The 72,089-nt window shown below is 38.7% G+C and overlaps 1 protein-coding gene across 1 annotated transcript; it reads left to right on the top strand.

Annotated features, from left to right (window-relative positions):
• The first annotated feature begins 30,652 nt into the window (after nucleotides 1-30,652).
• On the top strand, nucleotides 30,653-64,067 carry LOC103593579 (cytochrome b-245 heavy chain). Its single transcript, XM_008576597.1, has 13 exons — nucleotides 30,653-30,743; nucleotides 32,716-32,811; nucleotides 34,261-34,371; nucleotides 42,534-42,618; nucleotides 44,185-44,330; nucleotides 46,439-46,629; nucleotides 49,188-49,317; nucleotides 51,547-51,639; nucleotides 54,062-54,315; nucleotides 55,166-55,328; nucleotides 56,901-57,047; nucleotides 60,027-60,151; nucleotides 61,278-64,067. The coding sequence occupies exons 1-13, from the start codon at nucleotides 30,699-30,701 to the stop codon at nucleotides 61,402-61,404; spliced, it is 1,713 nt and encodes a 570-aa protein (XP_008574819.1). The 5' UTR covers nucleotides 30,653-30,698; the 3' UTR covers nucleotides 61,405-64,067.
• Nucleotides 64,068-72,089: the final 8,022 nt, after the last annotated feature.

Raw genomic sequence — 72,089 nt, 5'->3', positions numbered from 1 at the left:
ACACTGAGCTCATCTCTCCCTCCACATGGCCCATCTCCCTTCTGCACTCTCCCCACTTCTCCTCTTGGGGGACACAAAAATAAAGAGCTGCAAGAAAGCATTCTTTTGACATGAGAGGCCCTGGAGATTCACTCCTAATATGCTTTTTGGAAGGAGCTGGAGGGTAATGTTTAAAAATAAATGCAGGAAGATGATTTCAATTGTTTATTATCTATCATCAGAGCTCGTCCTCCCTGGACAGCATTTCATCTGTCATTGTGGAGTCCAAGTCCTTTGCTTCAGGTTCTTTTCAATTCCGGACACTTTCATTAACCTGGTGATGCTTATGTTAAAATGCTCCACCCCCACTACACAGCCTCACTCATTACCACCTCCTAAATTTTTCTGCTCGTCACCTATTCTCAGCCCTACACAATTTACACGTTTCAATGCAATTCTGTGTTGCCTTATGACCCTTCCTACATGTGTATTTTATTTGCTCAACTTGACTGTGACCTCACTGAGGGCAGGCACTGTGTCCTATTCCAGGTTGTGCCTCGCATAGTAGGGAGCACATACTGGATGCTCAGTAAACACTTGTGGATTCATTCACTTGGGAAAAATAAACTATCCCTAGGTCTTCTTTGTTGTTATTCAGCTTCTTTCTCTGCTTGCTTACTCTCCAAATCTTTGAAACTTACATTCAGTCTCTTGCTTCCTTTCTATTTCAAACATGTGCATTAGGCTCTAAGCTAAACTGCCTGGGTTGAAATTTTAGCACTGCCAGTTCCTTGCTGAATGACTTTGGCTAGGTGTATTTACCTCTCTGTGCCTCCATTTCGACAAATGTAAAATTGTAGTGTCTCATAAGATTGATGCGAGGAGTAAATGAGATAATACACGTTCAACACTTAGACTAGTGCTTAGCATACTGTCAACATTCAATAAATGTCAGCTATTAAAAAATGGATGCATGTTTCTCATTTACTTATCTCACTTCTAGTGCTCTCTAGTTTTTATAGCCAAATGATATATTTACACACCCGTGATAGAACACAGCATCTTAAATATGCAAAATTTTCTCTGCATTGCTCCTGTTTCATCATATTTTTCAAATATGTGATTTCCAAACGGATCCCTTGGCAGTCACATCCTCCTTAGCCAGCAGGTGGCGCAGTTGCTCAGCCAGGTACAGAACATCCTCCTGCCTTAGCGCTGGGGCCCAGAGGGAGCTCAGGTTGCTGTTTTGGAAGCTGCACAAGTTCTAATCTTTTCTCTTTTACTCTTCTTATTCTGTCACTGGTTGTTTCCTTCCCTCCACTTCTCTTCCCCTCTCCTGCTTGACCCACGTCTATTATGCTTCTCTGCACCTCCTCGAATATGCACCTTGTAGGATGTGGCCTTTTAGAAATGTGGTTGAGGCTTACACACCACCCTCCGAGGTGCTGACCAGAAATCATGTTTTTAAAAAGAGTCACCCTAAAAAGCCTGGAACATTAAAGACTAAATCACATAATGTTAAATCCTAAAGGGGAAGAAAAGGTAAACGCTCAGCTGCCTGCCAGTGCTCTCTCAGATGATCAGTCACAACATTCTGTGGCCACACTGCGACTTGCCATGGCCTGAGTCCTCAGCACAGCTATCCAGAAAGCTTCTAGTAACCAGCAGGCAAGCCAGTGTTTGCCATCGGGGAGGGCGAGTTTCTGGGTTAGAGCACAGCACAAGCATGGTTCCCAGGGGTTACACCTGCATCTAGCTGTATTCTGGGGCCCACTGCCTCGGCACCTTTGCCGCTTCCTCTTCCCCAATCTGAGAGAGAACAATGACAAGGCATTAGCTGTAGCAGCCACCATTAATGAACCCATGCCATATGCCAGGCATTTAGGGAGTCACATGCATTACCTCTTTTAATCTTCAGAACAGACTGAAAAGTAAAAGTTATACACGTGGAGACCCCGGTATAGGTTTAAAGCTTTTGTCAGAGTCACACAGCCTGTAAGGGGAAAAGCCGGGATTGAGTCCAGGCCCTCTGACTTTCAAAACTTGCTCTTAACCTCCCACTCCCTCGAGGTCCTCCAGGCCTTCACATGTTCTTACTTCAGCAGCTAAAAGTCGAGCAGTGCTGTCCCCTTCACGCCCACCCACCCTCAAATCCCAGACGCCACCCCCAGCTGACAACTCTGCAGAGGAACCAGACTCGGCTACTTGATCTGCCACTCTGGAAAGGCCGTGGTCTTTTACTTCAGGGTCCCCTTTCCAGAAATGTGGGAAAGAGGACCTACGATGTCCAGACAGGAAAGTCAACCCAGTGGCAAAGGGTAGTGGGACATATGGCAAGGGAGCTGACACCACCTGCAGGGCTGCAGGAGCCTGGTGGACTTGGGCACATCAGGAAACACAAGGGGAGGCTTAGAGGTGGCATGTGCCCTGATTCTGAGCCAGGATTTGTCTTCTCTGAGTCATCAGTAATTCTCCACACCCTGGGGAAGGGCCAGGTCCTCAAAAGGCCCATACAAAAATAAAGCATGGCTGTTGAGGTGAGGGATGGGGACAGCTCTTCCATGGCCTGGATGAGGTGAATGGACAAGCCATTTCTGGGTCATGAGGTTTCTTACAGAGACTGGCCTAGTTTGCCTGTGAGAGGTCTGTGGACAGATGTCACAGTCCTGCTGCTCTGATTGTGTGCTGTGTCTCCAGTTCTGATGAAGGAGAGTGAAAGGAGCAGATTGCCACGACGGTTTTGGTTCACTGCATGGTTGATGCTCTTGGCCTGAACAGTGGGTAGTCATGGAAACTGTGGAGGGCTTGCTCGGGAAGGGCCCTGCTAGCCTAACATCACCATGTCTTTGTAGCTTATGTGCCAGAATTCTTCCTCCTGTGGTTACAAACCGTTAATGGATCTCCATATCAGTTTAGTGGGTCCCAACCAGAATTTTTTGAAAAAAGTAGACTAGACTTGAATATAAAGGAAAACATCAAAGTGCACTGCACACACTGAGTCAGGTATTCTCTGGATGCATCTTTATTTCAGTTCTATACAGTCATGAGTGCACTGAGTGACAATATAAAGTGTATTCTTACTGTGGCTGTGGCCAGAAATGTTTGTTAACTGCCACTAAACCAAGCCTCACTCAAGTCTCGCCTTGCCAGGAAAGAAAAGCCTACTTTTTTTTTTCAGAGGAAAAAAACATTTCTAATAGTCAAAAACTGCACAATCTAAATGGCCATCCACAGTAGAAGAGAGAAATAAATTGTGGCATATTATACCCTGGGGATATTATATATACCGCAAAGATAGTGAATGAACTATAGCTATATGCAATGACATGGATGAATCTTACTAACATCATGTTGAACATAAGAAACAAGATGAAAAAAGAATGGCTGCTTTATGATTTGATTTATATAAAGTTTTTAAAAGACAAAATTAAAGTCTATGGCTTACCAATGCATCAAATGATAAAATTATAAAGGAAAGCGATAATTACATAAAGTCAGGATAATATTTACTTCTGGAGAGGAGAGGAACTGTGATCAGGAAGGGATATACCAAGGGGGAGATTCTAGAGGACAGGCAGTGTTCTGTGTCTTAACCCAGGTGGTGTTTACATGGGTATGCACTTTTAAATCATTATTTATATTGTACATTCATGTTATATTCACTCCCAGATATGCATATTTCACGATTTTTTTAAAAAGATTTTTAAAAATGCAATGATCAAATTTTCACCTTTTTTTCAAGCTTAACAATTTTTATTATGAGAAATGTTGCCATGTGCAAGCTTGCATGTATCCTGTTGTATTTGTGCCCACAGTTTTACATACTTATATATCTAGGAATAAGTTTACTGAATTATATGATATGCATATCCTCAAATCTCCAAAGTTACTTCCAAATTAATTGTACCAGTATACTCTCACGTGGGCAGTACAGGATAGTTCCTATGCTCCACACACTCTCTGCAACTTAGTATTGCTAGTACCTTTAATTTTAGTCATTCCATAATTTTAATTTTATATTTTACTAATGACATTGGTACATTTCAGTGTCCTCTTTAATAAAGGTGCTAATTAAGTTGCTTGCCCATTTTTCTATTGAGTGATTTATTGGATGTGAAACCAAAAACACAAGCAACAAAAGCAAAAATAAACAGGGGGCACTACATCAAACTGAAAAACTTCTGCACACCAAAAGAAATAATAATCAGAGTGAAAAAGTGATCTAGGGACTGGGAAAAATATTTGCAAATGATATAACTGATAAGGAATTAATATCCAAAATATATAAGGTACTTCTACAACTCAATAGTAAAAAAAAAAAAAGAAAAAAAAATCAATTAAAAAATGGGCAAGCAACTTGGATAGATACTTCTCCAAAAAAGACATACAAATGGCCAACAAGTAGGTGAAAAGACGCTCAATATTACTAATCATCAGGGAAATGCAAATCAAAATCACAATTAGATAACACCTCACACCTGTTAAGATGGGTATTTCCTGAAAAACCCAAAAGATAACAAGTGTTTGGCAAGGATGTGGAGAAACTGGAACACCTGTCCACTGTTGGTAGGAATGTAAAATAGTGCAGCCATTATGGAAAACAGTATGAAGGTGCCTCAAAAAATTAAAAAAATGGAACTATCATATGATCCAGCAATCTCACTTCTGAGTGTATATTCAAAAGAATTGAACTCAGGGTCTCTAAGAGATGTCTGCACTCCCATGTTCACTGCACCACTATTCACAATAGCCAAGACACTGAAACAACCTAAAAGGCCCATGGACAGATGAATGGATCAAGAAAATGTGGTATATATGTACAATGGAATACTATTCAGCCTTAAAAAGAAGGAAATCCTGCCATATATGAGCACATGGATGAACCTGGAGGATATTATTCTAAATGAGATAAGCAAGATACAGAGAATAGAATAGTGGTTGCCAGCTGGGGGAAGGGGGAAATAGGAGTTATGGTTCAACAGGTATAAAGTTTCAGCTATACAAGAAGAATAAATTCTAGAGGTCTGCTTTATGACATTATACCTATAGTTGACAATTCTGTATTGAACACTTAAATATTTGTTGAATTGTAGATCACATGTTAAGTGTTCTTACCACAGTAAAATATTAAAAAGTAAAAATAAAAAACTAAGAACATCTCTTCATCCAAAGATCTCATTAAGAGAGTAAAAAAAAAAAAAAAAAATGCTGTGAGATGAAAGAATATATTTTTATACAAATATCTAACAAGAACTTTTACCTAAAATATGTAAACACTCCTAAAAATTAGTACAAGAAAGAAATTTTTGGATTTCAGTCTACATGCTTTTTATTAGTTATTGCAAAATATCTTGTCAATGAAAGATTCAACAAAGTCATCATACAATTAAATTATATCAGGATCTGTTAGTTCTAGGCCAGCACTGTGCAATAAAACTTTCAGTGATAATGGAAGTGTTCTATATCTGTGCTGTCCAATAGTGAGCACTTGAAAAGTGCCCAGTGTGACTGAGGAACTCAATTTTAAATTGTATTTTATTTTAATATAAATTGAGTCACATACAGCTAATGGCTATGATATTGGAAAACACTAGTTGAGACCCATTTGGTGGGTATAATCAAAAGTACTAATGCTTTGTTTTTAGACAAATCTAAATTTTTTTTTTTCCTTTTTGTCTTTTTTCGTGTCCGGCAACGGATCGCAACCCTCAGTGTCGCGCCCGTACCGGACCGGACTGGCAACGGGATTGCAACCCTCGGTGTTGCGCCCACACCTCGCCCAGCCAGTGAGCGGGAACCAGTCTGTATGTGGGATCCGAACCCTCGGCGGGAGCGCCACCACGCTTCCAAGCAGCACACTGTAGCAGTGCACCACCCGGCCGGCCCGACAAATCTAAATTTTAATCCAACCTCTGTCACTGCCACCATGAGACTTTAGGTTGGTTACGTGGGTTTTCTAATCCTCAACCTACTCATCTTTAAAATGGGATGAGAAGAGGTATTTCTTAATCTTCATGTAAATATTGTATTAAATTAATAAATGCAAATCACGTATCACAGAACCTGCTAGTGTTTCTAGTAGTAGATATTCAAGAAATATTGATTTCCCTTCCCACGCCTATGTGGACATCTTGAAATTGTGTGGCCTCTTTCAAATAAGGACTGGATGAGAGAATTCAGCTGATTTAGTTCAGTCTACTCAAGATCTCCAACAGGAATTCCAGGCATATATCTGCAGGACAGCAACAGTGTCCCTGCAGCAATTTAGCAGAGATTCTTCTATAACTGAAACATCTATGCCCATGTTTCCAACAAGAAACACATGGCCGAATACCAGCCCAGCCCTGAAATCTAGAAAAAAGCCACCTTCCCACATGAATATTTTTGTTTTCTTTCTTAGTCTCAACATTTTATACATTTTATCTTTATTAAAGAGGATGCATTGCTTAATTCTTCACTCAGTGAAGAATTCTTCCGAGATTTTTCCCTTTGGTATATAGAGGTCCTATTCTGTATTATATGTTACTGAAACTTAATTTACATTCTCTCTCAGCTTTTAAACTCTTGTGTGTTTCTAATTTATGTTAAAATGTGACCAGAAGTCTTGAGAAATATCCAGTGTTTTAAAAAATGGAGTTCACATTCACAACCATTATGGGTTGAGTTGTGTCCCCCCAAAATTCTGTGTTGAAGTCCTAGCACTTAGTACCTCAGAATGTGACTGTATTTGGTGATGAGGTCTTTAAAGAGGCAATTACATTAAAATTAGGTTATGAATGTACGCTCTAATCCAATGTGATCGGTGCCTTGTAAGAAAAGGAGATTAGAACACAGACATGTACACCCATAGGAAAGAGCATGTGAAGAAAAAGAGAAAAGACAGCTATCTATAAACCAAGGACAGAGACCTAAGAATGAAACCAAACCTGCCAAAACCTTGACCTTTGACTTGTAGCCTCCAGAACTGTGAATTTCTGTTGTTTACGGCAACCCAAGCAAACTAATGTAACAACACTTCCTCCTTAGTTTATATATACTTGGCCTGATATTTTTTTATCAGCTACCCCCACTCAAATGCTGCAGTTTATATAAAAGAAGAGCTCTGGTGGTTGTAATTGATTGCACTCTTCTACATGAGCCAATAATATGAAGCAAGTCTTTAAAAGGGTACCACAATCAGTCTGAGATTGCACCATACACATGTGGTCTCCACCACATAGGAAGATCCCCCTTCACTCTTGACCAGTCAGTCCACACCCAGAACATTCTCTCAAGTCTGTGTGCCACATGTAAATAGGGAGGTAAAACCCATGCATCATGCAGTTACCATGTGTCGAGCACCCGACTATGTGCATTGCACACACTTAGTCCTCCCACCAACCCAACAAGGTTGGTGCTAATCCCCCCTCCCACTCCTCAGATGAGGAGACTGAGACTGAGAGAGGATAAATAGGTTGCCCGAGGTCATACAGCTGGTAAGTGCAGGGATCAGGATTCAAACAATTCTGTGTAGCTTCATCAAACCACTTTGCAACTAAAGGAGGGCAAATGGGGTGGGAGGAAGGGATTTGGCCACTGATCCATCTGGGGAGATTGGAAAGGATTGAGTGAGCTCAATCTAAATGAAAGGAACCAGGAAATTATCTAAATACATTTGTGGGACTCCCATGAGGAAAAGGGAATAGGACCATTGAAGTCAGCTTTTCCAATTATCCCATCCTTCCCACAGTCTCCTAATTTACCTGGGCTCTGCTATCTCCCGCTTCCCTATCCTCTACAAAACCTTTCACTGGACATTTGTACTTCTCATCCCATTGCCAGCAACCTCCCCACACCCTCAGCTCTTCCCTGACCATGTCCTCCACTGCATGGCCTCTCTCCCCTCATAAGACCACTCGGCCTGCAGACAACGCAGCTACAGTAGTTGGGACTCCCACGTGCCATGGCTTAAGAGTAGGAGCTAGAGTTGCCTGCACCCTGGCTCCTCACCAACATTTCTAGACTTTCAGTCCTCCCCCTACATGCATATCCCTGTGAACCTCTGAAGTATGGGCCACTCTGCAGTAGCTCCCTCTGCCCTCCTTTTCGAGGTCACCTACTGACTGCCCGGTTGCTTTATTAAGAACCTGGGCAGTGCAGTGCAGTGCAGTGCAGCCCACCTCTCCACTCACACTTGCCTTCTTCCTGGGGGACTGTAGTGGTTCCAACACCCTCACTCTTCCTTGGCTTCCTCATGCAGAGATACTCACCTCCCTCCACTTCAGCCACCCTCTCCCACAACGGCACCCTGGACCCCGTCATCTCTCATCCCTGTGCACCAACTCTAATGCATCTCAGCCATCTACCCTCTGACCACCACCTCCTGCTCCTCGGGCTTCCTCCCTCCCTCATGTCCAAGATGCACTTCTTTTAGCCTCGTCAAAACACTTAGTTTCTTTTTCACCCTTTGACTTCACTTCCCTCTTGAGTTCACTTGTTGATGTCCTCCCCATCTGAAATTCTACCATTGATTATTTCAGCCATTTTCTGGTATATTCCTGAATCCCCTCATGCAGTGTCCTTCTGCAACATTTGCCAGGCAAAACCCAACCCTGACCAACTCAACTGCCTTCCTCTATCCTTGCACATGGGTTGTAAGGAAAGCTACAAAAATTGTCCTCAGACTCATACCACTACTGACTTATCATTCCATGCTCAACTGGGTCCTTAACTCGGCCTGGGAATCATTTTATATGTCTACACTAAAATCCCTCTTCTGAACAGCAGATACAATGTTGAATACTGTCTTCATTTTCCTGAAATGTCTACCCACCACTTCACTTTCAACAGATGACTTTGTCCTCTCTTTCACAAAGAAAATGGAAACCACAAAGAGGAAGTCCCTCACCCTCCTGCTACCAGCCCTAAAACCCTCCCACATCTGCACCCTCCTTCCTTCCTTTTACCAGAGAAGAGGCCCCTCCTCCTGTCCAAAGCTAACTCCATTTCCTTACTTCCATGTGCCCAGAAACCTTTCTTTATCCAAGATCCTCCAGGTTTACCTTCTCTTTTTGTTCTAGCTCCTTCTCAACAACACTTACAAGCTCCTACTGAAAAACAAAATGAACCCAAATCCTCTGGCATCTGCTTGTCTTCTCAATTCTCACCAAGCTCTCTCTTCTCTATCACAGCCTTGGCCATTTTGAGGTGACTCACTCCCTCACCTCAACCCATACCATCTGGCTCCTCTCATTGCTCTCCAGTGAAATCTCTTACTTAGGTCACTATCAACTTTCTGTTGCTAAATCCAGGGCTCACATATCCACCTGTTTTGTACTTAAACTCTTGGCATCACATGACTGGTACGTGAGACTCAAGTGGCTGCCAAGCCCCATAGTTTCAGGGTTACGTTCTCTTCTCTGACTGCCTTTCTCTTCTCCACTTCAGACTCCTCCTCTCCTGCTGTCCTCAAACCAAGATCTATGAGAAGTGCTCTTCCCTGGGGCCTCCACCTTTCTTACTGCACTCTCCCATGACTTTGTTTACCTTCTTCTTACTGATGACACCACACCTATGTCTCTAGGCCAGACCTCATTATTGAGCTCCATGTGTGTATGTCCCACTAACCAGCAAATACATCCCCTTGGAGATCTCTTCTCCCCAACCCACCTAAACTCAATCCTGTGCAAAGCTGAATTCATTCTCTTTCTCCACATAATGAGTGTTCTTCCTGTGCATTTTTTCTCTAAAGAGTGGCATTACGGTTAACTCAGATGCCCAAGAAAGAAACTCAAGGCCAGCCTTGCTTTCTTCCTGTCCTTGAGCCCCATTTTCGCGTATTTTTGAGTCGACAATTCCTGATGATATTGCTTCTGAATCTTTTCATTGCTCTTCCTTGCCATTCTCTCTTGACTATTCTAGTTTAATTCACTTCACTACCATCTCTCACTGTGGTGATATAATATGTATTTGCTATATTATTGGGGAATATTCAATCTGTTGAAGAAGACAGGAAAATAAATGGGATGAGTAAAACTCATACAATTTGTTATGCACAGATAAGTATCTTAGTCTGCTCAGGTTGCCATAGTAAAATACAGTAGACTGGGTGGCTTAAACAACATAAATTTATTTCTCACAGTTCTGAAGCCTGGAAGTCCCAGATCAAGGTGCCAGCAAGGTCAGGTTCTGATGAGGGCTCTCTTCCTGGTTTGCTGTTGGCTGCCTTCTTGCTGTGTCCTTACATGGCCTTTCCTCAGTGTGTTTGTGCTCAGAGAGAAGAAGAGACTTCTCTCTCTTTCTCTTCTTAAAAGGCCAACACCAATGCACTCATTTAACCTTAATTACCTCATAAAAGCCCTATCTCCAAAAACAGTCATATTAGGGGTTAGGAATTCAACATATAAATTCTGCGGGGAGGTGGGGGGGATCACAATTCAGTCCATAGCAATTAGCAAGTTATTAACCTGGAAGACATGTGAGATAAATAGAGTAGAGTACATATGTGAGAACATAGATCAGAAAGGATGGAAGGACCAGGAAACTATTATTCATGATGCATATGATAAATATACATAAGTACATGTGGCACACTATTTTTATTTCAGGAATTTGAGGCACTCCATATTATAAAGTCTTAATTCAGCCACTCATTGGTGACACTCATTCTGGCCTCAAGTGTCCTCTGCCTAACAAAAACAAATAAAACTCTCAGTTGTTCAGTAGGCTTATTGGCAAGCTACAGCTGTGGCCAGATGTAACTGTCTCTGCATCTCTCAGAGGAAATTATGTGTCATTGGTCCCAAACACCTTTCCTCTGTGGACCTCCTACTCAGACCTCAATTCAGATGTTAAACAACTGCACCATTAGCAGGGAAGACTGATGCAGCAGAGAGAGAGAAAGGAATTATGCCCACTGCACATCCTAAGATTAAGGTAGAGTGGTCTTTCTGCTTCCCTTAACAGTGTCCTAAGTGTGTGAACCTATCTCATGTCCTTCCCTTTGATTCTTTTTTTTTCCTGTTTCTAAATTATTTATTTATTTATTTACTCATTTTTATTGGTTACGAGTATTCATGAGATACAAAGCTGATTGTCACCCCTCGTGCCTAAGATATGAAGGCCAGATCCACACTGGCAGCATGCCCATTACTACAAATTGCGATTGTACCCCATGTTCCCATCCAATTATCCCAAACCTCCCTTCTGCTCCCACTCCCTCCCCATTCCACTTTGTCCCCAAGGTCTGCTCTCTCCCTCTGCAAGTCCAACACACTGCTGTGATCTTTATTTCCTTCCTTCTTTCTCTCTTAGCTCCCACTTATGAGTACGTGAAGTATTTATCCCTCTTTGCTTTGCTTATTTCACTCAACATAAGTTTCTCCAAGGTCATCCATGTTGTTGCAAATGGGAGAATTTCATTCTTTTTACAGCAGAGTAGTATTCCATGGTGTATATATACCACAGTTTCCTTATCCAATCATCCATCGATGGACATTTAGGTTGGTTATTGTAAACAAAGCTGCGATGAGCATCGGAGTGCAGGTATCCCTTCGACATGATGATTTCCATTCCTCTGGGTATATACCCAGAAGTGGGATTGCTGGATCATATGGAAGATCAACCTGTAGTTGTTTGAGAAACCTCCATAGTGTTTTCCGTTGTGGTGTGCTAATTTACAGTCCCACCAACAGTGCAGGAGCATTCCCTTCTCTCCACACCCTCTCCAGCACTTGTTTTTGATTTTAGCCAGTCTAACTGGGGTGAGGTGGTATCACAATGTGGTTTTGCTGATGACATGATACTATATTTAGGAAATCCTATCAAAAAACTCTATCAAAAAACTCCTAGAACTGGTTAATAACTTCAGTAACATTGCAAGATACAAATTAAATGCCCCCAAATCAGCTGCATTTATATACTCAAATAATGAACTAACAGAAAGAGAAATAAAGAAAGTAAGCCCATTTACAATTTTCTTGAAACAAATAATATACCTAGGGATCAATTTAACCAAGGATGTGAAAGATCTCTACAATGTGTACTACAAACCACTTTTGAAAGAAAATAAAGAAGATACAAAAAGACGGAAAGATATTCCATGCTCTTGGATTGGAAAAATTATCATTGTGAAAATGTCCATACTTCTCAAAGTGATCTACAGATTCAGTGCTATCCCCATCAAAATACCAATGACATTCTTCACAGAAATGGAAAAAACAATCTTACCTTTCACATGGAACAACAAAAGACCCCAAATAGCCAAAGCAATCCTGAAGGAGGAAAAAAAAAAAAAAAAAAAAAAAAACCGAAGAATAACACTACCTAAATTCAAATTATACTACAAAGCTATTGTAACCACAACAGCATGGTACTGGTATAAAAATAGACATGCAGACCAGTGGAGTAGAATTGAGAACCCAGAAATCAACCCTCAGGCTTACAGCCATCTGATATTAGACGAAGGCAGCAAAAGCTATATTGGGGAAAAAACTGCCTCTTCAATAAGTGGTGCAGGGAAAATTGGATATCCATATGCAGAAGAATGAAACTAGATATGTACCTCTCATCATACACTAAAATCAACTCAAAATGGATTAAAGACTTAAGTATAAGACCTGAAACTAAAATTACTAAGGGAAAATATTGCTGAAACTCTTCAGCCACTAGATCTGGGCACAGACTTTATGAATACGAGCCCGAAAGCACAAGCAACATAAGAAAAAATAAACAAATGGGACTATATCAAACTAAAAAGCTTCTGCACAGCAAAGGGAACAATCAGCAGAGTGAAACGACAACGTACAAAGTGGGTGAAAATTTTTCCTAACTATGCATCTGAAAAGGGATTAATATCCATAATATACAAGGAACTCAAGCAATTACACAGTAAAAAAAACCCAAATAACCCAATTAAAAAATGGGCAAAGGAGCTGAATGGACTTTATTTCAAAGGAAGGCATACAAATGGCCAACAAGTACATGAAAAAATGCTCAACATCACTAGTCATCAGGGAAATGAAAATTAAAACCACATTGAGAGTCCCTTTGATTCTTGCTATGTGCGTTAAAATTTATTTGATAAACTGTAACTTGAGTATCTTACTGTGGTCTATGAGTCTTTTCTGTGACCTGTGAGATAGCTTGTCTAGTACTGTACTTGGAAGCCACCATTTTATCATGATGGATAGAATACTACAGTATGGATTCTACACGACAGACAAATGTAATAATGGTCTCAATTCTTCACCCCTCCCTATATGCACACCCTTTGCTATGTGACTTGACAACTCCTCCTGCACCCTTCCCATCTCTATGAGAAGGATGTGCCCAAGTTTGCCCACTGTTTCCAGGAGGAAGATAAAAACATGGGGTGTAGCCATTCCCAGCCAAACCCAGTCTAGATCTGACTCTCAGCTTGCCACAGATGCCTATCTTAGATCAGCCACCTATGAACTCTTCTGCAAACTCATGAGAAGTAACATTTGGACATTTTAAGCCACCAAATTTTGGGTATTTTCTGACACAGTTACAGGCAACTTATATACTCACCTAGACAAATTCTGCAGCCTAACTTTTTTTCCTGCCTACAGTACTGCCCTCCAATCTATTTCTAATGAAGTTATAGTGCTCTTCTAAGACATAAATCTGATCACCTTATCTCCCTTCTTAAACCATTCAATGAACCTTTTCTTTATCTTTATGTTTAATTACAAACTACTACATAATCTGATCCCTGCTTGTTCATCTAGCCAACTTCATTTCTTGGCATAACTTTCTCTAAATTTCAACTACACTGAACTATTTGCATATCCTTGACTGAGCCATTCTCTCTTTTGCTTCTAGGCCTTTGAACATGTTGTGTTCCCTAAAGGACACATGTATTAGATTTCTAGGGCTGCCATAACAAAGTACCACAAACTGGGTGGCATTAAACAACAGAAATTTGGGCTGGCCAGTTAGCTAAGTTGTTTAGAACATGGTGCTGATAACCCCAAGATCCACGGTTCAATCCCTGTACTGGTCAGAAGCAAAAAAAAAAAAAAAAAAAAAAAAAAAAGAAAAGAAAGAAAGAAAAAGAAAAAGAAAAAAAGAGAAATTTGTTATCTCATATTTCTAGAGGCTAGAATTCTGAAATCATGTTGTCAGCCAGACCATGCTTCCTCTAAAACAAGCACTCATCCTTGCTTCCTTCTAGCTTCTGGTAATTGCTGGCAATCCTTGGCATTCCTTGGCTTGTACCTGCAGCACTGCCTCTGTCATCACATGGTGTTCTCCCTTATATATTCACATCTTCTTACAAGGACAACAGTCATGTTGGATTAAGGGTCCATCCTACTCCAGTATGACCTTATCTTAACTAGTTACATCTGCAACAACCTTGTTTCCAAATAAGGTTGCATTCTGCGGTTTTGCTGTTTAGGATGTCAGCATATCTTTTTGAGATACACAGTTCAACCCAGAGCAGCACACTCTTCCAACTGGCTTTTTTTGGCCATTAATCTTATTCATCAGCTGTCATACTCGATACCAGTTCTCTTAGAAAATGTTTTATTGTCTTCAAGATCTAGACATGTGCCACTCCAATATATAAACAAAATGTCATGAGTTGCTGAATATACAATTACATTATAAACTTTGGTTGAGTGGCTTCCAAATGAATGGAATCTTACATTATTCTGAATGTAATGGTGGTAGACGTAGGTTTGATATTGGCCTTGCCGTGTATCAGCTATATGTCTCTAAGGCAAACTACGAAACCAGACTGTACCAGAAATTCAAACACTTTCATGACTTTCTTTCCATTCTCATGGCTGTTTCCATTTGCACTTAAGTATTGTTTGTCTTTCTAGATGCAGACAGCCTTTTTGCTCTTTGTCACACATGAACTTATGGCCATCCCATTGCCCCCAAATTTAGATATTATTGGTTCAACCATTCATGAGGACAGAGATAGGGTATTCAAAAATCTCAGGTAAAATAATCTGGTTGGCCCATCTTGGGTTAGTGTTAACCTATTGACCAACCAGCTACAAACTGGGATATGGTTTTGCAGTTCAAACATGACTTCTAAGGGCATATTTCTGTAGATATGCGGATAGCAGCATCTGCTGAAGGATGGGGTTCATTAACTGGTGATTGGAACAACACCCCAAATGAAATGGTGCTCATTATAGTGTAATTAAATAACAGATTTCTTTGCCTACTTAATACTAATATTATTAATGAGGCAGAAGCCATAGGTTTCATCCCCATTTTAGGAAGATTTACTTGGATCTTTGCCAAATAGCACATTGCGTTCTGAATAGTTGTATCAATAATGCTTTGGGTAAGAGTCCTTCTCCATTCCTTTCCTGGTCCAGCCTCCATAAACTATAAAGAAGAAATTATGAGTAAAGAGTCACAGACTCCAAAAAATGAATACTAGAATCCCCTGATAGACCTTGGCTTCACTTAGGACAGGAAATATATCTTTTTTTATCTTTGTCTTCTTTTTTCTCTACAGAAACTAAACACTTCAGGTGCTATATGAATCTACTAATGGACTGAATTAAAATGCACTGGACTAGTCCAGTTTTTATTCCAGACACTGTCTAATTTAAACAGTATTGAAAGCAAGCATAAACAAGATGGCACGAGTTGCTGAATATGGAACAATTACATTATAAACTTCCCCCATTATACCAATTACCACACTGTATGTTAATTGCCTGTGAACACTTCTGCATCATCCAATAGGCTATGAATTCCATGAAGAATGGGAAGACTATGTTTGTCATGGTCACCATAATACTTAGTTTGGTAGATTGATTTTATTCATGGTACCAAATAAGGGCTTCCCCCATCTACATCCTTGGACCGTAACTTTGTAGTACCCTGTCACTCTAAATCATCAGCCAGATGACTTGCTTTGGCCAAAAGAATGCCAGCAAATGTGATGCAAGCAGATTTGAATAGCCGATATATGTTTCTACTTGCTCTTTGGTAAGATTGGGCTTGTTCACTCCTGCACCTTTGCCTCATCATGAGAGTATGCCTGGGTTATCTTGCTGGACAGATATGAGAAACGCATGGAGAAGAACTGAGAGCCAAGAGCCAGATGCTTTTCAAATATATGGAAGAGTTAAGCATAAAAAAGAATGAAATTCTGCCATTCGCAGCAACATGGATGATCTTAGAGAAAATTATGTTAAGTGGAATAAGCCAGACACAGAAAGAAAAATACTGCATGTCCTTCCTCATAAGTGGGTTCTAAGGAGAGGAGAGGAGAGGAGAGGAGAGGAGAGGAGAGGAGAGGAGAGGAGAGAGAGGGAAAGAAAGAAAGAAAGAAAGAAAGAGAGAGAGAGAGAGAGAGAGAAAGAAAGAAAGGAAGGAAGGAAGGAAGGAAGGAAGGAAAGAAAGAAAGAAAGAGAGAGAGAGAGAGAGAGAGAGAGAGAGAGAGAGAGAGAGAGAGAGAGAGAGAGAGAGAGAGAGAGAGAGAGAGAGAGAGAGAGAGAGAGAGAGAGAGAGAGAGAGAGAGAGAGAGAGAGAGAGAGAGAGAGAGAGAGAGAGAGAGAGAGAGAGAGAGAGAGAGAGAGAGAGAGAGAGAGAGAGAGAGAGAGAGAGAGAGAGAGAGAGAGAGAGAAAGAAAGGAAGGAAGGAAGGAAAGAAAGAAAGAAAGAAAGAAAGAAAGAAAGAAAGAAAGAAAGAAAGAAAAAGAATCCACATAAGTTGAACTTTCAGAAGGAGAGAACAAATCTATGTTTACTAGAGGTGGGGGGTGGGAAGGGAGAGGGAATTGGGAAGATATTGGGTAAGGGGCACAAAGAATAATTACGATTTGTAATAATGAATATGCTAATAACGTTGATTGGATCATCACATGTTGAACACAAGTGATGGTAGTCAATGCCATACCCCGAAAATATGTATAATTAATTATGCTTCAATTAAATAAATAAATAAATGATAAAAAAAGTTAAGCCAAGATCATCACAGCTACCTAGCAGACCGAAAGATGACTAGAGATACATGAGTGAACCTGGTGAAGACCAAAAGAACTACCCAGAGAACCCACAGACCCAGAAGCGATAATACATGATTAATATTTTAAGCCACAATAATCTGGAATAGTTTTTTATGCAACATTTTTGTAGCAATAGATAACAAATATATCTAGCTGACAGAATTTATTCCTGGTGCTCTTTTCTCCAAAACCTCTATAAAGAAATTCTTTCAACCAAAATGGTAGATTAATAACTTTCTCTACTTGTTTGCATGGAATTCTTTCATTTTGCTTATTTTTGGTTAATTTTCTCCTGGTCTATGAACTCTGACTCTCGAATTTTCTTTTTCCCTAGTTGCTAATTTCCTAAGTGTCTCTCTTTTCTTTTTTTCAAACTACTAAATTTATCTTAGAAGTAAAGTGTCCCACCCCCTTTTTTTAACCACAAATACCTTTTAGCAGTTTTATTTTTCATCTTATATCCCAGGCCTTATCTTGCTCTTATCCACTCAGTGTTATGCCAAAGCTATCTCCTATTGGCTCATAAAAGTTAATTGTTAAATTTTCAGAAATTTTGTGAGCTGAATATTAAACATGACCATCCTTGAAATTGGCCATGGTGAGAAATAAAAGTAAAGTATGCTGTATTAAAATAGGATGTATGATTTACAGAAACTAACACTGAGACAAATGAGGTAGATATTTTTCTCATTCATCTTTCACTGTTTTCAATCAGAGCTTGACCTAATGTTTCCCCCATCCCCCTTGCTTGAGTAGAATGAGATTAATTTAGTATTTCTTGGCTAATCTTTCTCTCAGTGATTGTCTTTGGCTCCTGAACTTTTAAGCAACTTTGCATCAAAAGCACTAACACCATCTGCCCTTTGATTTAGTAAGGAGATACAATGACTATTTTTAACATTTGGGCTAATGTTAGAGGAATTAGATTTGGTCTCTTTTGACATTGAGGAGAAAGGTGAATTCTGGATATCTCTCTTATTTTTGTCCTTTCATTTTTTGTAACAAAGCAAAAGCAAAGGAAAATGCACTCGGTAGCGAGGTCTTGTGAAAAATCCATGAAGTTCTTTTTGTTTTCTAGTCAGAAAGGAGTTTTGCTATGCAGTTTAATTCATTAATTTCACTTTGATTTTTAGAGATTGACTTTTAGATATTAATTAGTTTTGTTTTATAATCATATAAAATATTTCATAGTTCCCAAGTCAAATCCATAAAACAAGGCATGGTCAGAAAAATCAAGATTTGATCCAAACTCTTTTCTTAGGTAAATGTTAACATATTTTTCCACCTACACAAAACTTTTAAAGTGATAACTAAAATGAAGCCTATTCACAAATTTTACAAAACACATTTTAAGCAGTAAAGACATGAAAAAATCCTAGAAAGATACAGTCAACACAATACATTAATACTGACTTCATATTTGCTTATGTAGTCACTTTTGCCAGTTTTCTTTATTTCTGCATATGGCTTCAAGTTATGTCTGGCGTCTTTTCATTTCAGCCTGAAGGACTCCCTTTAGTATTTCTTATAGGGCAGGTCTACTACTGCCTAACTTCCTCAGCTCTTGATTATCTGGTAATATCTTTATTTCTTCATTTTTGAACGATAGTTTTGTCAGATATAGAATTGTTGGTTAACAGACTTTTTTCATTCAGCAGTTTAAATATGTCATACCACTTGAAGTTTGTTGAACTTCTAGCATGTATAAATTATATCTTTTAATTAAGTTTTGGACTTTTTTGACCATTTGTTCTTTGAGTGTTCTTTCTGCTCCTTTCTCTTTTTTTAAAATTTTTTCTTCTGGAATTTCCACTATGTGTGTGTTATTATTCTTCATAATGTCCCACATGTCTTTTAGTCTCTTCATTTTCCTCATTCTTATTTCTTTCTGTCCCTCAGACTGGATAAATTCATTTGATCTATATTCAAGTCCGTTGATTCTTTTTCTGCTTGCTCTAATCTGCTATTGAATCCCTCTAATATATTTTTATTTCCATTATTGTATTTTTCAAATTCAAAATTTATATTTTATTCCTTCTTATCATTTCTATCCATTTATCGTTAATGTCTATTTGTTAAGACATAATTTTCCTGCTTTCTTTTAGTTATTTGTCCATGGTTTCTTTTGGCTCTAGGAGACTGTGTTAAGACTGCTGACTTAATGTTTTTATCAAGTAGGTCCAATATCTGTGCTTCCTCAAGGACAGTTTCTGTCAATTTCTTTTTTTCTTTCCCTGTGAATGGGAAATACTTACTTTTTTTCTTTGGTTACCTTCTAATTTCTTGTTGAAAACTGGATATTTTAAATATTACAATGTGGTAGCTCAGATTCACCTCCCTTTCTAGGATTTGTGTGGTTTGCTGTGGATTATAGCTATTTATTTGTTTGGTGATTTTTTCCGAACTGCTTTGGTAAAGATTATATTCTTTGCCATGAGCGGTATATGAGGTCTGTCTTCCTTTAGATGAGTGCTCAACAAGTCATTTGACATAGATTTTCTCAAACACCTGTGATCAAATTTTTTAAAAATTAAAAGAAAAGAAGGAAAGAAGAAAAGAAAAACACGCCCTCCAGGTCCTTGAAGATTGGCTCTGTGTAGGGGCAATCTTTCAATTAGCCAGTCCATGTACAATTGTGCCTTAACCTTCACTTCCTGCTTGCTCTGAGCTTATAAATCAGCCAGACGTGGAAGCTTAAGGTTGTCTTTCTTAGCTCTTTTCTGAGCATGCATCCTGCCCTGGACATGTGGGTGAACTTCTAGTTTCCCTGGTCTATGTGGAAGCTTTTCAAAGCCTTTATTTTCCCAAAGAATCTCACACCCCAGCTTTTCCAGCCAGACTTTCAGTGTGGCTATTATTTTTCTCCAACTTTCATTTTTTGTCCCAGGTGGTAGTGGCTTGTTTTTTAATATTTTTGAGAAAGGATCTTCACATGACCGCTTCTCCCTGAGAGAGCTCTGAATTAGGTGAAACAAAGGCAAGAACCTGATATCACTCCTTTAGGGAACCCCCAGACAGGTCAAAACAGAGAAACACTATTTCTTGGGAACAAGGTCTGCTCTGCTCCATTCAGAACCAGATACCCACAATGGGAATACAAGCTGCTGTCTTCAAGTTCACTGCCCCACTGGGGAGGGAAATGTAACAGGGGTAAATTAAAATGCCACAAAGCTCTATTTTAGTGGTCTTTTCTCCTAGGTTAGCATTTGCTTGGCTGCTGTAAACCTTTCATTATCTTCCAGAGTTCTAATAAATGTTATTTTATTTTATTTTTTATTGGTTTTCCCTATTAATAGACTCTCCAAAATATCCCCTCAGGCCTAGAGAGGAGAAAGACCACCTAGTGCCTTCTGCCAGGATTCAGCCTGAGCCCTTTCAAGCCCTCTGACTGTTTGACATGTGGTTACTTGACTCAGAAGTAGATGGGTTATGACTGAGAGTAAATAGAGACAAGAAGTGTTTATGTCAGATTATCTGCAGAATGACTAGGTATGAGCATTTTTAACGTTTTCAAAAAAATTAATTTTAATTTTTATTTTATTTTTTATTGGTTTTGAATATTCATGAGATACAAAGCTGATTGTCACCCCTTGTGCCCAAGATGTGAAGGCCAGATCCATACTGTCAGTATGCCCATTAATACAAATTGCAATTGTACCCCGTGTCCCCCACCCAATTATCCCCAACCTCCCTCCCTCTCCCCCTTTCCCCCACTCCACTTTGTATCCCAAGGAATGCTCTCTCCCTCTGCAAGTCCAACACACCACTGTGGTCTTTCTTTCCTTCCTTCTTCTCTCTTAGCTCCCACTTATGAGTGAGCTCATGCAGTATTCATCTCTCTGTGCTTTGCTTATTTCACTCAACCTAAATTTCTCCAAGCTCATCCATGTTGTTGCAAATGGGAGAATTTCATTCTTTTTTATGGCAGAGTAGTATCCCATGGGGTATATTATCCTGACAGTTTTCCCCAGATTTTTCAATGATTCTGGGGATGAACAGGCCCACAGATTTTCTTACTTCGCCTTTATTATTAGTTAGGTCAGGTTACCATAACAAAGTACCATAGACTGGATGGCTTAAACAATAGACATTTATTTTTCACAGTTCTGGATGCTAGAAGTTTAAGATCAAGCTGCTGTCAGGGTTGGTTTCTAATGAGGCCTCTCTTACTGGCTCGTAGACAGCCATGTTCTCACTGTGTCCTCATATGGCCTCTTCTCTGTGTGTGCCCCGAGAGACAGATCTCTAGAGTTTCTTCCTCTCCTTATAAGGACACTAGTACTATTGGATTATGGTCCCACCCTTATAACCTTTAAACTTATGACATAGAAGCTCCTTAAAGACCCTATCTCCAAATATAGTCATATGGGGGGTTAGAGCTTCAACATATAAATTTGTGGGGGACAGACACATTCAGTCCATTATGCTGCCATTTTTGCTGGCATCACCCCTGACTTTATTTTCATTATTTTTTAAAAATAAAAAGTTTTCCCAACAATGCTTTCCCACCTTCCTCCCCTGGAATATTTTTTGTAAGGCTAGTTGCAAGGAAGTTTGGGAAGTTTAGAAGAGCTAGTATTTGCTTTTCTATCCTCTTCATTAAAAGGCAGTTGAGGAGAAGGGAGATGTGAAAATCTTTAGAGTAGTCAGAAGCAATGCCTGCCATGCTGGTACGTAACAGATTAGACTCTTCTGGGAAAATGAGAAATGGAGACAGCCAGAGAGTACCTCATTTTGACACTGGGTTTGCGTTGCTCATCATGCCTCTGATTTCAGCTGTTTTATTAATGATAGCAATTTTATACAGTCACCTGAGACCGAAGCATTGTTCATCACTGGGCCACATTACTAGGTGTTTTATGGGAGTTTTGTGATCTATAGTCACATGTGTACAGTAATTCTATTGATGCTTTACCATTTTTGATGGGCATGTTTCATTTTTAAGTCTAATCAGTTCTTTTAAAACTGAACCACACTGACAGAAATAATATTTATTCAATTACATATGTATAGATATAGATATTTAAGTTTCAAAAGCAAATGAAGAAATTTTACATGACATTCATAGTTACCAACAACAAAAAAAAATTGTGGTTTCATTTTCACCAAAATGTTTGTCGTTGTTCAAAATTGTTACTCCACTGAGCCCAAGGAAGTTTAGCAAGAAAAATGAATGTAGTCCCTGATTTATATACAACTCTTGTTTGAATTTGAATATTTTCACTTCCTTGGACTGAGAGTAGTATTCACACTTTCCATCTGTGGTTTCAACTTTAGTGTGTGCAGATGTCTTCTTACATCCGTGAGAAAGTAAAGCCTTGTGATTTATTTGAAGTCTTTCTGATTGAGTCTCTTAGAATTCTTTAATTACTGAGCTACTCTATTTCAGAAAGTAATTCTGTAAATCTCACAAATGCCCACAAATTAATAATCTCACTGCATTAAAATAAAATAAATAGTCATTATCTGCTTTATTTTTTTTTTAACACATAGTCTATAATTAGCAAAGTTTGAAAATACACACATAGTAAAATTCTCATTTTTGGTCCACCTCATCTGCAATGGCTGACTTTGCCTTGCCAAATCATTATTCTAATGATTGTTGCAGTAGAAAATGGGCACACCAATTCTGTCCCGTGAACTTGAATAAACCATTGAAACATAGTTTTTAACTTTTATTGCGTTTGACCCATATGTAGCAAATTAACTCTACTTTCCTGCATATAATCAAGTTCTCCAGAGTTCCACAGGCTTCTTCCCTTTAAATATCCAAATCACTACAATTCACATCCCAGAGAACGGTGGAAGTCCAGTGTCTTTCCTAAGTATTTCCCGATATTTGCAGACCGCTGATATCCTCTTGGTTGTCTCCTGCTGTTCCTCTGGGTCACCTTTAGCCATCTTATCACTGCTCCTCCTTGCTGCCTCAAGCCCCTCTAGTTTACTTCACCCCATGGCCAGCTTCTGCCTTATCCCCCAAGAACACCATTAGTTCAAGACTGACACTGTGTTGTCCTTGTTAATCAGTTTTGCTAAGACATAAAGGAATTACAATACAAAGAAGGGAAAACCAGCCATCATTACTATGTATCCCTGGTCTCTAAGAGTATCACCATGAACAAAAAAGCCATGGCCTTATTGACCATGTCCTTTCTCGGGCCAGACATTCTGTCCTCCTCTGCGATCTATTCCTCATCTCTGCAAGAACCTCTTCTATCCACCATGACATTCTCTTCCACAGTCTCCAGTGCAAGCCTCAAATCAGGCAACGCTGGAATTTGCTCTACCCAAGAATGCTACCCTTTTAATTTACTGTGATGAGAAGGTTAGTTCTTCTCTGACTCAACCTTAAACCCCTAAACTAGGCAGTGCCTTTTAATTACCAAAGAGTCTATCAAAGTATCTTCCCTAACAAAAGAGTAGCCTCTCCCCAAAACTAATTCTGCCCCCAACTTCGAGAGCAATATGCACACACTGAAGGTAGCTTCTAATATGTCCGATTTTTTAACCCGTTTTATTTATTTATTTTTTTTTGTCTTTTTCCGTGTCCGGCAACGGATCGCAACCCTCAGTGTTGCCCCCGTACCAGACCGGGGACCGGCAACGGGATTGCAACCCTCGGCGTTGCTCCCGCGCCTCGCTCAGCCAGTGAGCGGGAACCGGTCTGTATGTGGGATCCGAACCCTCGGGTGGGAGCGCTGCCGCGCTTCCCAAGCGGCGCACTTATCCAGTGCGCCACCGGGCCGGCCCCAACCCGTTTTATTTTTAAATACTTTTAAACATACAGAAAAGTTACAAGGATATTACAAAAAAATCCAGTGTACTCTTGATCCAGTTTGTTGACTATTAACATTTTGTCACATTTACATTATCATTCTCTCTCTCACTCCATATTATTTTTTCCTACCATTTGAGAGTAAGTTGCCTACATTTAGTCTTAAACACTTCAGTGTATATTTCTTAAGATAAAGGCCATCACCTGTACTATGACAAACCAACATTGTGTGCCTTCTGATATGAAACACTGAGAATGACACACATCGCTTCTAGGATGTGCCAAAAATGCATAACCTGAATCTAGTCATGAGCAAATATCAGTCATACTTCAAATGAGGGACATCCTACAAAAGAACCAGTCTGTGTTCCTCAAAGATGTCAATGTCATGAACAAAAACAAAGGCTGAAGAACTGGATCAGATCAAAGGAGACCAAAGATAAATGACAACTGGATTCCATGCACAACCTTAGATTAGATACTGGACTAGTACAAAAAAAAGGAATCATGAAAAAAGATCATTATTAGGACAGTTGGCAAACTGTGAATATGCACTGTAGATTAAATAATATTGTATTCATGTTACATTTTCTAATTCTGACAGTTATATGCTAACAGATTTGTATGCTAACAGATTTTTGCTTGTGAATACACTTGTTTACGTGAAACATCTTCAATTTCTCCCTAGCAGATGGTCAGACCCTATTAGTTTTGTTAGGCCAAATATTATGTGCTGAAAGTATCAAGGAAGCTAGACCTCAGTGTCATATGAAATGCATGTGTCTTTTGTCTTGGAGAGAATGCTATTACAATGCCAGCATTCCTAAGAAAACCAACACTTGAAACTCTTACCTGGCTAACACTTAAGTCACTAGTTAACATCTTCACAAGAACAAGCTTTTGCCAACTGCCCGAGGTGGGACTATGAGAGCTCAGATACATCCTGGGGCAAGAAAAAGTGATGTAGGAGACACAGAGAGTGAGCTTTCCTCCTTTAGGTCTAGATGAAATATGTAGAAGCTGATTGTAGGAACTTAACACCTGCTGCTCAAGAGATTTCTTCAGGCTTCTTGCACTGAGCAGATTCTGCATGCATGTGCTTACTACAGAAAGAAGACTGGAAACCAGGGGCCACTCTGATCAGTTGTGCGGAAGAGTTACATATTGCAAAGCCGAGAACAGAATACCAGAGTTCAAGCAAGGGGCCTTACTGTGGCAGTTAAAGTTCATGAAATGATTTTATTATTTACAATGAAACTCCCTAGCATTATAGAATGGTTCTGGTGGCTCAAATAAGCAGTGATCCATCAGACTACCCAGGCTGAAATCCCACCTCTGGCATTAAGTAGCCATGCAATCCTGGGCAAGTTACTTTATCTCCCTGGGCTTGTATCTCTCATCTGTAAAATGGTGTATTAGCTTCCTAGTGCTGCTATAACAAATTACCACAAACCGACTGGCTTTAAACAACACAAACTAATTTTCTTACAGTTCTGGAGGTCAGAGATCTGGAATCAGTTTTACTGGACTAAAATCAAGGTATCATCAGGTCTGCATTCCTTCTGGATGCTCTAGAAGAGAAACTCTTTCCTTGCCTTTTACAGATTCTAGAGCTGTGTTTCTTGTATTCCTTTCCTCATGACCCCTTCCTCCATCTTTAAAGTCAGCAGTATAGCATCTTCTCTCCTCTCTTACCTTTACTGCCATCCTCACATCCTCTTTCTCTGACTCTGAGCCTCCTGCCTCCCTCTATCACCCTTGTGATTACATGGGGCCCACCCAGATAATCCATGGTAATCTCCCCATCTCAAGATCCTTAACTTAATCACACATGCAAAGCCCCTTTAACCATGTAAGGCAACGTATTCACAGGTACCGAAGATTAGTACCTAAACATCTTTGGCAGGCCAATATTCAAATGGATGTGATCATTTTATATACCTTAATGGGTGGTTATGAAAAATAAATGAGACAAAGCACATAAGGGATGTAGCATGTATAAAACGCTTTGTCAATGTTAGCTGTTGTTAATAAGACCAAGTTATGTCTGTAAAAATAGATTTTTTAACGAAAAAAATAACCAAATTTACCATGGTAAACATACTGAAAAGGTTTAAGTTCAAATCAATGATTAGAGAGATTTCCTCATTTTCCCCTTGTTTTGATGAATTAATGTATATAAATCGCATTTAACATAAAGAGATAAAAATGTAAATCTTTTTTTTGTGTGTGTGTGTGACCGGTAAGGGGATCGCAACCCTTGGCTTGGTGTCGCCCGCAGCCCGCACTGTGCTCAGCCAGTGAGTGCACCAGCCATCCCTATATAGGATCCGAACCCACGGCAGGAGCGTCGCTGCACACCCAAGCGCTGCACTCTCCCAAGTGCGCCACGAGGCCGGCCCTAAAAATGTAAATCTTCATCACCAGACATTTTCACTTTCTGTTAAGTAAAATGCCAGTTAAAACTGTGTTCTTAAAGCCTTTAAATGCCTAGGTCGGTAAATTACCCTTCCTCCCTAAATGTCCCTTCTTTTACTTTATTTTCTCCCTCAAATAGGAGATAGAACATCTGGATCCCATTCCAGCAGCCTTATTGAACTTTCGTTAACCTTTGAGACTCTGGTTATGGAATAAAAGTGTGTTTCATTATACCATGCTATAATAAGAGCTCTTCTTGGTGTAAGCAGTAGAAATCCAACTCAAACCATTTACTTTAAGCAGAAAGTGATAGTGGTGGTAATTTTGCATCGTATGTAATTGGATTAAATACTGTGATATTGTGACCATGTCTAACTTCAAGAATGAAGGACTTGGGCCGAGCCCGTGGCGCATTCGGGAGAGTGCGGCGCTGGGAGCACAGCAGCGCTCCCGCCGCGGGTTCAGATCCTATATAGGTATGGCCCGTGCGATGCGCTCACTGGCTGAGTGCAGTGTGGCCGGTCACAAAAAGGACAAAAAAAAAAAAAGAATGAAGGACTTACTCCTTGCTGTCAGCACCTACTGGGATTGTCTCAGTGAAAAGAACAGTCGCACAAGGTCACTCAGGGTCATCCTAGCTTCCAATATCCTCACAGGACTGCTGAGGCCTGATTGTGACCACATGATAGTTCAACTTCTCCTTCGGCCCATGCCTGCTTATCTTTCCTTCCCTTCCACAGGTATTTACCTCCAAGAACATTCCCTAATAAAATTCCTGCACACTAAAATCCGTCCTCAGCATTTGTTTTCCAGGAAAACAGATCTGCAAGAATAACTGAGATGTCCAGGTATCTTAGGCAGATTAGATTCAAGGATTCAAACATTGTTATTACGTGTCTCCAAACCTCCCCAACCTTCCCTAGTTACTGATTCTGATTTTATTTGTTCTGACGTAATTCTTGTGCAGCTTTTTGGCACAAGGTAGTAGAGATGGCACCAGGCATCCATCATTCTCAAAGAGAAAAAAGCTTGACCTCCTCTTCCCTAACGACTCCCTCCTGCCCCATGCAAAAAAAGCAAATTGGAAGGCCAGCCCGTGGCTCACTTAGGAGAGTGTGGTGCTGATAACACCAAGGCCATGGGTTCAGATCCCTATATAGGGATGGCCAGTTAGCTCACTTGGGAGAGCGTGGTGCTGACAACACCAGGTCAAGGGTTAAGATCCCCTTACTGGTCATCTTTAAAAAAAAATGAATTAGTCTTGTTTGGGTCAAGTGCCCGCCCCTGGGGCAATCACCGTGTCTAGTGGGATGAAATCTTCTCACTAGCCATCCTTAGGCAAGGAATGTGGAGCCACATAACTCATAGAAGCATATAGAGTGGGAGCACGACAGTTTTGGAAAAAGCAGGATGTATGGCAGAGATAAGAGGAACAGAAATCCATTTTTTAGCAGCATCAGGAAAAAAACTCATTGGGAATCTTGTTGTAGTAGCACATCTCCCTTTCTTCATAAATTTCACACATTTTTCTTGGAATAATTAGGAACCTAATTTTTATTTTGAGCTATCAAGAAGGAATCTTACTCAAGATGCAAAGTCGGGGAATATCCTGCTTCTTCTCTCCCTCCTTTTTCCCAGCCAGAGGTGTCTAGGATTTCAGTCACCAGCCTGTGGGTGTTGGCCATTACTGCCTGCTGGGGGTGGTAAGTACATCCTTATGTTCACCACAGTCTAGCTTGACACTAACGGCTTAGGAGACAATGGAAGCCAAAGCGGTTGAGAAAAGATAAACTGTTAGCTAATACATAGAGCTTCAGATTTCTCCGTTCTCCATGTCTTGTCAATGCCAGCCAACCAGTACCTGTTGCTCTTTTATCAAACTTTCTGCCTGGGTTTCTAAGAGCAGTGCACATTATATTTTACTTAACCAGTGTTTTCAAAAGGGAAGTTACTTTTTATAAAAGAAAGATTTTACTCTTCATTGCAACTGATCTCTCTTCCTCCAGCTGTGAAACTGATTGAGGTTCTTAAAGCTCTCAAGAAATCACTACTTAAAGCCCTGTGATTATTTTTATAAAGGAGAAAAACAAGCAATAGGAGGAACTGGTTGATTACCCATGGAAAATATTCTTTATTTTTTTTGAATTTTCTTCTCAAGTTGTGGAGGGAGGAAAAGGGAGTGGAAAAATTCAAGAAATAGGTTTTTATTTATTTGTTTGTTTTTATAAAACAGGGAACATTATTTCCTACTGTATGAATATTCATGGACCCCTCCTCATTGCCTCCCCAGCAGAACACAGGCTTCTGGAGGTCAATGAAAAATGTGGGAAAGACTTGAAGACTTAGACAAGACAAGGGAAGATGAACCATAGGCAGGGAAAGAGAAAAGGGGGGAGAAGTACAAGGAAGAAGTACAGAGGAGAAGTTTCAAAGAGCTCGATGGACAGCCAGTCATTTCTATAGAGGATTTTAAGAGTGGCAGAGATGAGGAGACAGAGCAGATTTTTAAGGTGTTTCACTCCTCTTCAGGCATATGTGTCTCACTTCTTTAATTACATGAGAAAATGAGTACAGATCTGAGTTACATTTTGTATCAAAGTCTAATCAGAAAAACAAAAACTACCATATTACTACAGAGGGAATTTCATACCAGGAAATCGTTACATGGGTGATGGAATAGTGGGGAATCCCAACAGGGGGTGCAGAGGCAATATAAAGATGAACAATTACAGGAAGTGGTTACCACCTTCAGCGTGAGAAGGAAACTGGGAGGAGGTGATGTATGTAACTCCAGCCTAGAATCCAGGGCCATCTGGCAGGATCTAGAACTACAGTGGTGATGGCCAGCAGGAGCTCATGCCCCAGAGGAAGAGGCTGACTGGTGGGAGCTAGAAACTCAGTGGAGATGCCGCTACTTCATGAATTCAACTTGAAGTAGAAAGCTAGGGGAAGAAACACTCTGGCTTCTCTCCTGCTCCCCAGCCTCTAATGTGGCTAAACATATCAGAGGTCAGAGGGCCAAGGAGTCTGGCAAATGTAATTCCCTCTGAAACACAGCAGAGCAAGGAAAGTGTGGGAAATAGATCTGAGAGCAAACAGAACAATCCCTGGCACATGTTTTGATTATCTAAGTGTGTTTCTTTGAATTTGTCTCTGCATAGAAAGAAACCATGAAGCCAGCTTCCCTTTATGTGGGTTACACATGATTCGAGTCATGAAAAAGGTCATAGTGGAGTACATTTCCCTGAATATTAAGAAGTGAAAAACAGTACTACTTTATTGTCATAATTCCAGAGGCTGTCCTTAGTGGTTCATAGACAGCAACCAAGAGTTCATGCACTTTTTCTTTTTTCTTCTTTCATTCCCTTTTGCTCCTCCAATTTCTCTCTCTCTCTCTTTTTAACCTCCCTATTAGCTATAGTTGCTGGACAACCACCCTCATGCCATTTGTTAACTTTGACCTCACAGTGGCGTTACCATCCTACCCTCCTGTCTGTTTCGCGTCTTGAAGGTTAGTAGGTAGCAGCCGGGGGAGGGGGCTACATCTAGCTACTACTGACATATCTTTGTTCTGATCCTGTTTATACACTTAGCATAGAGGGTGTCATGTCTGCCTGGGAGCATGATTGTCATCCGAACATTTTGGTTTATTTGTTATATTTTCATTTTCTGTCATATGTGGAGTGATTTAGGGTAGGGTTGGCACTGTCAGACTTTTTTCTGGTGTCATGATTAAAAGTATAGGATTTGGAGCAAAATTGCTTGGGTTTCAAATCCCAACTTCACGATATCCTAGTGTGTGACCTTGGCCAAGTAAATGAACTGCTCTGGGCCTCAGTTTCCTCACCTGTAAATGTAATCATAATAATAGAACCTACTTTAGATTGAGTTGTTAGAATCAAATGAATTGGCATGTGTGTATGTGTGTGCATATGTGTCTGTGGGTGAATATACACATATATTTATATATGTATGTTTTAACTCAAATACATATAGATGTGTACATATACACACATACACACATATAGACATACATACAGCATATAAAATTGGTATGTCGTAAGCATCCTATGAATATCAAACATCACCATTTTTACTACTTTTCTCAACAAGGCTATAAATGCTGCTCCAGCCTGTCAAAAGATATTGCACGTGTTTGATTTGTTTTACTCAGCATCAAGTTATGGCTAGTTTAATGACTGAAAAATTGCTAGCAGATAACTGGTTAGTCAAAAATTTAGTTCACTGTGTAAAATACATTCCATGGATTGCGCTGTTATTAGTCTCCCAGTTGTAGAAGTTAGTTTTATTTTCCACTATGTTTAGTTGTGATTAGATCATTACAGATCTTTTTTCTGCAGTTTTTGTGGTTTAAAGATTTAAATTTGTTATGGAAACAAGCTTTTCAGTTGACCAATGATTAGCTAATTTCTGACAATAAAAAAGGAAACAAATTGCCCCAAGGCTGCTGTTTTCATTTCCTCATTGGAAGAAGCATAGTATAGAAGAAAGGCTGACACAACACATTGAACCTCTGCCACCATGGGGAACTGGGCTGTGAATGAGGGGCTCTCCATCTTTGTCATCGTAAGTACTATCAAGAGACAAATTATGAATTCTCTGACTTATTTGAGTTCTCTTTGGAAATAAAATAGAGCAAAAATTTTTTGTTTGAGAAATTGTGTTGAAACTGATTTACTGTGTGAACATACATCTATCTGTAAGCAGACTGAGCCCATTCTTCCAAATTGCTTAATGGAAAGAATATATCTGGAAGGACTCATTTCTCCTAATTTATTTCTGAGTTCCTGGGAATACTAAATTAGCCAGCGTGTCACAGAGGGAGTAGAAGATATTTCCTGCTAATAATCCCTGATTCTGAGTTGTTTATTGATGTTTGCTTAAGAGGTAAATTTCTCTACTTTTTGTATGTTTTTACTACTTAAAAAATGGCCACTTGAAGTCTTATACCATTTTCCAAATAATGAGTATAAGACTGGCTCATGTATAGGAAATTGCCCTTTATTTAAATAATTACACCAAAAATAATTGAAGTTCTCAAATTCCTTTTTTAAAACAAGTACCTTCTTTTCTCTGAAGTTTAAACTTGAGTTATTTATGAGGTTTATAAAAATTCAAGAGAAGAGTATTAAAATAAGTCATCTAGACTTATATGTAGTGCATATACATATTATTACAGGTATATATAATTATATAAATCAATATGATCTCTCTTGAGAAACAATTTTTGTAAGTAAAGATATGGCTAATTTTCAAATAGACAAATTAATTTCTGTACTTCTAACATAAAGAAGATCAACTATTCTCTTAAGATGGTGGTCTTAGCAAAGCAATCATCGACAAACTAGTAGATAAAAATGTGATTTCTAAATCGTCTTTCCACATAGCCAATGGAAGCATTATACAGATGTTTAAAAGAACACTTAGAAATGGAACTTTTGTCAGAATATATTATGAAGTTTATTGAATCTTTGAGTTTTAAAGATAGAAAGAAATCAGTGGCACAAATAAAATAAAAACAACAAATATTTTGTTATTAAAATAAATATTCTATGTCAAACCAACATTCTAATGCAATACAGAATTCTGAGAATTTGAAGCTGTAAACTTGATTTCTTATCACCCTTCTAAGAGCAGATTACTCCTATAGAAAACAAGTTCAAATTATACTTTTAGTTCCCACTACAATTTTCCCCGGGAAATGACCTCCTTCTAAATTATACAGTCAAACACTTGAAAGTGAAGACACAGCTTAGAAAGCCAGATTAAGAAGAAATGACAAGGTCAGGAAATGGAGAAGTTGTTTTAGCACCTTCTTTGTAAGGAGAAATTGTTCTCGAGCTTCTAAGGACATTTAGTAGCTTCAAAGCACAGTTAAGAAGAGAACAATATGAAGGTGAAGGTACAGGACTGGGCAGTGTCACCACTTGATAAAGTCAGTACTTGAGATGAAATGAGCAGTCACAATCTGGAAAGTTCTCTTTATTTTTAAATCTAATGCCCCTCACACCCTCACTCATGCTCAATGTCTCTGCCTTCAAAAGTTAAATAATATTTACCAAGCAGAATGGAAGGCTTGGCATTTTAGCTGATAAGCCTCCCACTAGCTGGGGTGGGATGCTGTGTGGTGGAGGGAGGTGATCAGCACCTGTGAGAGCAGACCATAATCTCCTACTGGTGGAGGACAGCAATAATAACATATTCCCCTCCCTCCCTATTTTAAGATTCTCCTGCTGTCATCTACCTATCTAAGGAGGAGGAGAAAGAAAGGGGGGAGATAGACTGATAATAATTTGGCATACTGGTGAAGTAGTAAAACAGTCATGGGAATAACCCAGAGTGGAAAGATTAACTCAGAAAAACATAGCGACACTCTTGTAAGAAAGAGCTGGCTCTAAGCTGATTACACCTAGCTTTGTAACCAACTTTGTTGAAGGCTGGGCTTGGGGAAGTCCTGACCTTCATCTGACTCCAATCTTGTGTAGAATCAACGGGTTGAAATGCGAAAACTTCACGCCATCTATTTCTGTTTGTGCAGCTGGTATGGCTGGGGATGAATGTCTTCCTCTTTGTCTGGTACTACCGGGTTTATGATATTCCAGAGAAGTTCTTTTACACTCGAAAACTTCTTGGGGTAAGTATAAGAAGTTCCACCTCATGCAATATTAGGCTGGCTCACATTTCTAATCAGATGTTCTTGTTCCCCTTAACGTTTTAAAGAAATAGTCTGACCAATCCAATCAGCACCATCAGACCCACTCCCTCCATTGTAACCTCCTGAGCAAGAGTCTCTTAAGGCCTTCCAGTGAGGCACAAACAAAAGTGTGGCAGAGGGTCCCTCCCCTCCTAAGAACCATGTGCCATTGTTTAGCTTAAAGGAGAAATCTAATATTGACTCTGGAATGGAAGGCCAGGTTGAAGCGATGCATCCAGGGTTGGCACATGAGGGACAAGTGGGACTTCCCATATTTTCTAAGTCTTCTGATTCTTACCACTTTTGTGCATGGAAAGCCCTGCTTTGGGTGATATGTTATGAAATATCTTCAGAAAATCAGCTTCTCTTTACACATGGAGACTTTGAGGAACTTGCTCAAGGGCCACATTGGTTGACTAGGCCAGCAGAGTGAAGGCCATTTAGTTTCCTTGGGTCTTTTAGTCTTTATTTCCTTGAACTGTCAGGCCTCTTCTTCATCAAAAATGAAAATAATTACAACTGCAGCTGCCCCCAGAGAACATCATCTGTTACATCATGCTGAAACTAGGAAATAATTACTTAATATTAACTATAATACGTATTATAAATCACGTGCAAATAATTGTAATATATAATTATACTACATTATTATTGTTGTTAACTTATCCACATTGATGCTTTCCCCCTCCAAAATATGCAAATTCTTTGGACATTACAAAGATAATAATTTTAATGTCAAAACATTATACTATACTATTTTAGGTTACTGTTAAGATCAATCTAAGTGCTAAGAAAACCTTATTTAAGATCTTAAAAAGGACCAGTTTTGACACCAACTCTAGTATTACTTGGTGCCTCTGGTGTGTGGCCTCATGCTGGGAACCATGGGGGAAGAGGGAGCTGGGGGCTTCCAGTGCCCCCAGGGTCACTCTTTTTTTAATTTATTTTTTTCTTTGCACATGTCTATGGAGTACAGTTTGTTGTTTTCATACATATATATATGTATAATGATCTAATTAGAATAGTTAGCATATCTATCACCTAAACACGTGTCATTTTGTTGTGGTTATAACATTCAAGGTCCTCTTTTCTGGCTACCTTGAACTATACAATACAATAGTATTAGCTATTGTCACCCTAGAGCACCAGAACGTATTCTTCCTATCTAACTGTAACTTTGTACCAGTCTACCAACATTTCCTCAGTCCCACCCCTTTCTCTGCCTCTTGATAACCACTATTTTTCTTAACAGACCCATGATAATTGTGTATATTTATGGAGCGCAATATGATATTTGGATACATTCATACTATATGCAATGATCATATCAGGGTGCTCAGTATATCCATCTCCCAGTAGTCACTCTGCTCCCTGTCCTGCCTCTTCCAGTCAGCGCTGGCACTGGCCAGGGCTCCTGCAGCCTGCCTGAATTTCAACTGCATGCTGATCCTGTTGCCAGTCTGTCGAAATCTGCTCTCCTTCCTCAGGGGTTCCAGTGTGGTAAGAGCAAACATTTTACTGAATTCGTCAAATTTTCAAAGGCCATCAAGAAAAATATCCTTTCTTAGGAAAAGCAAACCAATGCTTTGTGAGGATTCCCGCTTCTGTGGAATATTCATGAACCAAACCATGCCCTATTCTCTAGTTTATTTCTATACTATTTGTGGATGGAGCTTGCTGGGATAACCGTTTAACCTGGAAAAAAATCTAAAAAGGAACAACCAATCAACCTACCCCGTAACAATAGCAATGACGAAAGGCCTTTTTGAGGCTGACATGTGACATTTGGGAATTAATCTTTGAGTATCATTCAAAAACATTAAGAGAAAATATATTTTGTGGATAACATCCCGAGAAGATGGAATCAATGGGCAAAGAGTCACACTATAATAAATGTGACTAAGAAGTATTGGCTCCATGGAGTTGGGGAATGCAGAGCTTTCTAAATGCCCAGGGCTTTTTCACCCTCACTTCCAAAATTTAGTGAGCCCCTAAATGTACTGTGCTAGAGGGGGGGGGGGAAGGTTAAGTAGGAAGAACGTTTGTAACCTATAAAATGATACACAAATTTCTTATTGGTATTATTATACAAAGGTGAGAAAGAAGAAACTTACAATCTATACACATACTCAAATAAATATGATACAAAGCAAAATATGGCAGGTTCCACAAAACATTACGGATAAAGAGCTATTGGGAATAAAAGGAGAGATAAATTTTATTAAGTGGGGCAGGGAATGAAGAAAGGCTTCTTAGAGAAGGTGGCGTTAGAGATGAGCATGTAAGGATAAGTAAGCATCTAAGAGATTTAAATGAGAAAGAAAGGCATTCTTCATAGAGAAAATGGCACGAGCAAAAACACAAGAAATGGTGGGGGAAATAATATTCTTGAAAGCCAGCTATCAGCATGACTTTGGCTTCTTTGGGGATTTTTTTTTGCCACCCCTGACCATACCAAAGAGTGTAGCATGAAAAAATTAGTAATAGGTGTCCCGATGGGAACCATTTCACTGGCCATTAGTGACTAGTAGCTTCCATTTTTCCTCTTAATAGAATGTATGTGTTTTATATTAACAAACTTTTAAAAAAAAATTACCTAAAAAGTGGAAATCATTTATGGAGGAGAGCAGCAAGCAAATTACTTGTATGGGACTCTAGGCATAGTATATGGCAGTTGCTTGAGATAAGGCTGGAGAGGAGAGCTGAAATTTTGCTGTTAAACTAGAACCTTAAATGTATAGCCGAGGAATTAATATTTAATTTGGCAATCACAGAATGTTTGGGGGGAGAGGAAAGTGATCTAAACTGTCAATAATGAGTATAACTTGCCTTGAACTCTGTCTTGTTTTTCCTAGTCATATTAAATTCACATTGATCCAAAGAAGAATTCCTTCTTTAAGAACATGCAACACTCGATTTACTAATACAGAATTAGTAGGGTACAATTAAGATTATATTTTATGACTTAACTCTTTAAAAAATGCCATTTCATCTTCAACCAACTACCAAAATTGGACTCTCACAAGTCTAATTTTAACGTAAAAGTTGGCAGAAACACCTTCACTTCATCGGAACAAAAAAAAAAAAAAGAATGTTATCAAACATTTTAAGATGACCAGAAAGAGTAATGACTTTTTCCTCTGGAAAATACAGTGATAAGGCTCCTTTCCTTAAACCATAAACTCTATGTTGAACAATATAGTCTTGCAAACTGACAGCTAAACAAAACCGAAAAGTAACAACAGCACTTGATGCTAGGCATAGATTACAAGGATTTCCAAATAATCTTCTCAGCTTAAGAAGCCGCAGAGATAAAATTCCACTCGATGAAAAGTTTTATTGATGAGCCACCTACAGTAAAGTACTATTTGATGTACAGTAGGTGCCCAATGAACATTTGCTAAATGAAGCTCATATCCTGCAGCTTTTTGTTTTTAAAGAGACACAGGTTGTTTTTTTTTTTTAATTCTCCCTACCCACATTCGAATACTTTCTATTTAGAGGAAGTAAAGCCAGAGAAACAGGCAACATTTTTACTAGGATGACCCATTAAGAAACCCTTGTTGCCCCACAAGCCCAAATTGCACTGCCGTTGAGCTGTCATGTCCCATGAGCAGCACATGTTGTAATGGAAACTTTTAGGCTTCCTGTGGCCCGGGAGAGAAGATCCTCATGAGGGTCTGTAAAGACAAGGATGAAATGAGGCTGCTTTTCAAATTGTATAGAAGCTTAGCTCTGTAACCAGACAGATCTTTATGTGAAATAATATATTTTTAAAAACTAGCAGCAAGCAGCATTCTTTTACAGACAGGGCATGTCCTTCCTTCCGGGCTTTCCAACCTGAAATGTGAACTTCGCAAATTAAACTTTTTTATTAATTGAGATAAAAAATGAGTGAGTGTGTTGTGACCAATGTCAGAAATGATAATAGCTAGCAGTCATCGAAGCTTCATAGAGCTCACCTCATGAAATCTGCAAATCAAGCCAGTGGGATTTAGTTTGGTGAGAGAAACGAGAGTGTTGGGATTCAAACCTAGATCATTGTGCCCCAGAGACCATTCACTTTTCTACGTGCCACCTAAACTCCTTGAAACTGTCCTGTTGCAGTATGATGGTCTTAAAATTCCACATATATGTAAACATTCGAGCATGCCAAATAACCTAGGCTAGACATGACAAGGATGTTGTACCTTCAAGGACTCATTTGTAATATGCTATGAGAACTAAACAGCCACAAACTTCTGTTTAGTTTTTAGAGGTCTTAATCATTCAGACTTTGCTTTGTAATCCTGGTTACCTGGAAAAAGGAAGCCCCAAGGTTGCCCCCCAACCCCACCCTCGCCAGGAAAGGTAGTAACGGCTCTCAGCCTGCTTTGTTGAGGGAGATTGGGATAAGGTGGGGCTCAGCATACAGAAATCCCTGGGGAAGCCTTAATAACCCCAACTTGCCATGCAGAAACTAATTTAAGATCAGGAAAAAAAAAAAAAAAAGAAAGAAAGGGCAGAGGGTGCAGTCTTATCTGTTATCCTCAGCGTGGCTCTATTTCTAACCATCTGGCCTAGCTCAAGTCTCTTGGGCTTTCTGTCTCATAGTATTTTTAGCTGAAAAAATAGGTCAAATAATGCAAATGTAAGAACAAATATGCCATTCTAAAAGTATATTAATTGATTAAGCATCATTTAGGGAGTTGTCAGTCAGCTAATATTTACTGAGTGCAGTCTCTGTGCTAAGCACCGGGAACACATGGTAAGTAAAGAGTAAGATATGGTTGGGCCATGAGCTTAAGGAGTTTAGAGTTTCATGGAGGAGATAGAGAATATATGTGATTTCCAAATAATAAAGAGTGCTATGCAAATACAGTGGCGATCTTCATATTTATTATATATTCTACTGCCACCAGGTGTGGACATTACTATCAGCTTCTTTGCCTGAATTCTGTAGATTCAAGTCTGCCTTTTGCAATTTCTCCAAAATTGCATATAAATATCTAACTCACATACATTAATGGCATATGTGGTGAGACAAAGTGTACATAAAATAGGGCTTTTAAGTTTCTGTAACACTCATTATAGAAACTCACATTACACCCCATTAAATATGCACTTCTTTTTAGTTCAACTTCTCTTTTTTTTGAATTTTTTTTATCACTCAGTTTCAATAGAGCATAGAAATCTGCCAAGGTGACTCAATAATCTCCCTTGCATTAGAATGAATTAGTTTATTGAAATTGAGCAAGGCCCTAGCTGACAGTCATAGAGAAACTTCCCTTTAGAAGTCAATGGCAGAAAGCAAAGCGGTAGTTCAGTGAGGAAGCTATGGAGCATATCAGCGGCTTAGGCAATTGGTAGGTGGCTCAAAGCATATAAATATTACCTGCAGGGTGAGGAGGAACAAAAATCTTGGGCAGCCACAGGCGGCAAAGCCCTTCCTTCCCACCTCTCCAACTGGTCATCTTGCCCCCTTTCCAGGAAGTGGTGAGGAGATCATATTCTTGAAAGCCCAACATCAGCCTGACTGTGGCTTCTCTTTAGATTTGTTTGCCATTCCTGACCACAACAAAGAAGGTAGCTGGGAGAAATTAGGGATCGGTGCCCTAGTGGGACCCATTCCACTGGCCCATTAGTAATTAGTAGTCTCTTTTTCCTTTCAATAAAATATATGTGTTTTATATTAACTAGCTTTTTAAAAATTATTAAGATAAAACAGAGTACTACATTACTGAACGGACACTGTATTTCCCAAGCATATCTCTTCATTGTTCTGGCATTTGGTTTATTTTTCATTAAAGTTCTGTTGCTAAAGCTGTTAAGGGGCATAATGTCTATCATTTCACATTTTCTGATGATCCATGTTGATAACAATGATAAGGATAGGACTGTGGAGATGGTGTAGGGACTGCAACAAAACCATATCCTTTTTCTTCAAATTCAGCATGCAGGAGCCAGTGAATTTTCCCCCCAAAGTAGTTTCAAAATGATTTGTCAAATAAAAAGGAGAAAAAAAAAAAAAAAAAAAAAGACACAACCACCACAATAATTCTTTGAACTTGTTAAGAGAAGTGAACAGACCTGAGGCTGCTGGGGGTGGGAAAGGGAGAGAGGAAGGGGGGAAAGGGAGGAATTGGTAAAGAGCCATGAAAATCAATTAAATTATATAATGATAATTTTTTTAAAAAAATAAATTGAAAAAATGATTTGTCGAGAAGCAGAAAACAATGTGGCAAGTATGAAGGGTCTTCAAAAAGTTCACAGAAAGGTTCATATTATCATTTAATTCTATTATTTCCAGGAACTTTTTGAAGTCCCCTTGCATAGATATGGGGCTAAATACATCTCTATAGTTTAGAGTAATCACCTTAGGTTCTAGAGCGGTGAAAGTGTAATTCATTTATCCAACCAAATAATTATTAAAGGATTTTAAAAAGTATATGACATACTGCTCTTCATACAAGAAGCTTACCCTCTAGCTGGGGAGCCAAGCCATACTAGTTGAAAAGTTAAGTAATGACACAAAATAACATCAAACATTGATTAAACACCTATCCGTGAATCTATGCAACAGGCCTATGAGGGGAGAACTATGATCATTTTATAGGTGAGGAAACGGGAGACTGAGAACATTGTTCAATGTCGCACAGCTGGGTGGTAGGGCTGGGACCCAACAGGCATATCTGAAGTCAAAATGTGCTCTCAAATGTAATTCAGTACTGCTTTCCAACCCTACCAATTCCCATTTATGATTCTTAGGAGTCCAGTGTAGTTTTACCACTTCAGTAAGGATTATATTATCTATTGCTATGTAACAAATTACCGCAAACTTGATGGCTTTAAACAATGCCCATTTGTTAGTTTACAGTTCTGTATGTCAGAAGTCCAGCACCCTGTGGCTGGATTCTCTGCTCAAGGTATCACAAGACTGAAATCAAGGTGTCTACTGGGCTGAATTTCCATCTGGGTATTGCGGGTAAAAATCATCTTCCAAGCTCATTCTTGTTGGCAGAATTCAGTTTGTTGCAGTTGCAGGACTGAGGTCCATGTTTCCTTTCTGGTAGTCATCCCCAGGCCACTCTCATATCCTAGAGGCCCTTGCGTTTCCTACCATGTGTCCCCCTCCATCTACAAGACAGCAACAGCACATTCAATTCTTCTTGTGCTTCAAATCTCTGACTTCCTCCAGCTCTGACTTCTAGACTTAAAGAGCTCATATGATTGGATTGGGCCCACCCAGATAGTGTCTCTCTTAAAGTCAACTTGGGACTTTACCTCGGCAAAATCCCTTTTGCCATACAATATAACAAAACCACAGGAGTGATATCTTGTCATATTCATGGGTCCCATCCAAATTCAAGAGGAGAAAACTCTGTAAGGTCATTGGGGGTCATCCTAGAATTCTGCCTACCACAAGGACTTTTAGAGGCTGTGGAGGAGCTTTGCAATTGGGAAACAGGAAAACAGATATTCCCTTAAAACTGTAAAGAATACAAAGCAGTAAAAAAAAGAAACAACAACAAAAAAAACTTTCAGCACTTGAAATAAACACAGAAGACAACTAAGCTATATAAGAAAACAAGGACAGTCAATTTTTCACCAACAGAAATGTATAATAAGTTATTTCAAACAGGAAACTCTTGTTTTGAGAGCCTGAGTCACTGCACAGTTGCACTGGTGGGCACTTAGTTGTAGCCGATGCTGTTGGAGCTTCACCATATTCCCTAAGTACTGACAGTTCCAATATATGGGCAGCTGGCTTTTGCAAGCACCAGTCATCCTCTGCCTGGAGAGTTTCCTTCAACCCTCTCCTGGGGCAAGCCTGAAATGCCGGAGAGTTGATTCCCTGGGAGCAGCCTTCAGCCAGCGGTGGATGAGAGTTGGTGGATGAACACGCAAGCTTCCTAACCCTTTAGATAAGCAAAACAAAACAGGGCAAGTGAAAAACAAAAAACCTCTTGGATGAGTTCTACACAGTCTTCCAGAGTTGCCCAGTGTGACTGAGCCCACTGATATGATATTATAGTAGCGGGTGATAAGATAATACACCCGTTATTGGTTTATTTCCTCACTTCTCCTACCCTCATTTTCTGTAATCACCTTCCAGATAGAGTACTTACACTTAAATTCTTGTCTCAGGTTTTTAGGCATTTAGAATAATAGTGACTATTCTTGCATTTGGTTTGGTGGAAAAAAGCATGAACCTTTTATAGACAAATAGACTTGGATCCCAGCCAATGTGAGATTTTAGTTTTAGAGATCTTATCTGTAAAATAAGGACAGTAATATTTACCTTGTTTCACTAAATGAGGTAATAGTTATGGGTAAACTACCTGGTTCACAGAAGGTACTCAATAAAGCCTAATATTTTTTTTTTCCTTTTTTCTGGAATCCTCAGTGTCTTCTTTACTAGTATTTCTTCAATTCCAAGAATCTGCTCTCATGATCCATACAACCTGTTCTCCCTAAGTGAGAGACAGTTTTATTTTCCTATAAAATCACAACATTTGAATAAAAATAAGTAAATCAAATATTAGACACTCTCATATTTAAATTGCATCCAACATTTAGAACCAGATAGTTAAAATACCTAAGATTTTTTTTTGTAATTTGTTCTCCTCTTAAAGTTCTCTGAATCTCCGTGGCAGTGCATTTACACTCTGAAACAAAGCAGCCAGAGCAAGAAAGTAGCCAGTTTTCAGGAAGAAAGCTCTAATTCAACCATAAACCAGCATTTTTTTTTCTGCTTTGAGCATTGGCCTGAACCCAGATTCAAACCCACATCTTCTAACATATGGAGGTAGGATAGATACACTAAATTATGAGCCAAAATACTATTTTTAATGTCAAGGTACTCATGTAAGGTATGAAATATCATAATATTGATATAAACTCTGGTATCACATTGTCTGGGTTTAAGTCCCAGCACTGCCACTTGTTAGCTGTGTGACCTAGAGCAAGGTAACTTCTCTACGCCTTTGTTTCTTCATCTGTTATGTAGTTAATAATGGTACCTCCCTCATAGGATTGATGTAAGAAGTTAATGAGTCAGTGTATTTAAAACACTTAGAGCAGCTCTTTGCACAAGCTCTTGGTAAATATTAGCTATTGTTATTTTTGCTCTTATTATTTGGTCAGTGATCTCCCTTGTGATGTCTTTGACCTACATTAGGCAAGTGGATCCTTCTTTCTCCTCCCATAGTGTGTATGTCCTAGAACAGTGTTGTTTGAGAACTATTTACTTGTTCTAGAACTGTTCACTGCTCTGTGTCCCCACTAGACTGTCAAGTATGTGAGAATAGGCCTATCCTCTATTACTTTCTAAAATTCTAAAAAATTCGCATTTTTTATACAATTAAGCAATGTATTCCTGATGAGACATCACGTCACTGGTATGAGAACAGAAAACATACTGGTTGAAGTAACTATGTCGCATACTGGCTGTTTGACCTGAGAAAGATGTCTACATCTCTCTGAGCCTCAGTTTCTTCATCTATCAAATAGATAGAATGATATAGTTAGTAGGGTGGTCATGAGAATTAAATGAGATATGTGTCAAATTAAATTAAATGATATCAAATAAGATGATATGCATCAAATGAATCAAATGAAATGATATGTAGAAAGCCTTCTTGTTAACAATTACTATTCCATTCTTTCCCCTTAATGCAAAGTGCTGCTCAACAAGAGTTCGAAGACAACTGGACAGGAATCTCACCTTTCATAAAATGGTGGCATGGATGATTGCACTTCACACTGGTAAGTGTCTTAAGATATTTAAGATCTCAAAGAAAATTTGGAACCAGAAAGTTTCCTCTATTCTTAGATACCTTTTTGTAAGAGAGTCTTTACAGGTAGATTAGGTGGTGGTTGGATATGTGGTATTTTTTTGATAAGTTCTATCATCATCCCAATATTAGGATTTTTTTTTTGTCATTCCAATATTAGGATTTATTCCTTTAGGTCTTAAAAATGAAAATACACCATGGGAAAAACTCAATCCCCAGTTTCCTCACCCTTTTCCATCTTTTTTAGTACCAAAAATTTTTTTAGCTCACATACGAGAATGTTTATTAATTCTACAAAAACGGTTGGTTGCACATGTGGATTTGTGGATTCTTTGCAGTAAACCTACACAGTAACTACAGCCATAAATAGAGAATTCCTTAAGACAACTCTTATCAACTAAACATCTTCATTATTATTGTTATTATTATATCTATACATATAATGTGTATGCATATGTATATATGTTATTATTATAATGATTAGAATGGTGATGTCAGTGCAAGAACAGATGTATCTGGGACCCTTATCAAATCTCCACAAATTCATTTAATAAGTAATTCCTGTGCCAGACAGTAGATATACACAATGATGAGCAAAACAGACTTTTGCTTTGCCCTTAAGGAGTCTATCCTTAATCTGAGTAAAATAGGTTAGATTACAGACGTTCAACTGGGTTTCTCTTCTCTTACTAGTAGATCATGCAGGACTTTTGAACTGTAGCAAACAAGAGTTCAAAAGAAATGTCTGATGAAATCTTGTTAGAAAGTAGCATAGTATACTGGTTAAGAGCACAGATTTTGATTCCTAACTCTGCCACTTCCTACCCTGGTGACCTTGAACAAGGTTTTAATGCAGTCTATGCCCCAGTTTCCTCATACGTATAATGAGCTGATATTAATAGTACCTATATCATTGGGTAAATGTAAAGATTAAGTGATTGTAAAGCACTTACAACAGTGCTTGGTACCTAGTAAGCCTTATGAAAGTATTTGTTAAATAAAAAAAATGGAATTATTTTTTTTAAAGAAACTCATAATTATGTCCATTGCTTTGTGTCCATTCAATCGAATGTGTCATCTCTTCCTGACGGTAATTTCAGAGTCAGGTGAATGGACCAGCCATTAGGCATGCATTACATGAGAGTTTTCTTGTTTGAGCACAAATACATTAGGGGGAGAGAGATAATGAGAGCACATCTATACACCCTTAGAGTTCAAGGCATTTTGTAAAATCTTAGTACTTGGTTCAGTCATTAGGAGCATGTAGCTCAACACCTTCATTTCACAAATGAGGAAACCAAGACCAGAGAAGTTAAGTGATTTTTCTAAAATCACACAACTAGAGAGGAGCTTACCTGCTAGAATTGCCTTGCCTCCCTGGTTCCAGAGACCCAGTTCTTGTTTATAAATGTCTGGGGTCATCCCTGTGTCTCCCTGTGACTTGTCATAGAGTCAGAGGCTGTGGCCAGAAATCCAGCTTACAGTAAATTTGTGCATCCCCTTCACTCTCTTTGTTTCTCTTCTCTGCCCTCTTTAGCGATTCACACCATTGCACATCTGTTTAATGTGGAGTGGTGTGTGAATGCCCGAGTCAACAATTCTGATCCTTATTCAATAGCGCTCTCTGAAATTGGAGATAAAGAGGGTGAGAGTTATCTCAATTTTGCTCGAGAGAGAATCAAGGTAAGCCTCTCATTCCTAATTCAGATGTTCTCTAGGCTGTTAAAACTGAAGAATAGATTTTAGTGAGTGAAGGACTCTACTTTGCCAGAACAACAACAAAAGTTAGCTAACCATCAGAAGGACAAGTCTGTAGGTTATAAGAATGTTAGTAGAGGGAATATGTCTCCTACACTCCTGATCCCATGGGTGAAGGGTCTCTAGATGTTTTCCAGGTCCTTAAGCTTACCTGGGAGAATGTATGTTCATGGAGCTTGGAGTGACTCAGGCTGGCTCATGACTAAGCCTAAACCAGGGACATTTATCTAGTCAAACAAAGTTGGATTTCTCACTTGCTACAGCAAAATAGAACTCACACCATGAGGAATTCTAGGGCATCTCAAATGGGTATTAAGAGGGACTTGTTATAGGACTTAGGCTTCTGTTAGATGGTTTTGGGGAGAGTTTAAGAAAGCAAGGGTTTGCTCTAGATCAGTTACAGTCAGGAATTGGGGGTAGTTCTAGACTTAGATATCTTAACTTTTTTTCTGGGAGTCAGAAGAAACAGACTGAAATTAAATCTATAACAGGTTGAGAAGCAGTACTCACCCATGTTTTTGTCTGGGCTCAGACTTTATTTCAAAGTGGTCTTGTTTTTAATTTCTTGTTATCACAGTCACAGAGTGACTTCTTCTGATGTTGGTGTTCTGTGAAATTATTTCCATGAAGTAGGGAACATCCTAGCTTAAATGTTAGTGTCAAGCCAGTCACCAGCTGACAGCTGTCAGTGACGCTTTTGTTCTTTCTTACCTACAACCACGGAAGGATGGCCCATGTCTGCTAATTGTCATTCCTTGAGAATCACTGTGCACTGGGAGTAATCCAGCAGTTCTTCAGGGGCAACCATGAAAGTATCCAGAAGCAAAGACTTCTTCCCTCCTAGCAGTTGTTGAAGCTTCTTACACTCAGAGAGAGAGAAGCTCCATGTCATCTTCATGTGCCCAGTGGCTTGGGACGATGGCTAAATTACATTACTATATACTGAATTCTAAACATGTTTCCTTGTGTTTAGAAAAGATTACAAGAGAAGACCCTTGACTTTGTAAAAATTATTATCCTCAGACTGACATGAGAGAAACATGTCGAATCTACTTTAGGAAAGAATTAAACAACATCAAACAAAGAAATTCTTCTTCTACAATATCTTGGAAATTTTTTCTTTTACATTGTTCATTGTTTGCCCAGTGATATTTAAGGGTGGCAGTGTGAACATACTAGGGGAGCCAAAATTGCCATGCTCTGCCCAGATCTCCTTGGATCACTTTTACTGCTTCTGTGCTCCGCCCCTACTTCTGACTGCATTCCTTTTCAATTACCTGTACCTGTGTTTCCTCCTCAGAGGACTGCCCTGGGGCTACTAGAGCTCCTTTGCCCACAGACTCAGAGATCTGGAAGGCCCTGGATGGTTACCTCTCTGGGCAGCCCTTAGCCAGTAGCTGATGGGTGCAGGTCAAGAAAGCCCAGACTTCTTGCATTGAATCAGGATAAACTCTGAGGCTTTCCCTCCAGAGCTCCCCAGTAGTATCAGGCTGAAGCTATCCCCTATGAGACTTTGCCTGAGATAACCCCCTTGCTTGCCATATTCCTCTTTCCTATTCTTTTTCCCACTCCCTTATCAGTTTCTCTTGAAGCAGATCCTTTCTAGATCACTTGACCATGAATCCTAATCTCAGAATCTGCTTCCGGGGAACTCAGCCTAAGATATTAGGCATTCCCAGAATATATTTGCAAACTAAGCACTGTGGCCCTTTCCAAAGCAAAGGTAGAAAGAGCTTCAGACACTTTTAGTACATCTTATAGTCGATCAATTTCCTTTATGTAATACTTCCTTAAAACTATTTAAGTGTATCTCTTCATATTTCCTATGACTCCTGAACCATGTAAGACATTCGAAAATTTAGAAATGTCTATCCTGAGCCTATATCTCTCTATGAGAGATGATTAGAATTATCCAAAGGGGGAATGAAATATCTATTGCCCTATACACTGGACACTTTATAAATAGGTAGCCTTGCATTTGAGAACCTACAATAATGTATATATGTTTGTGTGTGTGTGTTTATATTTTACAGAACCCTGAAGGAGGCTTGTATGTGGCTGTGACTCGGTTGGCAGGCATCACTGGAATCGTCATCACACTGTGCCTCATATTAATTATTACCTCCTCCACCAAAACCATCCGGAGGTCTTACTTTGAAGTGTTTTGGTACACGCACCATCTCTTTGTAATCTTCTTCATTGGTCTTGCCATCCATGGAGCTGAGTAAGTGTTTAAACTCCAAAGTCAAGGACGTTATGTCCCCCAATTTCTAGCTGTAATGCTTTATTAGAGGTACAGTGACCTCTTTGCCTGTGTGTGGTCAGCCTGTCTGCTGAGGGAATGTGAGAAGACAGCAGAGGTTAATTTGATAGAAATCACCCAGCAGCATCTTAGTTTCTTGCCCCCAACTAATTACTATTCACAGTGAAGTTATTCATAGGAAGCTTCAAAAATACACCAAAGTCTGAGTATCTTTGCAAGTGTATAAAACATGTTGAGAGCCCTAATATGGTCCTGGGAATCTGCAAGGATGTCTCATGTGACTTCCTCACTAGTAAACTGGATGAACCCGCAAACCAGAGGAATTAAAGGTTAATCAGTTGAAGGGATCGGCTGTAGTTCAAGAAGTTTTGATTTAAGTCAACAATCATTTATTGGTTGCCTGCTGTATATGAGGAACTTCTCAGGCATTGTGGAGAATAATAGCAGGACAAATGCAGGGATATTGCTTTCAAGCATTCTAATGTAATAAAGGTAACAGCTGACCTCTTTTGAGTATGTGTTCTACATCAGAGTCTGTGCTAAGGGTTTGACATGAAATGTTTCTTTTATTTCCCAAAATGTATAGATGCTCTAACTATCTCCATTTCCTGGATATACTAATTTTAGAAAAGGAACATGAAGCTATAAATATTAAAATGTATAGCCCAAGCCACCCAGCTGGTAAGCAGCCTAGCTGGGATTAGAGCCCAGTTGGTCTAAAGCAGGTGCAATAAATGCTCTCACAGAGACACACAGTGCCTAGGTGTGTGGTTGGGAGAGTTTGTTTTATTGAGAATACTCTTTAATACAGTCACCCCTCAGTATCTGTGAGGGATTGGTTCCAGGACCTTGGTAGATACCAAAATAGGCTAAAGTCTCTGATATAAAATGCTGTAGTATTTGCATATAGCCTACGCACATCCTGCTGTATACTTTACGTACTCTCTAGCTTACTTCTACTACCTAATATAGTATAAATGCATGTAAATAGATGCTATACTGGTTTTTTATTTGTATTGCTTTTTTATTGTGGTATTTTAAAAAATTGTTTTGTGGGTTTTTTAGAATATTTTCCATTCGTGGTTGGTTGAAACCACGGATGCAGAACCGCAGCTATAAAGGGCCGACTGTACTAGGTTTCCTTTTTCTGCTATTTCACACCTGCACACAAAGGCAGGCCTGGGGAAGTTCCCTGGTGGGGATAGGGCCCCAGGAAACTAGGGGTGGAGGAAGTAGGAGCTCAAGGCTCACTCTGCTCAGAGCTAAGTTGGCCTAGAAGTGGTCAAGATGTGAGTGTGAAAAGAGGAAGGCGGGGGTGAGAAGCCGCACTGGGCAACCACTGTGTGCGTTCTTATCTACATGCTGACTCTGACCCCTGATGAACTCTTTCTAAGCACCGAGAAGTTAGCGTACACAAAGAATCCTTTGATTCTCCTAAAGCAACTGAGTATCTTTAAATGGGATTTAGTCATAATCCAGCTGTTTCAGAGAATCCTAGAGAAGAGAAGGAATTTCCTCCACTCTCTAGTTTGTATACTTTCATAGATATTCATCTTCCTTTGGAACAGGAAAGGAGATATATTTGCTCTGTTCTCCATTTGAGGAGAAGCTGCTATTTATGCTGGTTAGGTGATTGTTCACAATCTCATGGCTAGGTAGCAGTTGAACTGGGATTAAAACCCAGATTTTTGGATTCCTGATTCTAACGTTGAGAAGACAAGGGGAAAATCAGAATTCATATTCTATCCTTTTCTTCCTGTGTGAATTGAGCATTAAAAACTTTAATAGTTATCATTTTTTGGACCTTTATGATTGACATTTTTTATACATCATGCCAATTGATTACTAAAATAAACCTTTACTGAGGTACTATTATACCTATTTTACAGTTTAAGAAACTGAGACTCCAAAGAAGTTAAATAATTTGCCAGAGGCCTCCAAACTAGTAACAGATTTGAACCCAGGCTGTCTGGCCTTCTGCTAAGCCTCAAGCCTGCTGTGTATGACTGCGTAGGTTGTCCACTATACAAGGATGCTTGGCCAAGGAGGGTGAAGTTAGCCCACACTCTGCTGGCCAAGCTCTTTGCCTGTAAGTCTCTCCTTACAGAAAGGGTGCCTTTTTCTAATTTGCACAAAGGCACTGTATCAACTAGCAGTTACCATGTTAGATTTGCGTTTTTCTGTTTTTCTTTCCTTATAAGTGAAAATGGTCCTCGAGATGGAAGCACAAATTCTCTCTTTAAGGAAACACATATTGATGACCCAAGACTTACCATCTATAACATTACATGTAAATATTCTTTGTGCCATTGTACATATTTTTTTCTACTGCTGAAGATCACATATTTTTCTTTCTCTTCCTCTAATATATTCAGGGAGGACAGTAAGATATTACTTTTAAGTAAAAAGTACAGGACCCATGTTAGAGTACTTAAAATATGCCCAAATTCTTAAAAACAAACAAACAAACCCCTTAATTTCTTGCTACGAAATGATCTGGACTTACATTTTTCTCCCAGACGAATTGTACGTGGGCAGACCAACGACAGTTTGAAGGAGCACAAACCAGAGTTATGTTGGCAAAATATCTCAGATTGGGGAAAAATAAAAGACTGCCCAGTCCCGAAGTTCTCTGGGAACCCTCCTATGGTATGTACAACTCATTGCTGCTATTACTGTTCCATTATTCACAATCTTCAAACTGTGCCTAAGTAACATGCACAAATATCATAGAGTTGTCCATTACGAATGTCCTAGAATAGCTAATATGTTGTGTCCACTTTTCTCTGCTATACTTATTGGCTAGAATTGTTTCTTGAAAAATAAGCTTTGCATTGGTTTGTTATCAACATTCTGATATGAAACTTGGAAAAGCAGTGTTTTTAAAAGTGCTGCTTGGGTTCAAAAGGTTCCATCTGTTTTCTTCTGGGTGTGAGGGCCACCAGTTAATGATTTTTAGAGGGACACTTAGGAAATCCATCCTCAGCTGAGTTGGATAACTCGAGTAAATCACTTATAAAAAGATAGGGGGCTCTTTATTTTACTTATTTATTTATTTATTTTGTGTGGCTGATCGGTACTGGGAGCACCTTGGTGCTATCAAGTAAGACTTTCTATACAGCTTTCAGAGCTGGGAAGGAAATTGATGAGGTGATGCATATGGCTGCCTCTAGCTATTCGGAGGTCCTGTCTGTGAGGCACGAAGGAGGCTGAACAGCCAAGCTCACATCAACATCTAATGGCACCGTGTGGTAGGGAAGGAATGTGGCAATGGTGTCCAAGAGAAAATATGGTGAAATATTTTCCTTCTTCTATAGAGAGCTCTGAAGGGCTCCATTTTGTGTATTCTCAATATCTCTGCTCCATAGAATGGGAAGTAGGCCCTGTAATCTTCATATCCTTTCTCTCACTGGCAGACAGTATACTTTATTGGTTATTGTGCTAGCCATTGGTATAAAACTAGACAAAAATCAACATTTGTACAGGGCTTCTGAACAGGATTATTTTTTTCTTTAAGCACAGTATAACATAAATGCAAATTTTCCATCCCATTTTCTCCTTTCTTTTTTTCTGCTCTCTTAGCATGGGAGTGCTCTTTCTCTAGACACAGCATGTCATCTGAGCACTTAACATCTTTAAGCATCCTTGCTCATTAATGGAAGACCAAAGACACATCATTGAACTGCCCCCACTACATGCAGACATCAGTAGAAAGGATGTAAAGGGAACTGTATTGCAGGTCCTCTTATAGGCTGGGGAAGACACATTTCCTTGATGACAGCTGGAATCGGAGCACTGCTACCTTAAAAGGCATCTACCTCGAAGGAGCTTCTGGGTTTCTGAGCATATTAGAGGCAATGTCTAAATATGACTCCATTCAATGGGGCCCCATGGTGGTACCCAGGAAACAGACAGATGATATGAGACTGTTTTAAATACCTGTCCCATGAAAATGAAGGCCAGCAGCAGAACATTCTTGACCTCTGGGGCAGGTATTCTTTAACTTTGGTTGCAGATGGGGACATTCACGTGTTCTCAACTTCCAAAAACCAGTTTTCTAAAAAATGATTTAGTAGAAAGATGTGAGACTATGAGGATCATTCTCTGATTTTTTTTTTCTCCTTTAAATTCATTCTGGAAAGTCATCTTTTAGATGCTATTGCCTTCTAAAATTATTTGCCACTTCAAGTATTAAAATAGGAGCCCAACTGTCTGAGTCCCAGGATGGATATGTCTGGCCAAAATTTTTTTTATAGCCAACAGTGCTACAGAGTAATTCCAGTGTTCTGAATCACAGCATATTCTGGTCATAGGGGTATCTAAAGAAATCTGGAAAACTTTGGGTTTGTCCCCATTCAGCAAGCACATTGCACAGCTCCCAGAATTTACCAGGACACTGAAGAAACAGCTAAACTTTTGCACAAAATGTGTTATCTTGCAAAAGAGTAAACTCTAACTACATGGCTAAGAGAAAGCAATTGCAATGTTGCATTAAAAAGATCATGTTGCTGAAATGCTATCCTTTAGAGAAATGTTTATTCTGAAACCAAACTTGCTCTGTTGTAGGGTTATTGCGACTGCAGTTGCAACACTGAAAGGAAATCCCATTCTTGTGGGCAGTTCCTCTTGGGAGTTTCATACTGTAGATACAGTTCCCCAATGTGGCTAAGGAGAATGTTAGTTTGTACTGGCTCAAAAATTTACTTTAATTTCAGATATTTTCATATATTCTGTTGTAGAAGGAATTTACTTATTGAATGTCAAATATTTAAACAAGCCTACAAAGACTAACTTAAGTTCTAATTTTTTCTCCCTCTGAATCTTTTATTAGCTATCACCCTTTAACACATCTCATTTTCATTTTTGCTCTGGTTACAGACTTGGAAATGGATAGTGGGTCCCATGTTCCTTTATCTCTGTGAGAGGTTGGTCCGGTTTTGGCGATCTCAACAGAAGGTGGTCATCACCAAGGTACTGGTTGGTTTTGGAATTATTAGTCGTCAATGTCTAACTATATCATGGATAAATCTATCCAAGTTCTCTATATCATTGGTCAGAGCTGTCTTTTATCAAGTTACTTTTGATTAAACTTAGGACAGAGAGGAGACCTCACGTGTACATTATTTCAATGTACGTACTTAGCTCAATAATGAAATAGTTGGGCCTTTAACTGGGGAAGATAGAAGTTACGATATTCTATATTAAAATAAAACCGAGTGCTTTGTGTGAATAAATGTCCCCCCACCCCCATGTGTGTGTAGAGGGGAAGGGCACAGAGGCACCATGAGATTAGTTAAGAATGGAGAAGGAAAAGAGGTGAGTTCACAAGGGCATAAATTTAGTCTTAAAATATTCAGATGCCAAAAGACCAGTGAATCAGGGGTAAGTCTCACTGAGGTTGACATGGTTTCCCAGGCCACCTGTACTTCCTTTTCTGTGCTTTATGTATAATTATAGAATATCAGAATTGATATTCTATAGTCCCTATGTCTCAGGAAGTTAACTAAATATAAATGGAGACTCCTTGTTATCATTTTAGGAAACACAAGACAAGACTATTTTTATCAAGTAAAATTTAAATCAATTCAATTCAGTTCACAAAATATTTACCAAAAGCCTCTATGGGTTATTTTTTGCAAAACACTCAATTTTTTCCTGTTCTCTGCCCTAGCGTTTCTCATTTGGCATCTATGGAGGATCATAGTAAAGTTAGTTCAGCTGGCATTGGAAGCCTTGAAATATAAGAAGCCACAACATTTCTCCTTTCGTGATATTTATATCATATTATAAGAAAAATACCACAGATCACCAAAATGAGCTGCCACAAAATTTCCCTTACTAGACTAGAGATAACCTCTTTTCCTTCCCTTAAAAATACCTCTAAGGCAATTTTGTTTTCTTCTCCCATAAACAAATATAAGAAACAAGATGTTATCCAAAAGTATTCCAATGAGAATGCTGTCCACTAGTACTTCTTATTTAGTTAAATCCCATTTGTGCCTGTGGTAGCAAACTTGCAATATGGTAAAAATTATTTTCACCACACAAAATTGCAACATGGCAATTTTCAACATAATTTTCATTTTCTGTTTTCAAAATTAAGCTTTACAACTTCTTATTTTAGGGAAGAAAGGAAGTTGTTTAGAGATTTATTACATAAGATGCACTTAAATCACAAGCTTTGGAAATGTTTCACAAGTTTTTTAAAAAGTCTCAGTTCTCCATAGCTCCCCACTCATGAAAAGAAAAGCCCAGCAATATCAGTCAATATTAGGAAGCTGCTATTTTGTTTCTATTGATTTTTCTTTCTTTTGATGCCCCTTGGTTTGTCTTTAGTTATACATATAAAATTAATTATACATATAAAATTTAGTTATACATGTAAAATTCTTCTAGTAGTCTTAGGAATCATCAAAGAAATAGTATATTACTTTCTGTATTGCTCTTTATTGTATTCTGTTTTTAAAAATATATTTATCCACTCACTAGTTGATGGACATTCCATTTTTTATTTTTTAATTTTTAATTTATTTATTTTTTTGCTATTACAAATAAAGCTGCCATGAACTTTTGTGTACATGAGGAATGAGTATGGCGGTGGGTGGGTAGGGCCTGGCTCAGGGAGTATAACATAAATGCAAATAGTGTGGTGTACTCCCCAGGTAGATAGAAATGTAGATGGGTGGTGTACTCCCCAGGTAGATAGAAATGTAGAAATAATGCATGGAATCATGCAGGTTCAAGACGTGATTCAGGACAAAGATAGACTGGCATAGTTAAGTTAGGCTTAGTATGGGGATATTGCTATATAACTAGTTAATGGAATATCCTTTTTCTGTTTAGCTGCTAAGGTCCTTTCTCATCCCCAGAGAAGATAGGAAGGCTGAACAGGAAATCATCACTTCTCTAAAATTTTAGCAATTTTTGTTGTCTTCTGAGAGGGAAAATAAAATAAAGCCAGTATCTTGGATTGGACTTCTTGGTAAAGACTCTGAGACAGAGCACTGCATGCCGAAGGTTTATAGGGGCAGGTTCTCAGGAGAAGAACCTGTAAAGGAAATAAGAAGGGCGGGACTGGGGAAAGGGAAAAGCTAACCTGCAATGTGGTTGCAACTGGGGCCTCAGCTGATCCTATAGGGAGTGCTAAAGTTGAGATGGCCCCTTGGAGTTGTCCCAAATTGAGGAAAGGGATCTTCATCAGCCCATCATTGATCATGGGCTACAGCCAAGATCAATGCCCAGTGACAGACACATCTGCTGGAGGAACTGCTATGTTGGCCCTGAAGAAGAAAACTGGGTAGGGCATTGTAGCTCAGCCTTTTATCCATGTGGACACTGAAAAGGCAACTTTTTGGGAAAAGTGTCATTTCCAGAGACATGTTTTATTCTGTAGGTGGTCACTCACCCTTTCAAAACCATTGAGCTACAGATGAAGAAGAAGGGATTCAAGATGGAAGTGGGACAATACATTTTTGTCAAGTGCCCAAAGGTGTCCAAGCTGGAGTGGCATCCTTTCACACTGACCTCCGCCCCTGAGGAAGACTTCTTTAGCATCCATATTCGAATTGTCGGGGACTGGACAGAGGGGCTGTTCAATGCTTGTGGCTGTGATAAGCAGGAGTTTCAAGATGCCTGGAAACTACCTAAGTGAGTACATATCACACAGGTGTATGAGTTCAGGAAAAATGGCACTAAATAGCTCCTCTTCCTTCGTATCTCACTTTACTAGCTTCTGAGTCTCTGACAAAACACACAGTTTCTAAAATATAGGTAGCTATCTTGGTGTTCCCGGTTTCATGTGTGTGGTGTGTTTATGCATATTTTTATAAATTTTCTGTGAAATATAAAACATTTGAAATAAATATTAGTAATGAATACTCCCAAATTCCTTTAAATATGTAAGGGTCAAGGCCAAGTTATATCAACTTTCCTAATAAACATAATTGTAGTGTATCAAAGATGTTCTTAAATTTTAATTGGCATATATTTGAGAGTAAATGCCATATATTATTCATTTCACCTCCTTTTCTCCACCTGCCTAACAAGGTATCAGGCACTTAGTAGATGCTGAAGAAAAGTCTACTGAATAGCTCAATGAACAGACAAATGAAAAGTGGAGATATTAAATCTAAAAGATGTTATGCGTAAAATATTCTCACTTCAATGTGAAATATAAGCAGAAATTTCAAAAATGTAATGCCCTATCAAAAGATACAGGTGTGTGTATGTGTGTGTTGTGTGAAGTGGGGTGAGATGAAAAATTACCCATGCTGAGTTCCAAATGTTTTCCGTTAGCTAAAAATCCCCCTTCTTACTTCCAACCCCAATGTTGGCACTAAGTTGTTTACTTGAAAGCTATTTGATTGAAGAAAGTGCCCCATAGATTACAATGCTCCAATTCAAATTGACATATTGCACATCCCCAATGACAATGGGTGTCCCGTCTCATTCTGAAGAGCAAGCTATATCTGTAATTATCTCCTCCCACTCCTTTCAGGATAGCAGTTGATGGGCCTTTCGGCACAGCCAGCGAAGATGTGTTCAGCTATGAGGTAGTGATGTTAGTGGGAGCAGGAATTGGGGTCACGCCCTTCGCATCCATTCTCAAGTCAGTCTGGTATAAATATTGCAATAACGCCACCAATTTGAGGCTAAAAAAGGTAAGTTCCTTAATTTTTTTTTTGGAGGGCCTGGAGTGGTCATCACACTGCCAAGTGAGCCCTGAGAGGGCCTTCAGGGCTGAGGCTGGAAGAGACTACGGGAAGTGAAGAAAGCTTTGGGTGGTTCCAGAGAGGCAGACTTCTCTTCAAAGGACTAGTGGATAAATTAAATGTGCTTCTGTATAAGCAGACCAATTAATGAAAGTAATATATACTTCTATAGTGTTACTGGAAATTCAGAAGAAAGAAAATTAGGAGGGCCGGGCCGTGGCTCACTTGGTAGAGTGCGGTGCTGATAACACCAAGGCCCTGGGTTCGGATCCTATATAGGGATGGCCGGTTTGCTCACTGGCTGAGCGTGGTGCTGACAACACCAAGCCAAGGGTTGAGATCCCCTTACCGGTCATCTTTTTAAAAAAAAGAAAGAAAATTAGGAGGGCCGGGCCGTGGCTCACTTGGTAGAGTGCGGTGCTGATAACACCAAGGCCCTGGGTTCGGATCCTATATAGGGATGGCCGGTTTGCTCACTGGCTGAGCGTGGTGCTGACAACACCAAGCCAAGGGTTGAGATCCCCTTACCGGTCATCTTTTTAAAAAAAAGAAAGAAAATTAGGAAAGAGAGGAAGTATTCACAACCTCAACCTAATAGCTATCTTTTTTGTATAAGTTCTTCTAATATTTTTCTACATGTTTACATATTTTTGGAAAGTTGTAAATATTGAGCATGCATAATTTCACATCCTGCTTTTTTAAACATAGTATAGAAAGTGGGATTCGGTGTTATCACAGAATTCATAATGATGATTTTTAATGATTCCTTCATGTTCTATTGAGAGGATATAGAATAATTTTTCTATCATCCTGTTTTAGATATTGAGATTGATTCAATTTCCAGTTCGCCAATACTTTTTTTGCAGGGGGAGGGCAGGAGACATGAAACTTTTACTTTATTATGGATATCTCCTCAGTATCAATTCCCAGGGGATTTTTTGTTAGGTGTAAATTTAGTTTTATTGCCTGATAAAGGACATCTTTAATGAACCTTGAATCATTCTAATAGCTGTAAAGATAAATTCTAATAGGGATGTTGAGCCTACCTTGACTTTTCATTCTCCCCTTTTACTTCTTTTCTATGGAGTAAAGGCATGGGTAGAACTATTTTTTTTTATTAGGAACTTATGAATGTCTGTCAGTAGCAGGCAGGGAAACAGTCCTGTGGCAGCCACTGCTAGTCTAGATTCTGAGAGGAGGTACAAAGAAAGCCAAAGATTCTGGGAGAGTAAGAGCAAACTCAGAGGGAAAGTTGGTAGGCTGATGGTTTTTGCTAAGCTGTGTATTTCTGAGGCCAACCTATTTATTTACTGTCCTGCTAGTGTGAAGTTCAGAGCAGGTTCATGTGAACTAGCAGGTTCATGTGAACTAGCCTGTAAAATGCCCAGAGCATTCTGAAAACTTATGTTTCTAGGCATTTTGAGCATGAAAAAAAAGTTGGGGGGACAGTAGAAATCCATATGATAATACTGATACAGCCTATCCAAATATAATCTGCTTCGTGATGTGTTCCTCTTTCAGATCTATTTCTACTGGCTGTGCCGGGACACACATGCGTTTGAGTGGTTTGCAGACCTACTGCAGCTGCTGGAGACCCAGATGCAGGAGAGAAACAACGCTGGCTTCCTCAGCTACAACATCTATCTCACTGGCTGGGATGAGTCTCAGGTGAGGACAAGATTCCAATCTCAGATCCTCCCCATGGTGGCCAGGGCTTACTGACTTCCCCTTGATTATTGGTGTGTCTTGTGTACTGTTTTTTTCTAAGTACAGTTAATGGATTTTGGTGATCCAGTCCATTCACTCTCACTCAATATCTCCACTTGATGTTTAGACTGTTCAGACTAGGTTCAAATCTAAGGAACCTATGAAGGAATAAAAGCCATGACTTTTACATTATTAGATCAATGTTTCCACCAGAGCGGTCTCAAATCAGGTAAACAAGATGATCCACCAGGTTACGGAAAAAAATTTTGCTCGTGTGCACTCTCTTGCACGCTCTCTCTCTCTCTCCATATATATGGATTTATATATGTTTATATATATATATATATATATATATACACACACACACATATAATGCATAAACATATCTATTAAAGGATTTTATATTGATATGTTTATGCATGTTTTATAATATACTCAATAAATTTATAGTTATTAAGCATATGCTATGTGCCAGGTACTACTCTTAGTGTTTACATAGGTTGTCTAATTTTATTCTCTCAACAACCCTGTGAAGTAGCTATTGTTATTATCCACATTTTATAGATGAAGAAATCAAGGCCCAGGACAGGTTAGGTCATTTGCCTAAGGGCACCCAATAAGTAAGTGGCAAAGTCAGGATGCTCTAGAGCCTGTACTCTTAGCAACTCACAGTAGTTCATGATTATCATTTGTAAATAAATTAATATATATCTAATGATGGTGATATACATGCGTGTAGCGTATATATGTGTGTATTTATATATATATGTGTATGTGTGTATATGTGCATAAATGTATATCAAATGAGAATGTGCTTTCGAAAATGTTTGGAGAACACTATAATAAAATAAGCCAGTGGTTCTCAACTGGGGGTGATTTTGCCCCCTCATTCTGCCCCCACCAGGGACATTTAGCAATGCTAACATTAACAATTGATAAGACAGCCTCCCACCACAAAGTATTATCCATCCTCAAATATCAAAATTGCCAAGATTGAAAAACCCTGAAATGAGTTAATGATTCCTAGAGGGGTAATGTCTTTGTTAATAAGCAAACATTAATGACTTGGCCTGGAAGCAACATAAGCTATTAACCTGAGTAAGGAGCTAAGGCCAAAGTGTTTTCCTGTTTCTGTCAGGTGTCTCAGCTGGTATCTTAGTAAGTTCATGCTGCTATAACAGAATATCACAGTATCACAGACTGGGTAATTTATAAAAAAATAATATATATTTTTCACAGTTCTGGAGACTGGGAAGTCCAAGACAAAGGTACCAGCAGGTTCAGTTGTCTGGTGAGGGCTGCATGATCTGGAGGGTAGGAATGCCATGTCCTCACATGGCAAGAGGCAGGAGGGCAAGCTCTCAGAATGCTGAATGAAGCCTCTTTTATAAAAACCTTAATCTCATTTACAAGAAGGAGCCCTCATGGTCTAATCACCTCTTAAAGGCCCCACCTCTTAATACTATCACATTGTCAACACCTGAATTTTGGAGGGAACACATTCAAACCATAGCAGCTAGCTGTACCCAGCCATTGGCTCCTCAAAACTGGGCATCTTTCGGGCCGGCCCGGTGGCGCACTGCTACAGTGCGCCGCTTGGGAGTGCTGCGGCTCTCCCGCCGAGGGTTCGGATCCCACATACAGACCGGTTCCTGCTCACTGGCTGAGCGAGGTGCGGGCACGACACCGAGGGTTGCGGTCCCGTTGCCGGTCCTGGTCCGGTATGGGCGCGACACTGAGGGTTGCGATCCGTTGCCGGACACAAAAAAAGACAAAAAGGAAAAAAAAAAAAACAAAACTGGGCATCTTTCATATGCCCCCTGTTGCTGTGAAGACTGACTTTTCATTTGAGTTTTGGCATATTTTTTATCATAGATTCTTCAAGTCTTAGAAGAGTCTTATAACAAATGTAGATCCAAAGACACATGACCATAAGAATTACTGCTCCAGAAAAAGTGGTTTCAAGATGCAACTTCTGCAATTTAAAAACAAAACAACAAAACCCCTGTGATAACAATGAAACACCAGAAATAAAAATATAATATAATATATAAATTGCTTTACTGTTTCTTATTTTAAAAAGCCAGACACAGTTGGCTAAATGGGTAATTTATTTACATGGGAAAAAAAATAGTTATTTGCTTTGCAAAACTGGTTCCTAGAGGATTGTTAAACAAGAATGACCACCTTTTGGACCTCCTTTATTTCCATCATCCATCTACTAAAGTTAAAATCTGATTTATTTTTTAAAAATAAATTTAAACCCTTTTATAAAAAATGCCTGTTGTTCAAATTGAGGACCCCTAGAATAGTAGCAGAAAAACAACATGTGACTTTATGTGCATACGCATACACGGAAACACTCACATGGATTAACTTTAGGCTTGATTTGATGTCTCATTATGTTACCAAAATATGAGTGCATTTTAGTCTATAATTGTTTCAGTTCTTAGTGATTCTCCCAAAGTAGTGGGAATATATTATGGTGATGAGAGAAAGTCAAAGGTAGAGCAAAGAGAAAAGACAGTGAGACACTACCCACACTTCAGTCCCTGACTCAAATGCTAAGGCCCTAAACTTTCCCCTGTCCTCCCACTCCACCTTCCTTCTTTGTTCTCAGAATGTTTGTGTCTCTTCCATGGCACTTACCACACTGTATTCTATAAATAGGATTATTTACATAAATACTTCAAGGTCTCCCCTTTGAGACTGTAAATTGCTTAATTGTTTACCTTCTAACCTCCAGCACGGTGCCTTACTGCAAATATGTGTGTGTGTGTATATATAGAATGGGTTATCTATACACACACACACATATACATATACATATATGTATCAGCTAAAACTGTTGACAGAGCTTGGTTTGTGAATTATGTAAATATATCTGTATGTGCTTTTACAACATGTTTCTTTTTTCTGAATTCATGTCCTTTCCTGCAGGCCAATCACTTTGCTGTGCACCATGATGAGGAGAAAGACGTGATCACAGGCCTGAAACAAAAGACTTTGTATGGACGGCCCAACTGGGATAATGAGTTCAAGACAATTGCAAGTCAACACCCTAAGTAAGGAGTCCCCCCGCCAAAGTGTTCTTGAGACTCTCGGTCTGCCTAAAGCAGCAGTTCCCAAGCATGTCTAGACTCATATATTCTAGAAACTAAAATATCATTATTACTATTAAATAAGGGGGTGAATTCTTGCCCAATAGAAAGTTCCAGATATTTCTGATGTTAATAGGCAATCTTTAAATCATACCAAAATCACCTGGTGAGTCATTTAAAGCAAAGATTCTAATTTTCCCATCACAGACTTTCTCAACATGCTCATCCCAATTAGAGTCACAGCTTGCTTCTTTTCTTTAATCTCCTAAATCTTACTAGTATGTCTACTTTTAAAAATATTCAGTATAATTTATACTTATTATTAAAAAAACACTGTCCCCACTTTCAGTTATAACTTTTGGGTCTAAAATCATAAGTGGGTAGATGTCCCAAAGTTTTTTTGTTCTCAGTACATCTTTAGCCATCCTGAAACTTTGAGGGGATCCCCTGTCTTGCTAGAACACATGAGAAACTCAAGAGATACCATAAACATACCCTTTAGACCATTACTTCATGTATTTTAATGAGCATACAAAGCACCTGGGGATCTTTTTGTAATGCAGATACTGATTTAGTAGGTCTAGGGTGGGGCCCAGGAATCTGCAGTCTTAAAAAGCTGATGCCAAGGCTACTGGTCTGAAACACACCTTAAAGAGCAAGGCTTCAGATTAGAATTTAGAGAGATGAAGACACACCAAAGTGTTAGCAGAGTTGGTGTACATAAAGTGAGCTCATTCCTGATTTCAAGATGCCAGAGAGGGTTTGGGGGTACAGAGCCCTGTAGGGAAGTAGCCCACAGATTCAACAAATTCACCACCATTTTCTCTGTGGTAGAAGTTTCCAAAAACCCTGCTTAGATTACATTTTCCAGGAAAGTCAATTGCTTTTTGAATTATTCAGCTATCCCCACAAAAAGGGATGAGCCACCCTCCTGCTGATTAATCTGATTAATTAATTTGTGGAAAAGACCAGTGAGTAAAAGGGACTCTTGCCTTCGAGCCTGAAATCAATAGGAAATCCCCCACCTGCTTTGTAGTCTATCTCATCCTAAAGACTGAAACTGCCTTTTTTTTTTTCCCCCCAAAAAAAGTACCAGAATAGGAGTTTTCCTCTGTGGACCTGAAGCCCTGGCTGAAACCCTCAGTAAACAGAGTATCTCCAACTCCGAGTCTGGCCCTCGAGGAGTACATTTCATTTTCAACAAGGAAAACTTCTAACTTGTTTTTTCCATGAGAAAATAAGTTTAGCTTATGCTGGCAAATGCCCAAATAATGATGGTTGATAATGTTTCCCTGTCTAAAAAAAAAAGGAGAAAAAGAAACTATAATGTAATAGTTTTCCCTGAAAGGAATATCAGAGATTGTTTGATAGTGATAAGTATGATGTTTTATGGTTTTCAGAGCACTTTTACAAATATTATCTCAATTTTTACTCTCAGTAATACCAGAGGAAGGTAGGGCAAGGATTCCTGGACTCATTTGTAGGATAAAAATTGGGAACTCAAAAAGGTTGAGTGAATTCCCTAAAATTATGAAGCTACAATCATATCTAGGCGATCTGACTCCAAGTTTGGTAGTCTTTTTACAATACCAGTCTGCCTTGAAATAGGTTTTCATACACCTCAAAAGAAGAAGCAAACCCAAGGAATAGCAATTCGTTTTCCATTTTGTATCATTTTTGTTATTGTTGTTGTTATATTAAAGGAAATTTTTGAAATAGTTATAAGATAATATATGCTGAGAGTGATTCAACACTTAACTAGTGACAGTATTTACATCTGAGCGTACTCCAGTTTATCATTATAGAAGCTTAACTGGGTCAGAGATTCTTCCTACAAAAGAATATTAAACTGATTGGAGTTAGTGTAATACGCAGCATTTACCATGGTGCTTGGCAGAAAGTGGATACTTACGGAAAGTTTGTTGAATGAATGAATGAAAAGACATGATTATGCCATATTATATACATACATCAAAACATTATATTGTACCCATAAATGTGCACGATTATGACTTGTCTATCAAAAATTTTAAAAAGCATCAAGAACCATATAATGCCATGGTAGAATTAAAGCCTTAAAAAGAATTATCTAAGGAAATAAATTCTGTGACTCTTATAGACCAAAGGAACGTGATTCTCCTGAGGGTAGAGAACAGGCTAAGGATAGTCACCAACAGGATGGCCCAGAGGGTCCCTCGCATTCTTATTTGAAGCATGGAGGGAAGCGGGTAGAGTCAGAGAATTACTGACCTCTGGCCATGACCCTGGATATCCCTTCTAGTCCTGCTCCCTGTGCTATGAAAGCAATGCAGACTCACTTACAGCCTGAAACAGTCTCCTCCAGCCAACTCTTGTGAATTTTGAACTTAAAAATGGTGACAAATATGTATCTGATATCCTCATCAGCTGTAAATAGCATCTACACCTTGCTTTACTTAGATACACATACAAAATAGATTTTAGGTGTGTGTGGCTAATCATTTATTTTTATTCTGTCATCACTATCACCATCATAATCATGAAATTAACATTCTGGAAAATAAAATCCCCATTTTACTGTATTAAATTCACATCTACTAAAATGTTCTGGATATCCATGAGTTCAAGAGAGAGTCTCTAAATCACTGTTAGTATGGCCAGAAACAGTTTGCTTTTTGTTTTTGTTTTTGTTTTCTTATACTGTTCTCATTTCTAGGAACTAAACACGGCTTTATTTGCCCCACCCCCTCTGACCACAGATTTTTAGAAATCATCCAGTTTGGTAATGAGGAAGAAAGTGAAGAGAGCACGGAGAAGGGCCAAAGCCTGGGTTAGGAGGAAAGGGAAGGAAGAGGGGGAAAGAGAACAGAAGGAGAGTAAGAGAAAGCAAAAAAGACAAAAGGGAAAGGTGGAGGATGGGGGTCTCACACTGCTCACTTTCTACCCCAGATTTCTTAAAGCTTTGCATGTTGTGAATGTAATTGAAGGAGGCATACACATATTCATCTTATTTTGATTACATATCGTATTGAATCTTTTAAATTCTATTCACAAATTTGGATGCGTGGTGAGAATATTTGGTAGTCTGGAATGAACTAAATAAGAACTCAGTTATTCTTTACAGTACTATTGTTCTTTAAGTCTCCCAGGATCCTCAGGGCAGAGAGGGGTTGGTTCTGACAAATAAGGCTGCTGTGTGAATGTCACCTCCCTGAAATGTACCAGGAAGGTATCTGCTCAGAGAAACGCAGGTCCAGCCTGTTCACACTGCACCCGGGTATTAGTTCATTCATTCAACAAATATTTATGTATTGTGCTATTACTGTGACTCAGGTTTTGTGTTCATAGTTTCTTTACACCAAAGTGTGAGCAGGAGGGGGAACCTTAATTATAAGAATTTGAGAATGCTGGTCCTTTCTAACCTATGTGGCGTGAGTAAAACCAGCTCCATTTGTTGCTCTGAGGATGTTTCTCCAGGGTTTTCTACCATTGTCACCAACATAGTTGCCAAACTAGAGAGTTCTGCTCTGTATTATTTTGGTTATGAGTTTAAAAATGAGTATGAAAGTGTTTATTATGGGAATTTCCTTCTTTATTCTTTTCCCAAGCCCACAACTGCCAGCTGCAAATTACTAGCCAACAGCTGCCAGCTGCCAGCACAGCTTTTTTAGCATTTATATTTAGCATTTAGGGATAGGTACTTAGAGAATGATGAAGCATTTTTTTAAATTTCAAGGCTATAAAGGTTTTTCTTAGTTCTGCTTTTGCAATATCGTGTTTATGAAATTTGAATGCTTGTGAACATTGCATATGAAAAGCTTTGGGGGGAACCTGGGAGATAATTCCTAAAAAACACCTATTATAACTGTGCTCAACTATTAAAATTAATGAGTTCTCTCTGTGTCTGTGTTATTGACGTTGGTATTAAAGGGTAAATTCAGCTAACAAAGATTTGCCCTGCCTGGTAGGGTTGAGATTCCCTGTATTTCTGTATATGACATGCCAAACACTACAAAGTTTGTGGTTGGGAAGAGAAAACTGAGGACTAAGTTCTGTGCTAATGTCCTGGTGATCAATACCGATATAAAGGACAAGGGAGTGGCACTTCATGTTGTAGACAGAATTTCAAAGACACAGAAGCCCCCGTATGACTTCTTTTTCCATTTCCACTGGTCTTTCATGTTTTAACTTCACAATTGGGTGTCATCAGGTCAGATTGGGGACATACACTCTCATGGTTCTATTTTGGCCATTTTTCTAAATGAATCAACCAGTTACAATCCCCACTATCTAGGATATGCGTAGGGGTGTAGATGTGATATGTTCCTGTGGGAGTCAGCAGGTGCTCCCATAGAAGGAAAGGACATTACCTAAACAAATGGCAATAATAGAAATAGCTAATATTTAGTAAACACCTCCCGCTATGCCAGACATTTTATATACACTTCAGTTAATCCCTCAGCAGCACTGTAAGGTAGCCATTTAATCCAAATTTTGTTGATGAGAAAACTTAGTCTGAGAAAAAATTAATAATAAGCAAAGGTTCCACAACTAGTGGGTGATTATGTTAACATTAACTCCACATTTTTCTGGTAACAAAGTTTGTGTTCTTTATACTACACTAGCAGATTAGACAAGGTATAAGTAATCAAGAATATCTTCAAAGCTGTTGTGCTAGATACATATTATACACTAAGAATAAATGGGTAAAGTGGTGACATAAATCTCTAGTTTACGCCATCTAAGTATCTTGGTATCTTAGTTTAGAAACACTGGTTTACCTGATTCGTGCTACTTTTCACTTTTAAATTAAGTAAAATAGAACCTATCAAGAAACAGAATTATTTTGCTCAGAGAAAAGAAGGCTCTAGGGTGACTCAATAATATTTATTAAATCTACTTTTTTATTTATATTTATTTTATTTGTAAACTATTTCTGTCTATAAGGGAATGGCTCATTATTGCCCTTATCATGTGTGTGTATGTTTGTGTGTGAAATAAAATTGTATGAGGAAGAAGCTAAATTATAAGAGGACAGAATTTCTCAATCATAAATGCTGTTGGGCAAAAACCAAATTGCTGACAAAGGCTAGGAAATCTGACCACTAGAGATTTCTAAAATGTGGAAAAACAATCAACCAGATGGCCCAAGGTTCTTTTAAAACTGTAGTCTTTAGAATCTTGTTGTAGTGATCAGGGAATGAGGTAGTCTAAGGAATTTGACATTCCAGTTAATAATTATTGCTATTAGATTAGCAATTTTTGAGGAATTGGAATACTGTAAATTATAAGAAGAAACTAAATCCTGAAATACACTATTTTGTAGAAAAAAGTACACTGATTTGTAGAAGAAAGGTTGTACATGAGCACAGGCCACTGTGAGTTTATTTTCTGGATCTTATTCTGAGAACTAACAATATGGAGGCTGTGCCTGTCTGACTTTTGGAAACAGCCTGTGTTATATTCATCCTTCAGAGAAGACTGCCACAAAGACTGCAAACTTGATTTATATAAAAAAATAAGATCAAAAGGTCTTCATAAATCTTAAAATTACATTAGAATATTAAGTAACCACTGTTTGCCATTATGTTGGATAACATGATTGTGATTGCTAAACATTACTTCCTCTTTTCAGTCATGCGACTCTCGGTTAGGTAAAAATAAAATCACTAACCCACCCATATTCGCGGAAAAAGCTACATAACATTTTTTTCAGATCAGATGGGGGCAAGTCAGGGCATTTGAAATGAATCACCTTTGTTGTTTCCAAGAGATTTCAGAGCAAATCTCAGAGATACTTGTGTTGGTTGATAAGAAAAAACAAACAAACAAACAAAACCATGCTACCTAAACATCTCCTAGGAATAGCTAATGTGCTGAAAACCACCAGGGTGCACTATTTACATGGTAGTTATTCCAGACCCAGCTATTGAAGGTCAGCAGAGCTACCTGATCATCCTGTTTTCCAGTTGCGGGCTCTGTATCGTTCATGGCTGAAACATTATATTCAGACATCTGCGTTGTCTACTTCCTTCTGCGTTCATTACCAGGTGTTCCATTCAGCTGTGGCAAATGTGCCTGTGGCTTTACTGGGATCAAAGACAACAGCAAGTTTGATCATGTCCAACTCACAAAGAAAGTAGGTTCTAAAACAACCTTTAAGAATATGAGTTTTTGTACTTTTTTTCCTTTGTAGAAAACAATCAGCAAACTTCACTTTGCATTTAGTATATATAAAAACGTATTTTGAAAAATCTGTTTCCTCTTTAAGATATTGTATATCAAAGGGTGGAGGAGATGGGAACAGGGAAAAAAAAGTGAAACAAATAGATGATATCAAAATTAATACAGGGGAAAAAAACAAGATAGGGAATATTAAAATGAATACAGTGATTATTTTTCCTTGCTTTTTAAAGATGTAAATAATGTTTAAATTGATCACAAATTGTCCCAAATTTTCCTTCTCTCTGTATCCACGTTCTCTGTAATGTGACTTTGTAGTTCCTTTCATCATCAGGAGAAGTGTATTTGTTCACCCCTTGAATCAGGACTATTCTTGTAACTTTGACCAACAGAGTCAACAGACCAACAGAATGCAGCAGAAGTGACATGTGTATTTCAGAGCCTAGGCCTCAAGAAATCTGGCATGTTCTGTTCTCTATCCTGCTTGAGGAAGAGACATGTGAGGTAGAGCAGAGACAGCCTAGTAGTCCCAGCCAAGACCCCAGACATATGAGAGAGAGCCCAAAATGAACACAACTGCCTAGCCCACCCTTAGCTAACTGCAGATGCGTGAGTGAGCCCAGCTCACATCAAAAGAGCCACCCAGATGACCTGTAGATGCGTGAGAAATATTAAATCGTTGCTGTTTTAATCCACTAACTTTAGGGTTGTTTGTTACACAACAAAGCTACCGATATTAATGATATCAAATATTGATGAAAGTAATGGAGGGTTCCAGGGTGAGAGCTGTAGGTGATTATATTCATGCTTGCACTGCATGGCACACTTTTCTGGGGATTGCCATAAAGAACATATTAGCTTCACTATGAAGAAAACACTATACCCTCTGAATTGTCATGACTTATGGGGAGTCATAAGTGTTATGAAAGTATAAAAAGTCCCTGGGCTCAGATCAAAGGTGTTTCCATCTAGAAAGACAGGAAATTTATTCAAATTCTATTCCAATAAGTAGCATGTTGTTCCCTCTATGAAGAAATAAGCTATCTGGCAATCTCACTATCTGAAATAGAAGTAGTAGATGCAAGTAAGGGTGGGAGAAAGTGTCTGAGAAACTAAAATAGAATTCACATTCACAAACAGTACCCTAAAATGTGGCAAAGCTGGTCAGAAATTCACTCGGAGCTTTTGTATATTTGCCATAATCAGCTGAATCATCTTGGTCCCAAATGGCAAGTGAAGAGAGAAGGACTGCTAGAGCTAGATACATACACAACAGTAGCAGCAACATCTGAGAACCAAAGAAAGGGCAACGAAAGAAACACTGCAAGGCAGACTTGAAAATTTAAAAGCATAGCCATCTGGGACCACTTGGTGTAAGGGAAAAAGAACTCCATATGCCACAATAGATCCTAAAACCATCAATGCACTGCATTTCTTCATTCATACATTCGCACCTTTACTCAGCAAATGCTATATATACTGAGCTTTTTCTCTGGTTGGTGTACTGGCTAGAACACCAAGAGGGTGAATATTAATTAGAGCTTACAATTTGGCACAATAACATATGTAATGGCAATAATGTTCTTTACAGTACCTTCACAACAGGGTTAAATCGTGTTAAGTCTGCTAAAATATTCATGAAAAATGGTTAACATTTTTGCCTAAGTTTGAAGGGTAAATCTTCAGGTGTCTGGAAAATTCAGCCATTGAGAATGACTCATTTCATAGTTTTCTCAGATGGCAGGAACCTCTACATCTTGGGGGAGAGGAAAAAAGAACTTGGGTAGACTGTGCCTGAAAAAGTAAAATTTGTTTACAAATTAATTCAAAGATATGAATAAAAAACAGGTTGCTTTAAGAGAAGGGGGAAAAAGAAATTAAAATTACATCACATTTGAGTCTCTAAAAGTAGAAAAATAAAGTTTTATTCTTCTAAAAATAATTCCTTAAATATTCTGTTGAAAATAAAAAAATACAGAATATACTCACAAACAGCTGTTTACTTTCTGCTTTCTTAATGTTATTAAAAAACCAAATTAGTTATTTTCAGAAATAAGGACGTTTTGACCTGCTAGATGAAGGTCTGCTGCAGGTAGTGTTTATTGCTTTGAGACAGCAGAGATAAACTCTTTTCTAAGTAAAGATAAACTGGATGAATCCAAAACATGATCAAAATTTAGAAAAAAATATGTACCCAGTTAAGCAGTTATGAAAACCACAAGTCACATGGAAAAGACAGATTCAACTGCATAATAAAAATTCAGACAATTCTGGTTTAAGATGGTGAATTGATCCTAAGCAATTTTCTTTCTCTCTCTCTCCAAAGGCCCTTAAAGGGCATTTTAAAAATAATAATGGTATTACCCATGTGAAGAGAATAGAAGAGGACCATCAAAGCATAAAATTTTTAACATATTCTTAGAAGCTATACAATTGATAGAGTGGTGGTAATTCATGAACTGTAATGAAGGAAATCAAAACCAGAAGTATGTGAGGAGGAGAAGAAAGCTCAGGAAGATGTCTACCTACTCTGAAGAATTCCAGAGAGATTAGGGGCATGGACATATACCAGACACAAAGGAGGGGAATAGCTATACATGAGACTGAAAAGGGTAAAGTCCATCATCCATTCAATGGGAGTTCCAGAAATAGAATATATAACAGGTGGAAGAAAAGTATCAGAAATTATCTGAGCTAGATAATACAAACTGTCATACTGAGAGGGTCCACTGAGTGACCACCACGTTGAAAATAAATTCCCATGTCTAGATATATTATTATAAAATTGCAGAACATCAACGTTAAAGCAAATTTGCAATAGCCTCCAGAAAGGAAAAATTAAAGCAAAATAAAATAAAACACAGTTAACCCATAAAGTAGCAAGAATCATATTGGTTCCAGCAATACTGGAAACTTGAAGACCATGGACCAAGGTCCTCAAATTTTTGCTGGAGATTATATTCACCCTAGAATTCTATACTTGGCTAGCTTAACCTAGGTCCTCTAGAAAGCAGAGTTTGAGGCAAGGATTAAAGTGTTGATACTTTGCTTGGGAGGTGTAAGCCCAGAGTGGTGAGTATGAGAAAGTGGGAAAGAGAGGCAAGGGAAGATATGAAGCATGAAACGTGAAGCATCCCTGCACTGGACACCAGTTCACAAAGAGCCCCAAGGAGCCGCACTCGGCAGGTGCGTGTGCTCAGCGCACAGGTCTTTTCTAGAAAGACTTCAAAAGGAACTGCACCTCCAAGTAGTCCAGAGAAAGAGAAAGGGGTGGGAATGTATTTTCTCAGTGTACTTCTCTTGTCTGTTTTGCGTTGGTTGTGATTCCCTCCATTAGGAATATTAACACCACCTTCATAACACACACATTTCTGGGTTACATCATCTAGCCTCAGTGATAGGTCTGGAACTAGACCCCACGCTCTGCACTGGGACATTTCATCTGAGTCTGGAAGAAGAGGTGCAACCACACACGAATAGGGCTCTGCCCAAAAAGGAAAGATAGGAGACATTTGAGAGAATCTGGCAGGAAGCGCACAGTTTGTGCTTATAACCTATCTAAACACTCAATCGTGAAGCAAAATAAAGATGTTTCCAAACTTCCATTCTTCTTTTTTTCTTTAACCTACTTATTTATGTATACTATATGTAAAACAAAGTTTATGATGAACACTAATCTTAAATGTACAGCTTGATATATTTTTACACGTGTATGCACCCATGTAACTACCACCCAGATCAAGATATAGAACATTTCCAGAACCCAATTTCCCTCATGACCCTTCATAGCCAATATCCCTATTCCCCAAAGGTAACCAATATTCTGACTTCTAATATCATAGATTTGTTTTGCCAGCTCTTGAATTTCATATAAATAGAATCCTGTAATAAATGAAGTTTTGTGTCTTTTGCTCAAAAATCTTCTTGAGATTCATCCATCTTGTGTGCAGCAGAAGTTTGTTCTTTATTTATTTTGGTATAATTTTTAATTGTATGACTCCACTGAAACTTATTTATCTATTCTTCCATTAATAAATATCTAGACTACTTCCAGTTTTTGGTTGTTATGAATAATGCTGCCACAAGCAGTCTTATATGTCTTGTGGCTACATATGCAGTCATTTCAATTGGGCATATATGTAAAAGCCAGATTCCTAGGTCATAGGGTAAGTGTATGTTTAGCTTTAATAGACATTGCCAAACTTTTCCAAAATTGTTGTCTTAATTTATAATCTCCCTAGCAATACTATGAAGGTATAGTAACTGAGATAGTGTGGTATCAAGGCAAGCTTAGAAAAAGAAGCATAAATACATATATATCTATATATAGATATGTATTTAAGTTAGTATGTACATAATTAAATAAATACATATTAATTAATTAATATATATTAACTTGATTTACATCAAATGTGCTACTATAATTAAGTGGAGGAAAAGGGTGGTATTTTCTACAAATGGTGCTGGAGCAATTGTATACCCATATGGAATAATATAAACCTCAATCCTTACCTAACACCACACCCCCAAATGAGAGATAAGCATAGATCTAAATGGAAAAGGTAAAAAAGAAAACTTGTAAAAGAAAATATAGGAGGTTATATTTATGACCTTGGGATAGGCAAAGATTTCTTAAACAGTATACAAAGAGCACAAATCATAAAAGAAAAATAACTTATATTAGACTTTATAAAATTAAAAACTTCTTATTCATCAAAAGGTATTATTACGAAAGTGAAAAGACTAATCACAGGCAGGGAGAAGATACAAGTATTTACAATACATATATCCATAAAGGACTCATATTCAGAATATATAAAGAATTTTAACAAATCAATGAGAACCCCCCCAAAATTTATAAATATTCAAAACACTTGGACAGTAACTCTACAATAAAATACATTAAAATAGCTAATAAACATGAAAAATGTTCAACATCATTAAAATACAAATTAAGATCACAAGGCAATACCATCTCACATCTACCAACATAAGTAAATACATAAACAAATAAACGGTGGTGGTGGGGGCGGCAGGGAGAAGACACAACAATCAAAATTCCTTGAACTTGTTAAGACAAGTGAACAGATATGATGCTGATGGGGGGAAAGGGATAGAGGGAGAGGGGAAAGAGAAACTGGTAAAGGGACACGAAAATCAACTACATTATATACTGATAAATTAAAATAAATTTAAAAAATAAAAGTTTTGGTATTGGTGAGGACATGAAACAATTAGAATTCTCAGACATTTTCAGACTTTCAGGTACACTAAAATTAACCTCCCATAACTCCTTCTTGAGAAGTCACTTGAGGCTACATTTGTGAAAAATGAGAAAATAAAACAATTGAGGAAATAAGATCCAGAAAGCAATGGCTGTAACCCAGGAGGGCAGAGAAAGAAAGTCCCAGGATTAGGTTATGCAGTCAGCTTTGAGAGCAGCTACTGCAGATAGAAGTAGAAAGGAAGAACTCCATAAAGATCTCCAGGAAATAATGAAACTTGATGGAATAAGTAAAGTGACAGAGAATTTGGAAAAACTTGAGTATATAGTAAAAGCACTTGGTGGGAGTTAAAGAATTCATTCAAACCACTCTAGGAATATTCCCTTTAAGTGGTATAGTCATGACATTAGAGCTATAGAGATGGAAAAAATAATCCTAGCACATAACTCAGCTTGAAATGAAAATATTTATGTCATAATAATGTAAATGATTATTGGTTTTAATTTTAGAATTAA

The sequence above is a fragment of the Galeopterus variegatus genome, unplaced genomic scaffold (genome assembly GCF_000696425.1).
Source record: "Galeopterus variegatus unplaced genomic scaffold, G_variegatus-3.0.2 Scaffold1371, whole genome shotgun sequence".
NCBI lineage: Eukaryota > Metazoa > Chordata > Mammalia > Dermoptera > Cynocephalidae > Galeopterus > Galeopterus variegatus.
This window is presented reverse-complemented; position numbering and strand designations above follow the sequence as displayed.

Bases quoted from the DNA above. Each gene is read 5' to 3' on its own strand.
- LOC103593579 (XM_008576597.1), top strand. From the start codon at position 30,699: ATGGGGAACTGGGCTGTGAATGAGGGGCTCTCCATCTTTGTCATC. The intron at 30,744-32,715 runs GTAAGTACTATC...CTGTTTGTGCAG, and splicing joins GGCTCTCCATCTTTGTCATC to CTGGTATGGCTGGGGATGAA. The intron at 34,372-42,533 runs GTAAGAGCAAAC...CTTAATGCAAAG, and splicing joins TCCTCAGGGGTTCCAGTGTG to TGCTGCTCAACAAGAGTTCG.